We start from the raw sequence: 72,089 nt of genomic DNA on the forward strand, positions 1-72,089 counted from the left end.
TGATCGTTGATTTGCTTTTAGACTGTTTTTCATTATAGAATATGTTTTTTTTAGTCTGATGGTTTATATCCTGGTATTTTTGTTTTTTTTTTTTTGCATTTTATTTTTGAAGTCTTTTAGATTCTGATGGCTTTCATTCTGTGTCCTTTTACCTAACTGTAGGTGATGTTGAAATGGTTCCAGTTATGGTCAACACAATCAAAATGGTTTTCTTTTTTCTTGCTTAATCTTTTATAAAATGGACAAATTGTTATTGTTTGTTTGTTGACACTTGGTCCGTGATGTTAAGCCTTGGCTTACGTGAGATCGATGGGTAAGAAGACATCACACTTTATCATGTTTAGTACATGTATGGGTAAATGGGATAATTCGGTTTAATTTATCACTAACAGGTGCGTCAAATGAGTTGATTTTATTTAATATAGCTCAAACTGAAACGGGTCAAACAGGCGAAAGTCACCTAAAATGCATATAACCTCCGGATTTGTTTTATTTCAAAATAAATTACTATATTGATATTTACTCTTTGATCATATCTAATACTGAACTTATTTTTATGAAAAACAAGCTTCTGGGCAGTGGTACCCATTTTGACACGCACAGGTAAAAAGTGATCAATTTTTTATATATCCCAGATGATTTTTTGATATTTCACTATGATATGATTGGTTTAATTTGCCATTTGGTTAGAATATTGTAACAATTTTGTATAGGTTGTTGCTTGCAGTTGTGTTTTTTTGTGACCAAGGAGGCCGTTAAATTCTCAACACAAGGTGATTTCGGAAGGGCGGTTTTCTCCTTACACATTTTGGTGCGCAGATAACTCATGTATTTGTGTAAAGTATTTTATTTTTATTAGCATGATGTTGTGATGATCTAACTGTGCTTGCATATTACAAAGTTACTTATACTAGATAAAGGTGGAATTGTTACAAATAAAACAACCAATGTAATCTATAAGGAAATTCTTACTGAAAATATGTTTAGATTTTCTATTTTATTGTTTCAGTGTTGTTTTTTAAAGTTTTTTATGCAATTGTTTTATGATAACTAACCGGAAGAGTGAATATATCATTATTAAGTTTCATCTACTTACAGTTAGTTTATTTATATTTTGTAGATAATGTCTTATCTTCATGGTTATAAGTTTATACAACTTCTATCGGCAGTGGCGAAGCTTGAAAAAAAAGTTCGGGGGGTCGGAAGGTAACGGACCTAAAAATCCTAATTTATCGCGTAGTTTCGATGTGTATGTTTGGGTCGGACATCGATGATTCGATTCGGGTCGGGTCAAAAATTAGTATCAAATAAAAAACGTTCTCAAACATTAAAATCGGACCAATTTTATCGCGTAGTTATGATTTTATTCTTCCCCATAGCATAATCTAATAACACAAGTTAACAAAACAAATCACCCAAATTGCAAACTCTAATAGTTACGGAAACTAAGATTCAACAAGTTTAGGGCAAAAAATCGGACCAATTTCACCCTTAATTTCAACCTAAACCACATAAATTGAAGCCATAAATTAAACCTAAAGATACAAAACACATATCTTGAAGATTGAAGAAGTTGAACAAGACTACAAGTAACGCAACCTTTCTGTTCTTCTGTCCTCGTCTCCTCAGCAGTCAGCGATTCCAGCGAACAAGACCACAAAAGCACTGGTTTTTTTTGTTTTTTAGAGTGTTCTGTTGATCAGTTCGTAATCCCCCCAAATCCAACAATTTGGGGTTTTTTTGGATAGAATGTTAGGTGGGCTTTTAATTTGGGCTTTATATAATAATTTAGGCTATAATAAACATAACAATCTAATTTGGGCTATATAAATAAACTTTCTTTTATAAAACCGGGGGTCGAAAATGTATATACTTAAATATTTTTTTTATAAAACCGGGGGTCGAAAACGTATACATCTAATTTTTTTTTTAAACCGAGGGGTCGAAAACGTATATACCTAAAAAATTCTATACGAAAAGTACATACGTAACACTATTGCGCGAAAAGTTCGGGGGGTCGGCCGCCCCTCCCCGCCCCTTCAATCCTGCGCCCCTGTCTATCGGATCCACTGTCTTCTCATTTGCTAAATACGTATTTTTTTTCATTATTAGTTGTTATATTTATTTATACCTACCGCATATGTTGGATGATTTTTAAATTTAGTTACTTAATTTGCTATTTTTAGGCAATTCAATCATGCATGAACAAGATGTTATTGCTGAATAATATGTTCAACTCTAAAGTTGTTGTTACTACAAGTAATGGCAATTTATGGGCTGTTGATCTCAACTATATTGGTGATCAATATTATTTTATGAATGGTTGGCAAAATATCGTTAAAGATTTGGATTTGGATGTTCTTTGTGTTTTTGGTATTTGAATATGTCAGAAACAATAAGTTTAACCTATCTTATTACCACCAAAACCCTTTTAAGCAGTATTTACAACCTGCTTTTTGCAAGTCAATTGATCAACCATTCTCTACCCATTTTATAAGTATTTCATAAAGAAGTCTTATTGATAAAATACTTAATTTCCTTTTCTAAGATAGGCAGTATAATGATAATTTTTTATAAATTTAGTTTATATAATCAGGTGCTACCTTTGGCTTTTAGGATAAAATATTTCTGAACTCTTCATGTTCATACTACAGCTATTCTAAAAGTGTCTAAAGATCACACCTGGAAAGTTAACGTTTCGAAAATTGGTCCGAGTTATTGCTTCACAGATGGATGGAGTAAATTTTTCTTTGACATTCGGTTAGACTTTGGTGATATTATTTTTTTTTGAAATGCAAGACAACATGCTATTTAACATCTAACATATTTGATAAGTCAGGACGTCAATATGTTCTAAAATCTCCCAAACCCGACTTAGTAACTTATGGAAATATTACCAAGCAGTATAAGAAATCCCAACTTGATAATTCACCAATTACACCATTTTTTGAAACAATTGTTTCTTCTAATTTGCTAAGAGTTCAATAGAATAATTTTCGTGTAAATAATATTTTATTTACTAATTAATCAAATGAATAACTGATTAAATCTTTTGATTTTATTAGATTATTCCTGAAGAAATTGCGATCTTAGCTGGTTTAGATGAATCTTTGAGAATTATTATTAAAGTTATAGATGGTCACGAATGGGCTATGGAAATTCAAGCATAAAAATGAGCCTACAAAAATGTATAAACTTTTCTAATTTATTTGCTTATATAGATTTTTATAGAGAAACTTTATATATCTTTATAATGCCAATGCTTATTATTCGCCTATTATTTTTAACTTTAGGTTTTATGTTATTAGTTGGGACAAGTTGATAAAAGATGAAGGCTTTTCAATCGGAGAAAGGTGCATCTTTAAGTGGTTTGAACGTGTTGGAAAGTTTATACTTGCACCTTTCGAAGAACCACTTAGCAATGACTCAAATTAAGATTTTGTGTTAATTGATATGGATTTTGATTGTTATGGTGTTGAGGTTGTTTTCATTTTCAAGTTATTGGTATATCTATTTTTGGTCCATTTTGTTGTTCATAATTTTTTTTAAATAATATATATTTTTATAATATATACGCATACATTTATGTAATCTAAATTAGTTTTCAACTAAATAGGTAGGTATACAAAATGATCATAAACTAAAGGTTGCAGAACAGATAACTAAGAAGTTGCAAAGTAATTTATCATTCAACTATATGAATGGGTGTTGATGTCAAACTTCTTCTCTATCTTGATATCGCCTAAAAGCACGATCTTTTTATGTATACAAGTAAGTTATCATAAATATTAACCAAATGTGTAAAATTATAATCCATATAAATATCACATTCATCTACTGAAATTATTGATGAATAATCATAATAATTATTATTATTGTTATGTAATTTTAAATTAATACTATAGGCTGGGTGACAAACAATAAATAGAGAAAAGGCAAATAAATAAAAAAAACAATTTAATTATTATTATAATAATATAACAATATAATTACTTTAGATTTAACTCAATGAATTCCGTTTTTTGTATGATTTTTTATTTTTGTTTCCAAAATATAAAATATCACGCAATCAATTCCATATTTGTAGAATTATATCTATTTTTATTACTCTTAAAAATCATACCAAGTTTATCTATATCTTCAAATGATCTAACTAACAATAGCAAAATTAGAAATGTACTAAAATATCATCAATTTTAATACCCACATGTCAATCTCTTAAATTTCATTGTTATAACGTTTTTTAAAAAAAAATCAACCAATATCATATAACTAAAATAACATATATTTTTATTAATCATTGTCAATAAAAAACAATAAATACGTATATTACTTTTTCATTTATTTTTATATAAATATATAATTTCTTATCAATGATCATAATACAACCTTAAATTTTTGTATTATTTACATTGTTTAAAGATATATATTTTTCTTCACATTAACATAACTCAACTAATATTATTTTTTATATGTACATGTTAATGAATTTATATAATATTTTATACGTTTTTTCATTATAAACCTGCCCCTTATATATTGATTAGGAAAAACTTATATTTTTTTAGTATTTATAAGTTATTCGTTTATAAATATGTCAGTTAAAAAATTTGTCAAAGTTTTCGAAAATCAAAAATATACTTAATATCAATTTTCCAAAAATAACATAAATACAATCAAGTTTTTCATTTTACTCATTCTCTTCTAATATATCAGTTTTAATCTAACAACTTCCTAAATTAAAACTTTATTATAATATATGTTCAAAGTTGTTCCAAATGCACACATCATAAGAGAAAGTCTGTCTTTGAGCGTGAAGTTAAGATGGTGTGAATTTATATTTTTTTACTATAATCTTAAAGTACTCTATTATTTTATTGCTTCAAATTTATATTTTGTTCGATTCATATATAACAAAGTTTTGTATTAAATTTTGTATATGTCAAGGGATGAATTTATCATAAAGACTCATTTGAGAAACATATATGACCTTTGGCAAATCATGAAGGTTTCTATGAATTTATATAAAAAATTTGTACCAAATTATTTTATAGAAATTAATTATGTTCTTATTTTAAAATTTATACACCCTCAATTCGTTGTGATAGTTGGTATTATTAAGGCTATAGATAAGCATTTTGGTTGGCACTATATGGAGTGTCCTAAATTTTAATTGAGGCGGATACAGATCTTATAGACTGTGTGGGCATGGAGGAGCATTTGTTTCATGTGTGCAACAATTATGATTGTGATGAAAGGGTTACATATCCAGTTGCAAGGTATTATGAGCCTATTTTTATCTATTTTAATAATTATATTTATTAAAATATAAACGATTTGTATATATTTTTTATTTAATTTAACTAGATTCAAAATAAAAGTTCAAGTGGAAGACATTAGTGATGATGTTCCAATAATATTATTTCATCCTCTGGCTGATGAAATTATTGAAAAAGTTGTTCTCAAGTCTGCCGACCAGTTGCTTCAAGAAAACACAACATCTGTATGTATAAGTATTTTTTACTTCACCTATATATTTTTGTCATTACGTTTAAATTTTTGGTTATATTAATTTAATCATAAAATATTATGATTCACAGGATGTTGAAGAAAGTTAGCTTTCCTGTGGATTTAAACAAGTTCACTGGAAAGATGTTTGCTTTTAAAATTGAGATAACAACTTATAATATGACTAACTTTGATGAAATGTATTTGTTACAAACATGACCGATGATGAGTCAATTATTAATGAGCTCAAAGAAAAGATGAAGATTACTGAGTTATTTTTTATAAAAATAGATGATTCATATTAATACATTAATATTTACAATTTATGTAATTCTGTTATTAGTAACTTAATTTTGACATTTGTCTCAGGGAAACAATAAAGAATTTATCAAAAGAAAAAGTCATATTCCAAGCGTTAAGAATGATGATGCTAATACCAGTTCTGATATCAATAAAATCAACAAGCGTAAACTGGTTGACGTCTACAACTCTTCAACTCCAAGTAACGTCAAGGATCTGGAGAAAGTTAGAAAGAAAGAGACTTAGCTCTTATCTCGATGAATTCAAAGCAGTTTTTATGATTTTTACGTTTTAAACATTGGTTTTTTTGAATATTTCAGTTTGTTTGACGTGGTTGTTTGATCTTTATATGCTTTTTTTATATATGAATAAATCTATCCTTTTTAACCAATATTTTTTTCCCTTTTAACTTAATCAACTTATCATTTGACATTAATGGATGAGTCTTAATAAAAGAAAAAAGAAAACAAAATACATATAATTTCCTAAAACACGTTGTTTATAATATGTTTATGAATTTTATTAGTAGAAAATTCAAGTAAAAGCATAATATAATATAATTTAAAAACAAACAATATAACATTTTGTATGGGTGTAGGAAATATTTTTATACTGCGATCTCAGTAAGAATTAAAAGGTTATTAGCTTTGCACGAAAACTATGAATACACATGGAGACAAAGTTAGGATACTGATGAAACCGAACAAATAATTATTGTGGGAAGGGAAAGAAGATACTAATGAGTTTGAAAATGTTGTTTATGTACTTTTTTATTATTGAAAACTAAATTTTCCTAGCCCGGGATGTTCCCGTGTGATAGCCTAGTTCTTTCTAAATGAATAACAAACTACATTAAATTATAAACTACATACAATTCCAAAATCTATATAAAGCTAAACTAATAGAATACCTAACTCTTTAAAAAGTTCGGCATCAACGTCTTCAATAAAATATCTATATCATCATCCTTAACCTCTCCGGTGTCGTTCATCATCTAATTAAAGTAAATAGAAAAAGTATCAACGAAAACTAATAGCAAATAAAAAAATAGCATCAACATCTTCAATAAAGTTTTCTTTGTATTTATATATGTCTAAAAACAAATATAGAATCAACTAAACCTTCTCAGTTTAAAAAATCACACAACTAAGATAAAAAGCTTAGTTTATAAATGAAAATAATAAATAATACTTACGATTGAACTTAATAGCAGCATTAACAATCAAAGCTTCAAGCTTAAACAAATGGAAGGGAAACATAAGTTCTTATAAGCTCAACAATATTATTTCGTTAAGCATAGGTGCATAGCACTTTCAAATTAATAGAAAATCTGCACTGCTTCCATTCATTGAATAAGAAGCAGTTGATATTCTATTGCATATCAAATTTCCAAGTTTTGGGAATTCCATGGTTCGGTCACGGTGTGATAAAATATGACAGTCATGTTGTGTTATCGGGTTTTATCTTGTTATAGGGTCCCAATATTAGAAAAAATCGGAGGCATAAGGAGTGTTTCAGTGCATTGGCTTCCAATAGTACAATTTACATATTGGTTTTAGTTTGCTTATGGTGGGTTATATGTTCACTTATTTTAAAAGGGCTAGTTAGCTAATTGTGGTAAAGTTGTTTACACTATTTAAAGTGGTACGGTTTAGTTGTGGTTTGAGTGTATTGGCTTTCGTTACATACTTACTGGACCATGTTTGTTTTAGTCGCATTATTTATTAGTTGTTTCTCTTTTTGTGGGCTGGTGGAGGTGCTTCGACATCCAGTGATCTTATTTTAGTTAGGCTGTGTTTTTCTAGTTTCTTTTGGGTAGTTAACTGTGTAATCTCTTTTTTTAACATTTTTTAAACAATCCGACCCGAAACTTGTTCTGACCCGGGCCCGTTTCAACCTAAAACAAAACAGCCATTTTTAACTGACCCGTTTTGACCCACCACCCGACCCGCCCCAGGTAGAAAAACATCAGTAACATCAAATACAAAAGTGACTAAAAAGGCTGAAAAACAACGAAAGAATGAGCATGTACCGCATTTTTGTCAAAGGAAGAAATTCACCACCATCAAACTCTGTAGTCATTTACACTCCCTCATTAACCCATATCAAGATTCAATAAGTATAACCTGTTCAAAAAATTTCTTCCTAAATCGTTCAGATAACCCGAGTAACTTGATCTCTGATCCAATTTTGGATCCTTATCTGTAAAAAAAAAATCAGAAGTGTTATTAGTGTGGCTTCAAAGAAAAATTAATGACTAAATTCCCATTATAGAAAATATTAAAAGTGAGAAAGATAAAAGGATAATCTAACAATTTTTAGATGAAATTGCAATGAATGGCTTTTTCATATGCTTTTTCTGGTGCGTGGGTTTTCTAAACAAAGCTCCACATTCCTTGCAATAATTCATCTTCCCCCTTTTACTCTTTTTCTTCATTACCTTCTCTGATTTCATCCTCAATGTCAACAAACTCAACATTATAAGTTAGTAAATCCAACAATGATGATCGAATATCGACAGACTATAACATACATAGCAAAGTAAGGAACTAAAATCCAAGATGAGAATAACAATCTTTATATCAAAAATCCCTAAAATTAACGATTTCGAATGACTGTGTTTACATATTCAACTTGAGCACTCGTAATAGTATTTGAACTATAGCTATGAACCAATATGCAGGGGCGTAGGTACATAGAGACGTACGGGTTCGGCCGAACCCGTACCAAAACAAAAATTAGTGTTACATATACATGTATTTTGACATCACACCCATAGAAATTTCAACATCGAACCCTTAGAAAAAGCCGAAATTTAGTGATGGACGGTCGATCGTTCATCCCTCGAAAATTTCCGAACCCGTAAGAAAAAAATTTAGCTACACCACAACCAACATGATACATAGATAAAATCAAACAAAGAGACCAGAAACTAAAATTCAAAAGGATACCACAATTAGCAATAACTTATTAAAATACAATTGAATAGTTATTACTTCCTAAAAAGAGACCAGAAAATAAAATTCAAGAGGATACCACAATTAACAATAACTAATACAATTGAATAGTAATTACTTCCTAATGGTGTTAAGAATCTAAAATTTACAATGGCATTTTAGTTTTGTTCAAGTATTCAGTTGGTCCCAACCTACTTTTCCCGCATCAACAAACATATCAAACAAAACAATTACCATAAGTCTATAACTATGCTAAAGCAAGCAAGCACGTACCAGGTCGATTGCACATTAGCCAATTTCTTTTCGTCAAAGCGTAATCCGTAACCGGTACTTTTAAAACCTAAAAATCGACAACCACCAAAATATAAATTACAGTTGATATGTATCATTTAAAAAATAATTATTTGGCCCTTTAACTATGCTAAAGCAAGCAAGTACGTAACAGGTCGATTGCACGTTAGCCAACTTTTCATCAAATAATAGTTCCTAACTATGCTAAATCAAGTGAGCAAGTACCAGTTGACTTATAACCAAGGTCTAAAGATACAGAATCGTGCTTAGAGGCGAACCGAGGCATAAGCCCAAGGTGGAATCAAAAAATAAATATAAAACTACGTATCTTATAAAGAAAATATTAACTTATTTAATCATCAGACTAAAAAAAACGGGTTTTGATGTCTTTGACTTTTTGGGTCAGTTTTGAACATTTGATGCACAACTTATTCCTATCGCCTCAGCGCCCTATGAGACGTGCGTACGAAATAACCCCCTGAGGTGCACCTGAGACTCGTTTTTTGGGCGCCTCGCCTTGAGGTGCACGCCTCAACCATTTTTTAAAACCAAAACCATCATTATAACTATATATGCTGAAGCAAGCAAGTACGTACCAGGTCGACTGCTCGTTATCCAACTTCTTTTCATCAGATCATAGTACTACATAACTGGTACTTTTAGCCCAACAATCACAAAAAACCAAAATATATATATTACACCAAAAGTAAAAGTCAAAACATGGGCCAACTTATAGCCATTGAGTTTAACTCGATATACAAATAATACAATTGGGAAAATTATAATAGTAATTGTTTCTCTATAAAATAATGCTAAAAATAAAGCAATTATTTGCATTCACTTTTGGTATATCCAGATGATAGAAGCACTTATTTGCATTCACTTTTGTAGTAAATTAATTTTACTATATAATGAAAAGGTCAAACTTGCAAACGTTTTTTTTTTAATATGCAATCTAGTCTAGTTACAGGATTATATTAGAAGGTAATTAATCTGACATAAGAAGAACAATACTATATTAGAAGGTAATTAATCTGACATAAGAAGAACAATACTGGAGTATATAAGGTGATCCTCATATGTGTGGTAACTATAAAGCTCCTAACGAAGAATAATTCTATTAAACACATAGGAAAGATGTAATTGTACGCAATTAGCAGAATTAATTACAAAGAAAATTAGACTAAAAGAACCCATAAAGTTTATAAAATGGAGAACCTGTTGCCTTTAGCATTGTTCGGCTCACATCCACATGCATCTCTATGTCCTATCTCCTCATACAGCTCATAATTGCTCGGCTCCGATCGGATATTTCTTCATTTTAAACAATCAATAAACAAACCACATAAACATAAAAATCGCTAAAAAATAATCCATTAAACAATGTATACAATCAATTAAACAAAAAAACACGATTCAGATGAGCATAATCCTCGAAACTTACACAAATATAAGACGTTTAATATCAACTATTCAACTGTACGTACGTCAATCAAACGCTAAACAAAGCATAAAAGCATCAAAAACGCTAAAAAACTACTCAATTAAACACAGTGAGAAGACTTTGTATAATGAATTAATAAGACAACATTTGAAAAAAAATGGATCTAATATTCAGATCAAAACGAATAAAACCACAATACAAAATACAAACTAAGAGAACAAATCTGAATAATATCTTTATATAGGAATCATACCTTGGTGGAGACGACATTCGTGGGAGCAGTAAAAAGATCCATTACGAAGAAACCCACAAAATCATTTGAAACTCAAAATCATATCTGTTTAACAATGAGAACATAGATCAACGTATTAGAATGATAAAATCACTATGTCTATGAGAATTATTGTTAATCTAACCTTGATTCGAATAGTTGGAAGGAAGATATTAGATTTGTAAAGAGGCGACCAAGAGAGAATGAGGGAAACCCTAATCGAATACATATTGTAGTAGAAATCAGCGAAAACATAATAGATTAAGCAACGGATCAAAGAAAATCCTAAATCAAAACAGTTAGAATTAAAATAAATATTAACAAAATCAGCAATAAATATTACTTAAGAATTAGAACCGTACCTCTAAGTTCATGAAGGAATCGGAGTGAAAGATTCGGCGATGGAGGAAAGGATGAGGATCGTATCATATCAGGTGTTGATAAGTTGAAGAAACTGAAAAGAAAAAAATCAAGAATGATGCTTACTAACATATTAGGATTCATAGTTCGCTTACAGATTAGAGATTTGGAATCTTACCTGGAAGATTTGGGGAGAAAGTAGACTGTTGCGAGTTGGAAGCGTGTAGAAGAAGATGAAACCCTAATCGGAATTGCCGTATTGGAGAAGATGAAAATGTGGAAACAAAGAAGTGGGTTCTTGCTTTATATATGGAATGAATAATAATGACCCGAATTACTTGATGGATCCCGTGTGGGGTTAAATTAAGGGAAATGAGGAGAATGCATGTTTTGGTGGGAAAATGAGTTTTGGAGGCCCTAGGAGGAGGCCATGTGTCCCCTAATTAAGACTTTTATTAGGTTGTATAGATATAAACACTAGGTAACATCCTTGTTACCATATGATATAGTTTGTTTTGTCTCCACTATCTCTAACATTTAATTCTGGAAATTATACTAGACTTATGATGCAATTCATCTTGATACTATTTTTTCTTTAAACACTAACAACGAATTAGACCCGTTGTGTTAAAAGAAAATAAGAAGATAAAGTTCATTTGACCCTTCCAGAATGATATGGAAATCAACTATTGTGTTGCACATTTTGACACCTTTACCAGTGGCGGAGCTTGACCAAAAGTTTCGAGGGGGCGTATGTCACACCCCCAAAATCCACCTGCGGATAACACCCGCTTCGAGGGCGTGACTGACCAGGATCCAGCCACCAATTATACTGAATAATTAATGTTGATAACAAAAGTAATACTTACTAACCATAAGATTAGCAAATAATCAAGTTCAGAGTTTAAGGTTTTAAGTTCAAACAGTTAATAAGTAGCGGAAGCATAAGTAAGGCAGTTTAAACAAAGTTCATAATTCAAAATAAGGTGACACCCAACGCAAGGGTGAACAGACACTACACGTTCCCAAGCAGCAAGCTCCTTCGTCACGGGTTACCTGCAAAGCATGCAGTAAGGGGTCAACAATAATGCTGAGTGAGTTCACTAGTTGTCCAGTTTTAATTACCAAAAACTTGTTTCACCAGTTAATTTATCCGTTTATACATGCCATGGGGAGCTACCCCAAAAGTTAGCGACTAAACTGTTTTTCCAATACCGAACACTAGGTAACCGTTGCGTTTCCGCAGGATGCCCCGATGTCAATGTTCTATCATCATTGACGGATGCCTGAGTACATTAGTTCACGACCGATCCCAAACCAGGGCACGGTGTGAGGCTGGTAAACACCTAAATAGCGCTATCAACTAATAACCCGTTCGCCTGACCCCGGCGACTAATCGGTATTTGTAGTAGGGACTTGAGTGATAGAGTTTCGTTTAGTGCCGTTATTTGCAATCCGTATAAACAGTAATTAACCAAAAGGTTTCCCAATACCAGGGAAGGAAAAGTAAGTTTTGTTCCCAATAACTAGGGAAGGTATGTAAATGGTATCCCCTTTTCAAGGGGATAGGGTTGTTTTAGTCTCGTGTCCCAAACCACCGGGACGCATGCTTTTAAGTTGTGAACTCACCTTGGGTTGCTCGGTAGGTTTAGGTTACTTGTCAATCACGTTGGTCACCACGTCCTAACATGGTTACCGGTATAGGTCAGGTTCGGTATACAAGCATTCATGTAAAACACATACTGGCACGTAACATACATACAAATAAACAGTCGTGGGGTTATTGGGCCGGCCTAAACAATTAAGCAGTCAACAGCAACACATAATCCAGTCAACAGATAGCCCAAGTTAAACACATATTGGCCCAATAACCAAAATGGACAGCCCACTCGCAACCAGGCGGTCTCGAGTCGCAACCAAGAGGTTTCGGCTTGTCACGTTGTGGTTGCGAGTCGCAACCGCGTGGTCTCGAGTCATCACGCTGTGGTTGCGAGTCGCAACGGTCGTAGTCTCGAGTCGCAATCTCGTGGTTTCGAGTTGTCCTGCTATGGTTGCGAGTCGCAACCGTGTGGTTTCGAGTTGTCACGCTTTGGTTGCGAGTCGCAACGGCGTGGTCTCGAGTCGTAATCTCGTGGTTTCGAGTCGGAATGCTGTCACTTTCATGCACACGTGATGATGCAGATATGACAGTCCAATTTGTACATATGAAATCAGACCCAGATTAGGAAACTACCAATAAGGTTTCTACAAACACTTTGCCTAATCTGAATATTAGTAAACTTAGATCAAACTTTGCCATTTTTACATCTTCAAGTCATATTCAACTCGTTCATCACAAGTTCATCATTCTAGGGTTTTCATATTCAAACATACCATACATTTATGAACCAAAATCACACATAATTTAACGAGATCAATATGCAAGAACAAGGAAACACACACCAACTAGTTCATGAACTACACACCATCCTAGGTTCATCATCTTTAAATAACCTTTTTCATACAAGAACATGTTTGGTCATACGAATCCACCATTCATCTCCAAGTTATCTACCATTTAGTTTGAGCATACAACTAGTCATTTTGAACATGTTACAAGTATTTTATACATAAAAGCTTACACATAGTCAAACTTCACAAATCACCCAAAATCATGTATAACACTACTAACCAAACATATTCTAGTTCATTTAACCCACATAAATTCTATGCACATAATAACAATACTAACCGGTTGTGAAGAAGAAGAAGGAGCCGAAAACAAGGAGAAAGGAACCGAGAAGATGGACTGTCCGAGTGATGATCTTGACCGAGTTCTTGTCCGAGATCCTTGCTTGAACCGAGATTTGGAAGAGATGGAATGTTGTTGGTTTGGGGTTTCTAGTTGAGAGAGAATAGGAGAAGTGTGTGTTTGTGTGTTTGTGTAAAGTGAAGGAAAGTGGGAAAGGTTAGGATTATATACCAAGTATCAACAAGGCTAAGGGGTTTCGGCCCCAAACCGGTTACGGCCCAAAGGCCCACTCGAGACCGAGTGGCCCACTCGCAACCGGGTGGTTGCGAGTCATGGTCTCGGGTCGTGGTCTCGGCTCTCATATATATATATATATTTATAATACATACATACAACACATATCAAGTAAAAGTCACGTTTCCATTTAATAATATTTACATATACACAGAATATTACAAGGTGTTCGTTCGGAAAAACCTAGAGTGTCACATTATCCACAAGTTTTAAGAACTTTCGTCCCGAAAGTTGAAGCAGCCACTGCCAAGCTAGCGTGTTTTAACGGGGTGTCACATCATCCCCCCGTTAGTTTGGAATTTCGTCCCGAAATTCGGTTGTAGCTTCCGTGCTGGGGTTTTCGTTTGCGAACAACTGGGGATACTTGGACTTCATCTGGTCCTCCCGCTCCCAGGTAAACTCTGGGCCGCGTCGTGAGTTCCAACGAACTCGCACGAGAGGTATCTGGCTACGTTTGAGGGTTTTGATCTCTCGATCCATGATCTCAATCGGTTCCTCAGTAAAGTGTAGCTGTTCATCAATCGTCAGTTCCTTAAAAGGAATCACGAGTGTTTCATCCGACAAACACTTCTTCAGGTTAGATACGTGAAATACGTTGTGTACCGCGCTCAGCTCTGCAGGCAGGTTCAATCTATACGCCACCTTACCGATTTTCTCGGTAATTTCGAATGGTCCAACATATCGTGGATTCAGCTTGCCTCGTTTACCAAAACGAACCACACCCTTCCAGGGTGAGACTTTAAGTAGAACCCGGTCCCCGACCTGGAATTCTAACGGCTTCCTACGCTTGTCAGCGTAGCTTTTCTGACGGTCACGAGCTGCCGCCATGCGTTGCCTGATCTGGGAAATCTTTTCCGTTGTGTCCACCACCAGTTCTGGGCCTGTGAGTTGACTATCACCGACTTCCGCCCAGCAGAGAGGTGATCGGCATTTACGACCGTACAATGCCTCAAAAGGTGCCGCCTGAATACTAGTGTGGTAGCTGTTATTGTAGGAGAATTCCACCAGCGGTAGATGCTTCTCCCAGTTCTTGCCAAAATCGATCACACATGCTCTAAGCATGTCTTCCAGGGTTTGGATGGTGCGTTCAGACTGCCCATCCGTTTGCGGGTGATAAGCGGTGCTCATGTCCAAACGTGAGCCAAAGGATTTGTGCATAGCTTGCCACAACTCGGAAGTAAAACGAGCGTCTCGGTCGGAAATAATAGAAGTTGGCACCCCGTGCCTGGAGACTACTTCCTTTAAATAGATTTCTGCTAAGGTAGAAAACTTGTCTGTTTCCTTAATGGCCAAAAAGTGTGCAGACTTAGTCAATCGATCTACTATCACCCAAATAGTATCATTCCCGCATTGGGATCTAGGTAGTCCTGTAACAAAATCCATGGAAATTTGCTCCCATTTCCACTTCGGGATTTCCGGTTGCTGTAGTAGGCCTGCTGGTTTCTGATACTCGATCTTGACTCTTGCGCAGGTCAAACATTTGCCAACATAGGCTGCTATGTGGGCTTTCATGCCAGGCCACCAGTAGGTGGTTCTTAAGTCGTGGTACATCTTATCTGAACCAGGATGTACTGAATAACGGGACTTATGGGCTTCGTCCATCACAAGCTCTCGTAGATCTCCGTAAAGTGGGACCCAAATGCGCCCTGCCACATAGTAGGCGCCGTCTTCTTTTTGTTCTAGTTGCTGCCTCGATCCTCGCAGGGACTCAGCCCTGATGTTTTCCGGTTTCAGAGCTTCAATCTGAGCATTTCGAATCTGGTTAGGGAGACTAGACTGGATGGTAAGTTGTAATGCTCGCACGCGCTTTGGTACAGTGTCTTTCCGGCTGAGGGCGTCTGCCACAACATTGGCCTTGCCCGGATGATACTTGATGGCGCATTCATAATCATTCAGAAGTTCGACCCACCGGCGTTGTCGCATGTTTAATTCTTTCTGCTTAAAGATATGCTCGAGACTCCTGTGATCGGTGTAAATGGTGCACTTGGTACCGTACAGGTAATGTCTCCATATCTTAAGCGCAAATATCACCGCTCCTAGTTCCAAGTCGTGTGTTGTGTAGTTCCTTTCGTGTGTCTTGAGTTGTCGGGATGCATAGGCAATAACTTTCTCGCGTTGCATCAACACACAACCGAGCCCATGAATAGACGCATCGCAGTACACCACAAAGTCGTCCGTTCCTTCAGGTAACGAGAGAATAGGAGCACTGCAGAGGTTATCCTTTAGTTTCTGAAACGCGGTTTCCTGAGCTTCACCCCACTTATAAACCATACCCTTCTGAGTAAGAGCCGTGAGGGGCTGAGCGATCTTTGAAAATCCCATGATAAATCTTCGATAGTATCCCGCCAGTCCCAAGAATTGGCGGACTTCAGTCGGAGTCTTAGGGGTAGGCCAATTCTTTATAGAGTCGATCTTTGCAGGGTCGACGTGGATTCCATCCTTGTTAACCACGTGCCCCAGGAAATGGACTTCTCGAAGCCAGAAGTCGCATTTCGAGAACTTGGCATACAGTTGCTCATTGCGAAGGAGTTCGAGGATAAGGCGTAGGTGCTGTTCATGCTCCTCTTGACTTTTCGAGTAGATCAGGATGTCGTCTATAAACACGATCACGAATTTGTCGAGGTAGGGTTTGCATACTCGGTTCATGAGATCCATGAACACTGCAGGGGCGTTGGTCATTCCGAAGGGCATAACGAGGAATTCATAATGACCATAACGAGTTCTGAACGCAGTTTTGGAGATGTCTTCATTACGGACCCTTAGCTGATGATAGCCTGATCGCAGGTCAATCTTAGAGTAGTAGCTTGATCCTTGCAATTGATCGAATAGGTCATCGATTCGCGGGAGAGGGTAACGATTCTTGATGGTAACCTTGTTCAACTCACGATAGTCAATGCACATTCGGAACGTGCCATCCTTCTTCTTGACAAAGAGTACTGGTGCTCCCCAGGGTGATGAACTAGGGCGAATAAACCCTTTATCCAAAAGTTCCTGTGGTTGAGTAGAGAGTTCCTTCAATTCTGCGGGGGCTAGTCGATAAGGCGCACGAGCTATAGGCGCTGCTCCGGGAGCTAGCTCGATTTGGAATTCGACCTGACGGTGGGGAGGGAGTCCAGGTAATTCCTCAGGAAATACCTCGGGATAGTCACGTACTATCGGAAAATCTTCAATCCTCTTTTCCTTTTCGTGGGTGTTGGTGACGAGTGCTAAGATAGCGGTGTGCCCTTTTCGTAAACACTTCTGGGCCTTCAAGAAAGAGATAACGCCGGAGATTTCTCCGCCTTTGCCACCTTGTACAATGAGGGGTTTGCCAGAACGGCGAGGAATACGAACTGCTTTCTCTTGACAGAGGATCTCAGCGTGATGCTTGGATAACCAATCCATACCAATAACGACGTCGAAGCTTCCAAGAGTAACAGGGAAAAGGTCGATACTAAACGTCTGACCAGACAACTCTAGTTTGCAGCCTTTGATAACATGTGAGGCCTCGATGTTTCTACCATTAGCTAACTCGACGATATGAGGAGAACTTAGTAACGAAAGCGGACGCTTAAGCTTCTTACTAATACGTAGGGATACATAACTAGCATCGGCACCGGAATCAAATAACACAGAAACATAACGATCATCAAGTAGGAACTTACCCGCCACGACATTGGGGTCATTCCTTGCTTCACCAGCTCCAATCACGAAAGCCCTTCCTCTAGCACCATTCCCAGCATTGTTGTTTTGATTGTTGTTCCCAGCTCCCTGATTATTGTTGCGGTTCTGATTCAGTTCAGGGCAATCCTTCTTAAAGTGCCCTGTTGCCCCACATTTAAAACATGCTCGGTCGTTTCCTTGCTGCTGTTGCTGTTGAGGTTGTTGCTGATTCTGTCTTGCTGGGAACTGGCTCCTACAATCCTTGGCTTCGTGCCCCATCTTGTGGCATCGCTGGCACTGGCCCTTGTTACATGCCCCATTGTGATGTCTGTTACACTTGTTGCACTTAGGGTAGCTTCCCCGGTAGCCACCCTGTTGCTGAGTGCCCTTGTTGTTGTCAGTTTTCCTTTGTTGTGCTGGGGCCTGAGTGGGGTTAGCATCCTTGCCCTGACTTCCTTCCCACTTACGCTTGTTGTCACTAGAAGTTCCGACAGTAGCACTGATCCTTTTGGGCAATCTGCCCTCTTCTACGGCCTGATCAGTAAGTTTATGGGCAAGTCGAACGATCGGCTGAATGGTAGTGTGGTTGGCTGAAGTTACATGGCTTCGAATTTCTGGAGCCAAACCCTTGATGTACAGTTCGATTCTTCGATACATAGGTCGAGACATGTTTGGGCAAAGAGCAGCATAGTCGTTAGACAGCTTGGTGTAAGTTTCAATTTCCGACCCAACCATCTTGAGCTCATAGTACTCATTCTCAAGCTTGTGGATGTCATCCCGGTGACAGTATTCATCCTTAATCATATCCTTGAAATCCTCCCACGCAGTAGCATTTGCAGTTTCCAATCCAAACATCTGAATTTGCGCCTTCCACCAAGAAAGCGCGCTTCCTTCGAGCGTAGCAGTAGCAAATTTCACCCAATTCGCAGGGGGACATTCGCAAACAGCAAAAACAGCTTCAATTTTCTCAATCCAATGCAGAAGACCTATGGCACCCTCAGTGCCGTTGAAAGGGAGAGGCTTGCAATCCATGAAAGTTTTGAAAGTACACACTGGTGGTTGCGCAGGTGCATGCTGACCTATAGGGTGAGAAGCGAAACGTATAGGTTTAGAGGCGAAAAGTCGATGTGGCGGTAGGATCTATACATCCTAAAACAACGAGCTTACCTATAGGGTGAGCTGCGAAAGCTGCAGCCACTGTGTTGAGTAGGTTAGTGAACTGAGCCTGAGTCATGTTGATGTTTCCCCTTCCGCGTCCACTCATTGTCTTCATAACCAGAAAACACAATATGAGTGTGATGTCGTAGTGTAGCGAGAATGAGATAGAAGAGAGAGGTGTATCTATCTGATTTAGGCATACTAGTACGTATAGCAAATCAGGAAACATAAGCAAACAGGTAAACACTGGTCCGAGCTATGAGGTTAAATGTGTCGAGCCTTGCACTTGGAGTGTAGTGTCGTTACGAGTCACGGGTTATAGTCTGGTTTTCTCCAAAAGATTTTTCCCTTTTTAAAACCAAGTTCACTATAACCAATGGCTCTGATACCAATCTGTCACACCCCCAAAATCCACCTGCGGATAACACCCGCTTCGAGGGCGTGACTGACCAGGATCCAGCCACCAATTATACTGAATAATTAATGTTGATAACAAAAGTAATACTTACTAACCATAAGATTAGCAAATAATCAAGTTCAGAGTTTAAGGTTTTAAGTTCAAACAGTTAATAAGTAGCGGAAGCATAAGTAAGGCAGTTTAAACAAAGTTCATAATTCAAAATAAGGTGACACCCAACGCAAGGGTGAACAGACACTACACGTTCCCAAGCAGCAAGCTCCTTCGTCACGGGTTACCTGCAAAGCATGCAGTAAGGGGTCAACAATAATGCTGAGTGAGTTCACTAGTTGTCCAGTTTTAATTACCAAAAACTTGTTTCACCAGTTAATTTATCCGTTTATACATGCCATGGGGAGCTACCCCAAAAGTTAGCGACTAAACTGTTTTTCCAATACCGAACACTAGGTAACCGTTGCGTTTCCGCAGGATGCCCCGATGTCAATGTTCTATCATCATTGACGGATGCCTGAGTACATTAGTTCACGACCGATCCCAAACCAGGGAACGGTGTGAGGCTGGTAAACACCTAAATAGCGCTATCAACTAATAACCCGTTCGCCTGACCCCGGCGACTAATCGGTATTTGTAGTAGGGACTTGAGTGATAGAGTTTCGTTTAGTGCCGTTATTTGCAATCCGTATAAACAGTAATTAACCAAAAGGTTTCCCAATACCAGGGAAGGAAAAGTAAGTTTTGTTCCCAATAACTAGGGAAGGTATGTAAATGGTATCCCCTTTTCAAGGGGATAGGGTTGTTTTAGTCTCGTGTCCCAAACCACCGGGACGCATGCTTTTAAGTTGTGAACTCACCTTGGGTTGCTCGGTAGGTTTAGGTTACTTGTCAATCACGTTGGTCACCACGTCCTAACATGGTTACCGGTATAGGTCAGGTTCGGTATACAAGCATTCATGTAAAACACATACTGGCACGTAACATACATACAAATAAACAGTCGTGGGGTTATTGGGCCGGCCTAAACAATTAAGCAGTCAACAGCAACACATAATCCAGTCAACAGATAGCCCAAGTTAAACACATATTGGCCCAATAACCAAAATGGACAGCCCACTCGCAACCAGGCGGTCTCGAGTCGCAACCAAGAGGTTTCGGCTTGTCACGTTGTGGTTGCGAGTCGCAACCGCGTGGTCTCGAGTCATCACGCTGTGGTTGCGAGTCGCAACGGTCGTAGTCTCGAGTCGCAATCTCGTGGTTTCGAGTTGTCCTGCTATGGTTGCGAGTCGCAACCGTGTGGTTTCGAGTTGTCACGCTTTGGTTGCGAGTCGCAACGGCGTGGTCTCGAGTCGTAATCTCGTGGTTTCGAGTCGGAATGCTGTCACTTTCATGCACACGTGATGATGCAGATATGACAGTCCAATTTGTACATATGAAATCAGACCCAGATTAGGAAACTACCAATAAGGTTTCTACAAACACTTTGCCTAATCTGAATATTAGTAAACTTAGATCAAACTTTGCCATTTTTACATCTTCAAGTCATATTCAACTCGTTCATCACAAGTTCATCATTCTAGGGTTTTCATATTCAAACATACCATACATTTATGAACCAAAATCACACATAATTTAACGAGATCAATATGCAAGAACAAGGAAACACACACCAACTAGTTCATGAACTACACACCATCCTAGGTTCATCATCTTTAAATAACCTTTTTCATACAAGAACATGTTTGGTCATACGAATCCACCATTCATCTCCAAGTTATCTACCATTTAGTTTGAGCATACAACTAGTCATTTTGAACATGTTACAAGTATTTTATACATAAAAGCTTACACATAGTCAAACTTCACAAATCACCCAAAATCATGTATAACACTACTAACCAAACATATTCTAGTTCATTTAACCCACATAAATTCTATGCACATAATAACAATACTAACCGGTTGTGAAGAAGAAGAAGGAGCCGAAAACAAGGAGAAAGGAACCGAGAAGATGGACTGTCCGAGTGATGATCTTGACCGAGTTCTTGTCCGAGATCCTTGCTTGAACCGAGATTTGGAAGAGATGGAATGTTGTTGGTTTGGGGTTTCTAGTTGAGAGAGAATAGGAGAAGTGTGTGTTTGTCTGTTTGTGTAAAGTGAAGGAAAGTGGGAAAGGTTAGGATTATATACCAAGTATCAACAAGGCTAAGGGGTTTCGGCCCCAAACCGGTTACGGCCCAAAGGCCCACTCGAGACCGAGTGGCCCACTCGCAACCGGGTGGTTGCGAGTCATGGTCTCGGGTCGTGGTCTCGGCTCTCATATATATATATATATATTTATAATACATACATACAACACATATCAAGTAAAAGTCACGTTTCCATTTAATAATATTTACATATACACAGAATATTACAAGGTGTTCGTTCGGAAAAACCTAGAGTGTCACAGCGTAAAGTGGTGGGACCCAAATTTTTTTTCCTATCGTTATGTTTTAGGTCGGGCCGGCTATCGATTCGGGTCAGGTCAAATAATAATAGTTCCAAATAAAACTAAAAAAATTCATTCATTCAAAGGACCCGTTCTTACACATAAGAACTTGCGATTAAGTTTATTGTGTGGTGGGTAATCTAGGGTTAAACAAATAAGAGTTAAAATATATTTACAAAACTACCCATCACTTATATACAAAGTGGTAACAAACTTTACTTTAATTTTATATTGTATAAATATTTAGGATATACAAAGTGGTAACAAACTTTACTTTAATTTATATATTGTATAAATATTTAGGAAAAATAATTGGGGGGAGGCGATCCTATATAATTTTTAAAATTTCCGAACGAAAAATCATAACCTATATATACACTTCTAACCGAAACATTGGGGTAGGCGGATACACCCCCGGACACCAACTAACCTTCGTCCCTGACCTTTACTCCCTTCAAGTATAGATTGTTGTCACATTATAGAGTATTTCAAGCATTTGATGATTAGAAAACCTTTCCTTGACGTTGTTTTATATTTTTTGGCATTGTGCTATATTTTGTCATCCTTTACGTCTTTGTACACTTGTTAGATTTATGAGATTTATAAGATAACTTTACCCTAATTTCAATATGCCAAATCAGTGGCGGAACTAGAAAAAATATTCAGGGGTATCCCATCCCTGAGAATTCGAGGACCTCAAAAGGGCCCTGTGCAGCTAGTAAAAATAGGCCCTTAAATTTTCTTTTACTTAGACTCATCTTTGATTATTCGAGAACCCTTAGGGGCCATGTGCGACTAGCGTGTGTATATATAATTACTAGGTTACAGACGCGTGTTGTGAAACTATTTCTAAAATGCAGAATTGTTAATCAATCTTTCTTAATCCATACTTTGTTAGTCACTCTCTAATAAAAATTTGAAAAGAACTATTTACATTTTCCATATATTATTTTCACCGTTTAAAAAAAAAAAACAAAGTGCATGTGATTTTGTGGAAATTGTGTTTTGTGAGTGCATGTTATTTTCAAGTAACTTATGTATAGATAAAATGGTAAATAAATACAGTGAAAAACAGACAGAAAAGTAAGGGTTACAATAAGTTAATTAAATTAAATAAGTATTTAACTAAATGATTAAATATTACTTCTGACATTTGGAACACCTGTTACTTTTCCTTCGTTCCCCCAATGCTCCTATAATATTATTTCATCTTAAAATAACTTCATCTTCTTCATTCAATGGTGTCCCTCTGCAAGTTCTGTGTACCGAAAATTTTCGTTTTCCTGGTAAAATTTCATTTAACCTAATATTCACCAATACTTAGGGGTATCCTAATAGGGGTATCCCTGATAAATAAACGAAGATTTAGAAAAAAAAAATTACACTCCGCCAAAAAAGTTGAGGGGTATCCCGGGCTACCCCTCACTACCACACAGGTCCGCCCCTGTGCCAAATAGTTCATATATTTTTTCTATAAACCTTAAAAAACATGGTACATCTAAAAAGTTCTTTAAATGCTTGAACGTATATAAACTTTTTTATTTTGTTTGATTTTTTTTTATATTAAATATTGCTAATTGTACCATTGGCTTGATTGTTTTTTTTGGTGCTCTTTGTGTGTTGTGAGCACTACATTATTGGTGGTATCTTAATTTCTTTAGTTGGGCTATGATGATTCTAATTCTAGGCCTAATAAATTTTGAAGATTAAAGGCTGTTATAGGTCTGATTGGGTTATTGCTTCATTTTTTATTGTTCATGTGCGAAGAATAGCGGAGGCTGTCAACTATTAGGTCCAAATCAGGTAAGTTTTTTAGTCTATTTCGGTTCAGTAGCAATGATTTTCGATCAAGATTGAAACATGCATCTGTTTGAGGCTGTTTAACAAAATTATTTAGACCGATTTAAGGGTTGTATCTGGGTCCGACTAACCAAATCCAGCAAAAACCAAGATTTGATTATGATACATGCAGATTTGGGGTTTAGTATTTGTTTCAGGTTTTGAAGTGATTTGGTTATTATTGGAGTATATAGTTACAGTTACTTGGATTTGAATAATTCCATTAGTCAAACCAAAAGATTAATATGTAGAAGTGTAGAATTGCATATTGAAGATCTGTCTTTGGTCAAAGGATTATGCGCATAGCTGTTTTTGTTAATCAAATCATCAAGAGAGCAAATAATTTAGATATGAAAAGAATGTATATTATTAATTATACAACCTCTTTTGGAATTTGTGGAGTTAATGGTTTTTTACATTTCTTTATGGCAGGTGATCCACTTTATGCCTAAAGGCTGAAACTGCAGATGAAATATTTACAGAAAATGGGTAACACACTTTATCCCAAGTTGTAAATAGTTTTATTTGTCCTTAAGGGTTAGATATCAACAATCTTGGTTTATCGATCATAATCCATCACTTGTGGTCTAGTGGTTGGAAAGACTTGAGTTCTCCTTGAAGACTCAAGTTCAATCCCCACTAGTGACACATTTGGTGGATAAAGGCAATGAAGGCTAGTTCCCAGACCCTAGGTCAAGAGTTCAAGTCCGAGCCACCTCAGGGTTTAGTCCACCGTGCATTACGTCAGAGAGACAAAAATGACAGTTTAGGTCCCTGTTGTGGTTTAAGGCCATTTCCGACATGTTTAAGGCCCGTTAAGCCATCTTTAAGGCCCTAAAATGATGCTTAAACATTGTGGACATGAAACACGCTCAAAAATATGCCGGATGTCGGTTCGTTTGGTTGTACGATCGCGATGTTCGGTTAATTACGACGGAATGCACATAAGCGCGAAAAACGATCCAAAATGCGAGACGAATGGATTTTTCTCATGCCAAACACTAAGGCATAATATTATGATGCTTACATAAATTTTTGGATGTCTGGATGTATTCAGAACGTAAGTTATGCGCGAAAGTGCAAACTTATGCACTTTTTGACACTTTTAGTCCCTGAATGATCCAAAAGTTTATTTTAGAACACCGAACCCCTCAAAGCTTATTTCTAAGCTATGCAAAGGATATTTATGGTATGTTTAACTTATGGACATGTTCCGGAATGTCTGTTACAGTTTAAATTGGCATACTTTCGCAGTTTGTCAAATTTAGTCCCTGTAGGCGAATTAACTTGTTTTTGCCATACCAAAGCCTTCAAAACTTATTTCTAAGTTAGGTAAAGGTTATTTAAGGTATGTTAAGTATATGTTGATGTTCCGGAGTATTTGTCGCATTAAACTGAGTACGTTTACGCACCAGTTTGCGTATAATTCTCCAGAAAGCGATATAGAGTTTAAAATCGAACAAAAGTCAAAACATGAAAAATGTAAAACATAACCAAACAAACATTGGGATCAAATAACATTGTTTTATTGATAACTGAACTGTTCACAATGATTTCAAGCACAAATGTTACAGTCTCCCCTACTTGTGGAAATTTCATCCCGAAATTTATTTAGAGGAAACTCGTGGGAATAGATGTGGATACTTCGCCTTCATTTGATCTTCGCGTTCCCAAGTAAACTCGGGTCCACGTTTAGATTCCCAGCAAACCTTGACCAAAGGAATGCGCTTGCGTTTAAGCCACTTAACTTCACGTTCTATGATTTCCACCGGTTTCTCAACAAATTTCAGTGTTTTTTCAACATGAATTTCGTCAAGCGGTATGTGGAGGTTCTCATCAGCTAAACACTTCTTGAGATTGGATACGTGGAAGGTTGGATGAACATTACCAAGTTCAGGAGGTAATTGAAGTCTGTAGGCTACCTTACCGATTCTTTCGACGATCTTGAATGGTCCCACGTATCTAGGTGCAAGTTTTCCTTTCTTTCCAAACCTGATCACACCTTTCCAAGGTGAGACCTTAAGTAATACTCGATCACCGACTTGAAAATCCAAGGGCTTGCGTTTTAGGTCCGCGTAACTCTTTTGACGGCTTCTAGCTGTCTGAAGGTTATCACGAACTTTCTTAACCTTATCTGTTGTCTCTAAAATGAGGGCAGGTCCAGTAAGCTGAGCCTCGCCGATCTCATTCCAGCAGACTGGTGAACGACATTTTCGACCATAGAGAGCCTCGAAAGGAGCCATGTTGATGCTGGAGTGATAACTGTTGTTGTAGGAGAATTCAATTAACGGAAGATGTGAATCCCAACTACCACCAAAATCGATCACACAAGCTCTAAGCATATCCTCCAGTGTCTGGATTGTTCTTTCAGACTGACCATCCGTTTGCGGATGATAAGCTGTGCTCAGATTAAGTTGGGTACCCATAGCAGATTGCATGGTTCTCCAAAAACGAGAAGTGAAACGAGCATCTCTGTCAGAAATGATGTTCAAAGGAACACCATGTCGAGCTACAATTTTATCCACATAGATTTTAGCAAGTTTGTCAGCCGAAAAATCCTCACGGATTGGTACGAAATGCGCTGATTTAGTAAGACGATCAACAACTACCCAGATGGCATCGTGACCTTTCTTTGTGCACGGGAGTTTGGTAATGAGATCCATAGTAATGTTTTCCCATTTCCAAACTGGGATCTCTAGTTGCTCCAATAAACCAGAAGGACGCTGATGTTCAGCCTTAACCTTAAGACAAGTAAGGCATTTTGATACATATAAGGCGATGTCTTTCTTCATACCAGGACACCAATACTGAATACGAAGATCCTTATACATCTTATCTGAGCCAGGATGAATAGAATAACGAGACTTATGGGCTTCATCCATAAGCAGGGTACGAAGATTATCTTGGCTTGGGACCCACAACCGGTCCATGAAGTAATACGATCCATTGTCCTTCAGTTCTAGATCAGGTGTTATGTGATACGGAAATTCCTTATCCATCAAACCTTGTGAAACACAAGATTGTTGAGCCTGAGAAATACGTGCTTGGATATCGGATTGAGCTTGAATATCAGATTGGACACGAACACAATGAAGCTTAGTACGTTCCTTACGACTCAATGCATCGGCTACGACATTTGCCTTACCCGGATGGTAGCGAATTTCGCAGTCATAGTCGTTTAGAAGCTCAACCCAACGTCGTTGCCTCATGTTGAGTTCTTTCTGATTGAAGATATGCTGAAGACTTTTGTGGTCAGTGAAAACCACACATTTTGTACCGTACAAATAGTGTCTCCAGATCTTAAGAGCGAAGACAACTGCACCCAACTCAAGATCATGAGTGGTGTAGTTCTTCTCATGTATCTTCAACTGCCTCGATGCGTATGCTATGACTTTGTTTCTTTGCATCAGGACGCAGCCAAGACCCAATTTAGATGCATCGCAATAAACGACGAAATCATCATTGCCCTCAGGCAAAGTTAGAATAGGTGCGTCGCAAAGTTTTTGTTTCAAGGTCAGAAACGCTTCCTCTTGCTTGAATCCCCAATCAAAGGGTTTGTTCTTCTGAGTTAGAGCAGTTAGAGGAACTGCAATCTTCGAGAAATTTTCTATGAAGCGGCGGTAATAACCCGCTAGACCAAGAAAAGAACGAACTTCAGTAGGAGTAGTAGGCGTATCCCAATCCTTAATCGCACTGACCTTGGAGGGATCTACATGAATACCTTGTTTGTTGACAATATGTCCTAAGAATTGAATCTCTTTAAGCCAGAATTCACACTTGGAGAATTTGGCGAAAAGTTGCTCTTTCTTTAAGAGTTCCAAAGTAAGACGAAGATGTTGCTCATGATCAGCTCGCGTCTTAGAATATATCAAGATGTCATCAATGAAAATGATGATGAACTTATCCAAATAAGGCTTGCAGACCCTATTCATCAAGTCCATGAAAACAGCAGGAGCATTAGTCAAACCGAATGGCATGACTGTGAACTCATAATGCCCATAACGAGTGCGGAACGCTGTCTTGGGAATATCTTCTTCATGCACACGAAGTTGATGATATCCAGATCGCAGATCAATCTTTGAAAAATAAGAAGCGCCCTGCAATTGATCAAAGAGATCATAGATGCGCGGTAGGGGATATCGATTCTTGATGGTGAGCTTGTTAAGCTCACGATAATCGATACACATCCTAAAAGATCCATCCTTCTTCTTGACAAAAAGAACGGGAGCACCCCAAGGTGAAAAGCTAGGACGGATAAAACCTTTGTCAGAGAGTTCCTGAAGCTGCTTAGACAACTCTTGCATCTCAGACGGTGCAAGACGATATGGAGCTCTGGCAATGGGATTTGCACCAGGTACGAGATCAATACGAAACTCGACTTGGCGTACTGGGGGTAGACCAGGTAGATCTTCAGGGAATACCTCAGATTAATCCCGAACAACAGGAATATCTTGAATAGATTTACCTTTGCCCTTATCTGCTACAACATGTGCCAAAAAGGCCACATAGTTCTTTCGCAGATACTTCCGAGCTTTAAAACAAGACGTGAGTTTGAGACCACCAGCAGGTTTCTCACCACGAACCTGTAGGATCTCACCTGTCGAAAGCGGCACACGAATGATCTTCTCGAAACAAACTACCTCTGCGTGATGCTTGGCTAACCAATCCATACCCACAATAACGTCAAAGCTTCCAAGTTGCATAGGCGTGAGGTCAATGGGAAAAAGATGGTTGTTAAGGTTCAATTGGCAGTTGCGGAGAACGGAATCAAGAACAATGGGTTCACCACTAGCCACTTCTACTGTTAAGGGTTTTTCGCAGTTTCGTTCTAGACATGCGAAGCAATGGCTCAAAAGATAATGACACAAAACTCTTATCGGCACCCGAATCAAAAAGAACAGATGCTGGCTGATTATTAATAAAGAACGTACCGTTCACCACATTATCATCTGCTTGTGCCTCTTGTGCGTTTATGTTGAAGACTCGACCTCGAGCCTGAGCCTGATTCTGATTTGGATCATGATTCTGATTCTTGTTGGCTAGCCTTGGGCACCGGTTTCTGTAGTGGGTTAGATCCCCACAATTGTAGCACGAACCAGGAGGAAAATGAGGTCGTGCAGCTTGACCTTGTTGCTGAGCAAGAGGCTGAGCAATTTGTTGGGCTGGGTTCTGAACTGCCTGATTCTGGTTAGCAGGAATGCGGCAGGTGGCAGCAAGATGACCATTTCTTCCACAGTTGGTGCATTGACGACACTGAAGATGAGGTGGGTGATGGCCGTTACACCTGTTGCACAAAGGTGCACTGCCAAGATAAGGCTTCTTGGCTAGTGGTTGCGCAGGCTGATTTGGTGCAGTTTGAGCCTGTGCAGTAACGGCATAGTTTTGGGAAGCCTTTCGCTTCCTAGACCCCCTTGGAGAACCAGAATCCTTTCCCTTTTTGTTTTGACCTTTCTTGCTATCTTCTTTGTCAGACGCCTGCTTCTTACCCTTGTCACCCTTTTTGTGTAGCTTTCCCTTTCGAACCTGCGACTCAGTCAATGTCGCTGCTAACTCGATCGCCTGACGGAGTGTGGTAGGGTTACTACCAGTAATGATGTCTTATACCGAGTCAGGTAGACCATCGGTGTACCTTTCGATAGCCTTGTCGAGTGGGGCAACCATTGTTGGGCAAAGCAGACTCAACTCCTCAAATCTATCAGTATATGCCCGGTGCTCGCCACTGTCTTGTTTTAAGTCATCAAACTCTTTCTCCAAAGCTCGCTGTTCATGACGAGGACAGAACTCCCTCATCATAAGTGCCCTAAGTTCAGCCCATGTCTGTGCTAGAGCAACTTCTGCACCACGGTCTCTCATTACCCCGTTCCACCACGTAAGAGCCCTCTTCTGAAACACACTCGAGGAAAACTGGACCTTGCGATTGTCAGGACACTGCACGTGACGGAAAGTATTCTCAATGCTCTCGAACCATTGAAGAAGCCCAGTCGCTCCCTCAGAACCACTAAACTTGAGTGGTTTAGCCGAGTTAAAATTCTTGAAATTGCATGGAGCATTGTTGTTGTTGTTGGCTTGGTTCCATTGAGCAAAGAGGTTTGGGAATTGAGCAGCCATTTGCTGCGCAATAATTTCTGCCAGTTCGGCAGTCGCTATCTGGTTTTCGCGTCGAGGAGGCATTCTAAAAGAGGAAAACATGAAAGGAAACGAGTGAGATGGTTGGATGAAGAGAATGAGATAAAGCAAAATCAACAAAAGCAAAGATGGTGATCATTCGTCCGCATCGCAAAGCAAACAAGCGACACACAGTGTCTAATCAAAGTAAATGGGTCAAAAATAATGTATCGCGAAGACATGCTTGCCTATAAGTGAACACTCACCCCAAGAGTTCCCAGGTAAGAGTGACTGGTCCGATTATGTGGATTTGTACGAACACTCTAGCCTTAGACAGAAAACTCAGGGTACAGGCATTCACTCTTCCAGTTTGCACGTGTTCACACTATTAAAAACCCAAAACTTTGACGAGATCTTTTTGAAAATTCAAAGGGGTTCAAAACCATATAACCGAGGGTTAAAAACCTAGTAATCAATCATCCAAGAACAGATGATTAATTTTCAAAGCGGATTCGGAATCGATGTTCTCGTTGTGGTTACCACCTAAGGATAGGTGAAGTGCATGTTTTAAAAATCTAAACACAAGATAACTTGTGTTAGGGTTCTAGAAAGTTATAGTCTAGGTCAAAGCGTTACTAATAACCTAATTCCCTATAACCATTGGCTCTGATACCAACTCTTCTGTCACACCCCGACCACGTGGAACAACCAAACATGGCGGAAACGTCGGGGAGTGTTGAAACAGAATTAATTGTTTCACAACCATGGCATACAAAGTTATATTTTATTTATCAACAAGAGTGTTACATTGTCTCAAAAACAGGAAATAAAGAGTTCAGAACATAATTAAACTAGTTCTATCTTCATTTTAAGTCTCTAAGGCACAGGTCCGCCCTAGTGTCATGATCATCGTCCTACGCAAAAGCTCCTGAAAACACATGTGAAAATAGGTACGTCAGCATAAAAATGCCTGTGAGATACATAGGTTTTTGTGAAAATAGGATTCATGACTTAAGTTTAAGAAAATGTTTAATAAAATTTAGTCATGAACCTTGTAAATTGTTTTGTCTTGTAAATCATTCGAAAGGCGATAAGATCAGATGATATGTATACATAAAAGAATAATACATGGTTAAATAAATAACCAAGTAGAATGAGTTGTATAAAAGGAGTTGTTTGTAAAGCAATGTCTTGTGAAAGATATGTTATTTGTATAAAATGTTATATGTCTAAATTGAAATGATTCAAATAACGCTACGATATGTAATACCATACAAACACTTATATATAGGAAGTACCAGCGGCGTACCCACCATGCTTGTATCATATTACACGTCTCGTTACTTAAATCATTTAAACAAACCACCAATGTATAAAATCCATGTTTAAACCAATTGTCAAAAAGTCCTCGTATAAGCCAAGACAAATGTTAAAAAGTCCAAATGTAGTCAAGTAATGTGTAACAAATGTTATGTATTGTAAGTAAAGTATTATTACATAATACAAATGTAGAAATGTACAAAACGAAGTATTTTGAATATATCAAAAAGTTATGTTTTGCAAAGTAAATGCATGTTATATTGATACAAACATTTATGTGGTAAGTTAACGCATACATTCAAGCCTTGAGACAGTCGGATAACCCTAAGTCAAGGTTATCAAAAGAAATGTTTTCGGATTCAGTCATTCCTTACATCCAAACAAACCCGGGATGTCAGGAATGGGATTTGTCAAGTCCTATGGTACCACTACTTACTACCGAGCGGCGTAGCTAATGTTAATGAACGTATATAAGTCCCGTTCGTGCAAACCAAATGTCATCGCAAATGTAAACATGTTATATGAAAACAATGTGCTAAGTATGCTCAGTTAACATACAAAGCAGAAAAGTCGCGTAAATCAATGTGCTAGCATGCTATCAGTCAACATACATGGCAGAAATGTAAAGTAAAACAATGTACTAAGTATGCACACAATGGACATACATAGCATAGAATGTAATGAAATCATGTACTATAATGTACTAATGAACATAACAAGCATATGATATGAAAGCATGAAAAGCATGAAAGTAACAAATAGGCACATGTGTTTCACCCCAAAAAAAAATTTGAAGAACAGTAAAAGAGGGGACTATGTACTCACTTGAGATTGCTTAGAAATCCTTGAGTAACAACCAAACAATGCTAGAGATCACGGATATCAAACGGCACCTAATATAGGTAACTATGTTAATATACCGGACCTAAATTGGAGGATTGGATAGAATGAGGGTTCGTAAACCAAACGAGTATGGAGACTCGTGTAATATGGTTTAACAAAGCCTACATACTAAAATGAAACCTAACCTAAGTGCTTACGACCCATTACGACCCGTTTAGGTAGTTTAAGCTACTTTAACGCGTCGTTCGCGTAAAACGCGTTCGGAATGCCTAACTAGCCCTATGATAAGTAAAATATGCCTTAACATATCTAATCTTGTTGCCAAATCATTTTAGATATCAAAAGTTATGTTACATATGCTTAATATGAATTTTGGCGTAAAAAGGGCATTTTGGTGATTTACCTAAGGCATATAAACTACCTATCATACAACTAAATAAACGTCGTGACCATAAGGTATAACCTCGAAAGGTTATTCCCTATACAACTATGGTCACCTAATGTGTTTGGTCGGATCCTAATGATCGACGAAATGGGTCGGGTTCGAAAGTATAAGCGATTGTTTAGATCGCTTACCTTACGACCCTATATAAACACTAAACTAAAAGTGACGAGCTAAGCATGTTAGAACATGCTTAACTAAGTTTAGAAAACAGGTTTGGTATCAAAACAAACGGTTTTGATACCTATGAGTAGTTTGGTTACAAAATACGCAAGTATTCACATTTTGGCCGAAACTACGACTCGTCACTGAGCCTAGATAACGTGGTAAACAGTAGGTGTAGTCACTAGGGACTATAACCATCGTGATCACGCTCACATTATGAAGTTCAAACGAACTTCGTGTTGACCATAAACTGGTCAACGTAGAAAGTCAAACCTAGATTGACTTTAGCGCTAAAACGAATGAAAAGAACGAAAGAACACTTACGAAGGGTCCCCGAAAGCTAATCTTGATCCAGGAACTCAGGTATGAAGCAATGGCCTCAACTTAGAGCTTTTAGATCAGATTTGTGAGTTTTTGCAAGAATGGGGGGGGGGTATTTATAGGATATGCAAGACCGTTAGGATCGTTTATCGACTTACGTGCTCGAATCTCATCCGTACAAGTGTCGAAATGTTGTGGTATCATAATGTGACCCCAACCCCAGAGATTTGCAAGAGGCATTGCCCTTTGGAGTGCTGAAAGGCTGCTAACAGCGGGAAAAACGAGTTTCTGCATAACTGGGGGTGGTCGCGGGCCGCGTAAAGGATCACCCTGGGCTTACACGGGCCGCCTGGGTGCTCTGGTCTGCAACCAACTTTCAAAAATGACAGTTTAGGTCCCTGTTGTGGTTTAAGGCCATTTCCGACATGTTTAAGGCCCGTTAAGCCATCTTTAAGGCCCTAAAATGATGCTTAAACATTGTGGACATGAAACACGCTCAAAAATATGCCGAATGTCGGTTCGTTTGGTCGTATGATCGTGATGTTCGGTTAATTACGACGGAATGCGCATAAGCGCGAAAAACGATCCAAAATGCGAGACGAATGGATTTTTCTCATGCCAAACACTAAGGCATAATATTATGATGCTTACATAAATTTTTGGATGTCTGGATGTATTCAGAACGTAAGTAATGCGGAAAGTGCAAACTTATGCACTTTTTGACACTTTTAGTCCCTGAATGATCCAAAAGTTTATTTTAGAACACCGAACCCCTCAAAGCCTATTTCTAAGCGGATATTTATGGTATGTTTAACTTATGGACATGTTCCGGAATGTCTGTTACAGTTCAAATTGGCATACTTTCGCAGTTTGTCAAATTTAGTCCCTGTAGGCGAATTAACTTGTTTTTGCCATACCAAAGCCTTCGAAACTTATTTCTAAGTTAGGTAAAGGTTATTTAAGGTATGTTAAGTATATGTTGATGTTCCGGAGTATTTGTCGCATTAAACTGAGTACGTTTACGCACCAGTTTGCGTATAATTCTCCAGAAAGCGATATAGAGTTTAAAATCGAACAAAAGTCAAAACATGAGAAATGTAAAACATAACCAAACAAACATTGGGATCAAATAACATTGTTTTATTTATAACTGAACTGTTCACAATGATTTCAAACACAAATGTTACATTGTATAAATGTAATTTTATATAATAAAAAATAAAAATATATATTTTAAAAAAACTCGTATATTGCACGTGTTGAATAAAATATTATGTCAGATGTTAACAAAAACAGTCATCAAGATTCATCTTTTAAAAATGAATATTGATGTATTATTTACTTATTATAATATTTTACTTTGTTTTTTTTATTTTGCATAAATGTAATTTTATATAATAAATAATAAAAAAAGATATATCTTTAAAAAAACTCGTATATTACACGCGATGAATAAAATATAATTTCGTATGTTAACACATACAATCATCTAGATTTATCTTTTAAAAATGAATTTTGATGTACTATTAACTTATTATAACATTTTACTTTGTTTTTTTATTTATTATTAGGTTAAAAACACATGTATTACATGGGGTTGAATCCCGTTTTTATAATACATTCAAATTATGAGATACAATTATTTTAGTTAGTTTTATGCACCTTCATGTTTATTTGTTTATTTAATTCATAAAACATTCGTCTTAAATTTGTATTCAAGAGAGTTTATGGTACAAAAAGTGGAGATCCATCCCCACGTTTTATATATTTCATCATTTTTATGAATTATACCGTAAAATCGAGAATTAAATTCTCTTTGAATGAAGTATAGAATTGTTATATTTAAAAATGGTGTTCTTTTACATGTTGATGTAATGTGCGATAAATGATTGGTTTAAGCCATTTGAATGAAGCATATGCCTGGCCTAGAATAATTATTTGATTCTAGTGAAAAAAAAAACAATATAATTATTAAGTGTATATTAAACCGGAACTTTTGATTCCTAAGTTACCAAATTTTTGTTTAAAATTATTTATAAAAAAAATATTTAATCTTATTTAATTTTTTGTTTAAAATTATTATTATTATTAGTATTATTAATATTATTTAATATCTATCATTATAAAAACAAATGTTTATCCTTATATAGATATTTATTTTTATCTAATAGTTGTTTAAAATTATTATTATTATTATTATTATTATTATTATTATTATTATTATTATTATTATTTAATGTTGGAGATAAATAGGAAAATAAGGTGAGAAAGCACCAGAAAGTGACACGTGTCCAAAAATGATTTTTATTTATTAGTATAGGAAGATGTTACTCAATTCTAATTTACATCAAATTAATCCTAACATGTTTCTTTTTTTGGGATTGAAACTAATACCTCTCACTAAGGTTATGTGGTGTGGTGTGATGATGTTCCTAATCACCATCACCACCCATTACGTCATAGCCACATCACTCCATCTTGTGACGTTTTTATTTATTTATTTTGATGACTCTTTAACGTGTAAGCATGTGATTCCAGTGTGTCGATACCCTACCCACCTGAACCATAATGACGCCTTTGCTTAATGCCGAGCAAGTATATTGCAAACAATGTCATCATGTAGGAAATTATCAGCCATAGACACATGACACTAGTATTCAATGTCGCGACAAGCAGATCTATGAAACCAAAGATATATATATGTCTATAAACCTCAACAATCTTGAAGCAAGTAATCGTACACTCATGATTCCATGAATGGAAAGCTAAGATCGATACCTCGTGCAACAAGCAAGGTCTCCGGTTCTAAATCCATAGACTTTTATAGCCCATACAAAAAAGTTGGGCTATCTTGATCAGAATCTCTTGCGATAAAAACATTGAATTTATTTAATAAATAAATGGCCAAAATGTATAGAAAGAAACTTGTTGAGTTAAAAACAATTGTTATGAATTGGATAAATATGTTATAAAGTAATCTATATCGTTGTTGACTTCTCTAATGGATTGGGTGTCGTTGTGCGTTAAAGTATATCTAGTATTCAAAAGCTGAATTTAAAATGTAACACGCAGAGAAAACTGTTGGAAGGTGAATCGAGACTAGGAGGCAGATGAAAACACTCCCAAAATCAAGTTAGTATGTATAGAAGAGATGAAGAGGAAGAGGAGAAGGAACCCTTGTCTTAATTGTTGGACTCTAATGTGTCAAACCCATAGAGGCATAGTTCAAATGCCGACCCTAAAACGGATGTACGTGAATAAACATTTATTTTTAATTCTTTAACACATTGTTTAACTAAGTATGCTAAATCTTCCTCTATAATCGTATCAATTTGGAGTGAGCCTTCAAACTTTATTTTGTGGTGGTGTTGGTGGCGATACACAATGTTGTGGGTGGTGCTCGTTTTTTTAACCAAAATCAACCATTTCTTGAAAAATAAGTCGTTTTGGTTTTTTTAGTTTACGTTTATTAAGCCATCAAAGATGGATCACCCAACAAATAAAATATCAAACTATTAGTTCTCACTCTTCCTCCAATTGATACTTCTTGAAAAAAATGTCTCAAAACACAAAAATTGTTCAATACATCAAATATAAAAGTTATGAACCCGTTTCAGCAACGCAAAGTTATAAATTTTCTAGACCATGTACTTTAATCTCTGACGGGTAACAAACTCTTTTCTTTAATGGCAAATTTATTTTATTGCTGTCGTCTATAGGACTTGAACCCAATACCCCCCCCCTCTCAAGGTGTTTAAAGATTTTGCCTTTGTCAATGGACCACCACCCCATTGGTGGTAACAAACTCTTAATGGGTACATTACAAATCATTCTAACGTGGAAGATCACACGGAATGCATGGTAATGTGACCACCTATCAAAATAGAGATATCAACATCTTATGCCTCAATGGGACCACCTCTCCTTAAATAAAATGGAACTTCATAGAATATCATGGAACTTCATAGAAATGTATAGACATATCCATGAAACTTTTTGATATGATATACTTGAAAGAGTTGTATAGAATTCTTTAGAATTGAACTTTTTAAGATTTGAGTTAGTATAAATACGTGCAAGCCTTATTTGGCCTAACACACTAACAAAAAGTAACTTAGAATTAGAGCCAGCTCGGAGGAGGTGCGGGATGGGTGATCGCCCAAAGCCCAAACTCCCGGAGGGCCTGAAACTTTTTTTAAATTTTCTTATATATTAAGCGTATGGCTATAATGTTTGTTTCGGAATTAATAACCAACGCATAGGCTGGTGTGATGGTCTCTTTTTTTTGCATTAAAATGAGCTTGTAGAAAGAAATGCAGACGGAATCTATCCGTTGCACAATTTTTTTCATTTCTTGTTATACACCACTTTTTTCCTTTCTTTTTGTTCATGTTTTTTCGTTATTATTTCCTATTTCGTTTTTAAGTCTCCTTTTTAATTTTAATTTTAAAACTCAAATCTTGTATTTTACGTTTTTTTTGTTTTGTTTATTCTTGATGTTAAATTTAACTAAACAATATTTACTCTTGAAATATTTTCACCCTTTATTAAACAAAAACTAATGATGCGAGCATATTTTAGGCATATTACGACTATATTTTTGGGTTTTATCTTTCGTTTGGTATAACGAGTGCATAAACAAACAAAGTTTCCACTCTGCAGAATGTGCGAGTTTAATCCCATCAGTTTATATATATATATATATATATATATATATATATATATATATATATATATATATATATATATAATGTTTTCTAGTATATAAATATATACAAAGTCAAATATTTATCTTTTCTTTTCATAATTGAATTATTGACTTTATATCATAGGGCCCATTATCTTCCACTCGCACAGGGCCTAAAAATTTTCAATGATTCTCAAGAACGGCCCTGCTTAGAACTATCTCAATAACACCTGGTAACTTTCTTTTGAAAGTCCTTTCTATCACTACAAAAGATTTGAATGGCAAAACTTAATAGAGACAAAGTGTTGCACAAGGATGAAAAAAGTAAGAGGTGAGCATGTCTTGGTACCAAAAGTCATTCCATGCTATGTGTTAGACTATCATCAATTATATGTTAAAAGAGGTATAATTACTAATACTAGATCTTGTTGGGTAAGTGCTCAACTTGCATTTCTGATATCATACAAACACACATATTATAATTATATTATTCATATTAAAATCACTTTTCAAGTACTTATTTATAAAAAAACTCGTATTCAGTTAAAAAATACAAGTTAAAATGATTATAAAATATACAAGTTAAAAAATTCTATACAAAAGGCCACTTATAAGACAATAAGATATTTCTTCGGTTAAATATAATTTCAGTTTATAACTTCGTCGTCACATATTACCACTTACACTCATTATTGTTCAGTATCAGTTAACCAATACCCATTTTTAGTGTTCTTCGATATTGGTATTTTCGATACTGGTACTGGTACCAGTACCATGCTCATCCCTAGTTCAGTGAATTACAAAATGATATGTAGAAATCATGTATGGTTTTTGAAAGGGAGAACTGGAAATTCAAGTTAAACGCATTCGTTTGAAACAAAATGTAACCAGGCGCAACTTATTTCAAAGAGGCCTCTATTTTTGAAGCCCACTTTAATATGGCCCAATGACTTATTTCAAACAAGCCTCTATTCTTGAAGCCCACTTTAACAAGGCCCAATAAATATGTGATAAGCTTCTATAAGACGTGACACCATAAGAATTTGATGTCGTTTCTTAACCGGCTCCTCAGGTCATTCATGAGTAGAAAAATTCACTTTCTACCATAGGTTATTGAAAGTTTTTTTTTAAGCGAAGATGATGTTATTAGTGGAATTTCTATATCATCTTCCCTATGCCAGGCAACTGGCAACTGACCCGTTTTTTTATCCAACCCATTTTTACCCAACCCGTTTTTACAAACTTTGAGACATGTCACTATCATATTTCACATCACAATTTTTTTCCCGTCCAAACCCTTATCATTATAAATGCATTTATGTGCCTTCTTAAAAATAAAAATAAAACAAAAACAGAAACCGTGTTTTTTTCTTAAAAATAAAAATAAAACGACAGCTAAACCATTTTTTCATATTTTGAGGTTGATTTAGACAATTATTTATATAGGTATCAGTTAGTTAGTTAGTTAATTATTTAACTGCATTGTCATTTAAATTTTCAAATTATGTAGTATCAAATAGATAATGTTGATAGTTGGTAACAATATATATTGATTGATAATGATAACAATATGTAACTTTTTTTTATACCTTTAACATTCATAAAATCATAATTGTTCAAATTATATTATAAATCAATATAATTTCAGAAAAGAAAACTGATATATATATATATATATATATATATATATATATATATATATATATATATAGGGGATGGTTCAAATGAAAACCACTTTTATCGCGAAAAGTAACTAAAAAAGCCTAAAAAACACACCAATTTTTTTATAAAAAAATCGCAGGTTTTTTATATAAAAAAATTTCAAAAAAAAGTTTTGAAAAAAAAAATGTTTTTTTTTTTTTTTTTTTGTATGACACATGTGTAATGTGCTCTACAAAAAAAAATATTTTTTTTTCTATACTAAAAGTAGCGAAAATTGGTATGCAAAAAAAAATTGGTATGTTTTTTTTGTCTTTTTTAGTTAGTTTTCGCGTTAACTAGTGGTTTTCATTTGAACCTTCCCCTATATATATATATATATATATATATATATATATATATATATATATATATATATATATAGGGGAAGGTTATTTGAGAAGAAATTTAATGTGAGAAGTAAAAGAAGAAAGGGCATAATGGTAAAATATTAAATAGTTTACAACTCCTCCCATTAATTATCTTATCTCTCATTAATAAATCAAAAAACATTTTATTCTACACATTTCAAAATTTATCCTACATATATCTTACATTTACTGAAATTTACCATACGCATATCTAAGTTTATCATACACATTTAAGAATTTACCCTATACATACTAAAATTTATCCTACACATGTCGAAAATTGTCCTTCACCCTAAATTATTTTATCTTGAAAAATTATATTTAACAAGGAGTTACAAGTTTAATTAGTTAGCTAATTAATTACATTTAGAAATTTACCTATATGCCCTTATTAATAACATTAATACACATATTAAATGAAGTAAAGTGGTGCATTTCTATTGGTTTTCATTTGAGAAGAATCTTCTTGCAAGAAGAAAAATAAATTAATCTAGGCCCTACATTTTTTTTTTATCAATGGTTGTGAATCAAGATATAATTTTTGTCTACTTTTAATTAATGCTTTAATTAATAAGGGTAGGAAAGACATTTGATGTAGAATACTAATAAATATTATAAAGACTTACTCAAGTCTTATTAATGCCACCATAATTTCCTCCTTCACCACCATTAATATGTTAGTCCTACACCAATTTTATTAGAAGTGACCAAATTATTGAAAAGTGATGTGTCTTACACATATTTTATTATGATTCGCAAAATTATTTAAAAGTGTTGGGATCCTACACATTATGTACGTTACACCAAAACATTGTTTTTATGGTGTAGGAAACGTTGAATATGTAGGATCATGTGCATGATTGTTTTTATTGTGTAAGGTGCAAAACTATTTTATAGGATGACTAATTGAATGATTAGGGTTCATTAATTTGAATAGCAAAAATAAAGAATAGACTCGTTAAATGATTTATTCAAATTACCTTTGTACCCTTTATTCTTTTTATTCTTAATTTATAATTTCTTCTCATTTGAACTCTCCACTATATATATACACACATCATAAATTTTTGATCCGCAATATTACATATGAAATTTACTAACAAACATTTGAAAACCATTGTCCAGTGCTATCTTTATTTCCATTTAGACATGACATGTAGTTCTAATCATATTTCTTGTATGGTGTTTTAGATTTTACTATTAATATTAATATGCGGATTATTATTATTATTATTATTATTATTATTATTATTATTGTTTTTATTTTAAAACTTGTATCTTTATAGATGGATTAAATGTTTTTATATTTCTAAACTTGATAAGCATCACACGCTTTGATCATACACGACACAGAATTTATTCAGATATTTTAAAATCATTTTAAATAGCGTTTTTTAATTTTCAAATCATAATTACTAACTATTTGATTTTTTTCTTTATTCAACTCATCTGTGTAACCTAGTTACCTAATATAAGCATGTTTTATTCATCTGTTACAGGGATCCATTTTATTTCTTTCTCGTGGTCCTTGCAAGAAGTTTGATAATAGCCATGCAGTTTTCGTACATTAGGCGAGTGATTTTAACTTAGGTGTACGTATAAAATTAGCTTACAAAGTTAAGTTTTTCATTGTTGTATCTTTCCCGATATGGCCAACCTCAAACGAGCAAGGAAGATGGCATTGAGACAAGCGGAATTTGAGGAGGCCGGGCCAGGGCATTGTTGGAGGCTATTGGGGTTCGGGGTAGAGGCCGGGGCGGTGGCCGAGGCCAAAGGGGAGGACGAGAGGCTGTGGGGGTCCGGGGTCGTGGCCGAGGCCGAGGCCAAATAGGAGGACAAGAGGCTCATAATCATACAACCAAAGGCCTAACATGAACAATTAGAATTGTAACCCTAATTTCACAAATGAAATTGACCTGATACATTCAAATTGAATACATTCGAATTGTAGAGAGAAAGTATTTACCGACATCTAGAGAGCAAAGTGATCGAATCGATGAGTTTGAATGGAGATTGAAGCTTTTTTGGTTCGATTTTTTCAGAGAGAGGCTTTATGAATGGGGTAGTAGCTTGGAGAATCGGTAACCTATGATGAAAATAGAAAGTTATTTTATTATTATATGCTAAAACTTTAAAGAGGTATAACTACTTTTACTAGACTTTGATAGCAGTTTCTAGCCATAATTGGTTAATTTACATCTCTAGTAGTATTACACGAACACACAGATTGTAAATCTAATTTTCATTTTAATTATAACAACTTTGATTTTAGTTTTCGTGTGTCGAGGCTGTGAATGAACGGCTGTCCGATCCTTTTTTCTCTGGTTATCCGGTCTGGCCGTCGGCTTGACCAACCGATCACTTGCAAATCCGAATCAACCATACGAATTGGACCCTTTAAGCTATCATGTCCTGGTTAGACCGGCCGGTCCGGTCCGAGTCTAAGAACATTGATTCCGAATCTCCACCTCATTATCCATCTCATCATCTAATTTTCGGTCTATTTAACCTATTTATAATTTATTTAATTAATAATATTATTTTCTTTTTATTAAAATATTAAAAAATATGAAAAATTAATAACAAGATAATCCATTAAATTAAAAAACACACCTTACAATAATTAAAAAAAAAACACATACACACTTAAAACCTTAAAATAAAAAAATAATAAAAAACAAAAAACAAACATAAACCTAAAATTAAAAAAATACAACAATTAAAAAATAACACACTTAAACCTAAAAATAAAACATATAACATATAAAAGTCCATGTTTTTTTCCTAATATCCTCACAAATCCTTTTGTGAATTTGACATTGAACCGTATTCGAACGGTCCATGAAGGGGATGGTGTAGTCTTGATTCGTAATAAGTTGATTGAGTCGAACCTTTTGCCCATCCATCAACTCCTCTTTTTTCCTATGTGTTGATGCATTTGATGCTTGACCACGTCGTCTTCTTCTTCACGATTCAGTGTCTCTTTTTGTTTTGTTTCCCTCATCGGTTTTGCTTCAGCTTCTTTTTTCCTTCTTTTCCCCATTGGAAAAGGCAACTCTTCAAACTCATTAGGGGTATCATTATCATCCCCAAGATTGACACTGAAACTCTAAATCACGATCGAGATTTCATTCTTTTCTAAGTCAACCACATCGGTAGCAGACAATGTATACGCTTTCGACTCCGATGTATTTGACCTTTTTGACTCTGTATTAAGCTTTATGTTCTACTTTGGGCCGATTGATGTATAGGTCATCAGAGTAATTGTTATGGCTATTTTTTTCGGTTGTAAATTCCACAAAAAATATTTGTGGGAGTGCTCATATAATGCCCATGAGACTTCACGTTTTTCTATTTTCGGTTATACATATTATTGATTTCTTCACAAAAATAATGGTGGATGTGCTCCCAATAGTCTTTTGGTCTTTTTTTTTTACTATGTCGCAAGTTGACACTGCACACTTAGTCACATAGATATACACATTACTTTAAATAAACATAATTGTTGTGGGTGGAATTTCGGACCTATATCCCGAAGACATATCCTTATATATATATATATATATATATATATATATATATATATATATATATATATATATATATATATATATATATAGGGTTGGGCTATATAGAAAACCCTAAATATTTAAGAAACCCGGGAAACTCAAAGCTCCCGACTTTTTTTTTGAAAAAAATAACACATGTAATATACATGTTTTTAAGAGTTTTGGGCCAAAAAATCAAAAAAGCGCCGAAGGGTTTTTTAAAAAAAACAAATTTCAGCAACTTTCAGCATTTTTTGTCTAACACATGTTAGTCAACGAAGTTTTTGGAACTTGTTTATTTTTTTTAAAAAAAAGTACTCGGCGCTTTTTTGTTTTTTGGCCCAAAACTCTTAAAAACATGTATATTACATGTGTTATTTTTTTCAAAAAAAAAAGTCGGGAGCTTTGAGTTTCCAGAGTTTTTTAAAATTTTTAGGGTTTTTTGTCTAGCATTAGCCTATATATATATATATATATATATATATATATATATATATATATATATATATATATATATAGGGGGAAGTTCATTTGAGAAGAAAAATTAATTGAGAAGAAAAAGAAACAAAGGGTAAAATTGTAAAACATTAATTATTATTATCTTTGACTAATTAATTAGTCATAAAGACTATCATCCTCCACAATAAAAATTTTTGCCTACACACATCAAAATTTATTTTACACATTTCGAAAATTATCCTACACATATTGAAATGTATCCTACACATATCGAAATTTATTTTATACAACTCGTAATTTATCCTACACATCTCATAACTTATCCTACATTCTAAATTATTATTTTTTAAATATATATATATATATTTTTTTGAAAATAAGTTACAAATTTAATGTAGTTAATTAAAGAGGAAGACTACTAATTAATGATCTATTTAAATTTACCAATATACCCTTACAATAAAATTAAATACAAATATTAAATGAACCAAAATAAAGCATTCTTATTGGTTAAAAGTTCTTCTTTCTTCTTCTTACAAAAAATTTCTTCTCATTTGAACTCTCCACTATATATATATATATAGTAGGAGTTGGGTGGAAAGTCTATTTTTCTTAGAAAGTCTAGGAAGGAATAAGAATTGGACATGTGTCATTGGGGGATTTTAAGTAGAAGGGCTATCATGTAATTTCACATTTTAATTTTATTTTTGGAATGTATCTTCATTAACTAAAATTCCATGATTTTCGGAATTTTTATTGTTTTCGAATTCAAATCTGGAAGTCAATGTGTTTATCTGAAAACTATCAGCATGTTCTTAGTGATGTGTTTTACTAGTCATAGAGGTTGAAGTCAGTGTGTTTTAACACTTTGAAGTCAATATATAATTAGGTTGTGTTTTAACAGTTCTTTTGCATTTTAACACTCTGAATGTGTTTTATGTTATTGTCTATGTCACATTACATCACATTGTGTTTTAACAGCAAGCAGATTCTTGACGCTGTGTTTTAACAGCAAGCAGATTTCTTGACGCTGTGTTTTAACAGCAAGCAGATTCTTGACGTTGTGTTTTAACAGCAAGCAGATTGCTGGAGGATTCTGGACATTGTGTTTTAACAGCAAGCAGATTTATTGACGTTGTGTGTTAACAGCAAGCAGATTGCTGGAGGATTCTTGACATTGTGTTTTAACAGCAAGCAAATTTCTTGACGCTGTGTTTTAATTGCAAGCAGATTTCTTGACGCCGTGTTTTACCATCCATGCTGGTAATCCTTCCATTTATCAAGAACGACTCAGAAACAGCGGTACAAGCCTCTCTACAATCATCAATTAAAACAGAAAAAACGCAGCCAAGTTACAAGCAGATTAAGACCGAAAACGTATATACACTTTAAGAACTTTAATCACAACACAAGATATGAATACCTAGTGAAGAAAAGGGGTATGAACAAGCCTTGGAACCGAAATCTGAATGCTCATGGGGTCCTATTTTGCGTCGCCAGCAGTAAGTGGAAAGAGATCGGTTTAGAGAGGGAGAGAGAGAAAGAGAGAGAGAATGAGGGGAAATTGCATGAATTTAGGGATTGGTTATTGATATGGTAGTTTCTTGACTTATTTAAAACACTTCCAATTACCAAAATACCCTCACTATATTAAAAGTCTCTAATTATATAACTCAAATATTACAAGATTGCCATTGATTTAATCTCAACCCTTAAACACACCAATCGGATGGACCAGATCGCTTCCTAGACTTTCTAGGAAAAACACACTTTCCGTGCGAACCCTACTATATATATATATATATATATATATATAGGTAGAGGATCCTGTAAAAAGTCCAACTTTTGTGAGAAGTGTGAGAAATAATTTGGGAATGACAAGTGTCCCTTATCTTAATTAATTCAAAAGGGTATATTAGTAATTGTCCATTCTTATCAATTAATTGATTTCCAAAGATAACTGCCAAAAATATCAGGCGATATATTAGGGATATGATTCAAATTCGATTTGTTCTATACATTTAATTGTTTACGTAAGTTCTTGTTGTAGTGTTATATTCCCCAGTCAATAGTGTATATTATGTACAGGTATCTTTAATCTCCTTTTCATAGTGTTTTATCCCCATCAATAGTGTTTTATTCTGTATAGTGTCTTAAGTAAACAGATAGTGTTATATCTTTCTATAGTGTTTTATCATGTAATATACTGTTCCTTTTCATAGTGTTTTTATCCTCATCAATAGTGTTTTATTCTGTATAGTGTCTTACAGTAAACAGATAGTGTTATATCTTCCTATAGTGTTTTATCATGTAATATACTGTTCCTTTTCATAGTGTTTTATCCCCCATCAACAGTGTTTTATTTATGTATAGTGTCTTACAGTAAACAGATGGTGTTATATCTTCGTATAGTGTTTTATCATGTTGTTCTTTATAGTGTTATAAAAAGTTGTTGTGAAGGAAATCGAAGAATTTATTTCAGTACGAGAAATTCGCTGATTTTTAGGAGATTGATGGGGGTTTTGAAACAGTTACCATAAATTCGCTGATTTATAGGAGATTGATGGGGATTTTGAAACGGTTACCATATTTAAAACGTTGGAAAAGTCACTATTGCCCTTTAATTTTACATAAGGTTATTCTAATTAAAACACAATTTACATTTTATCCCCTATTGATCTCAACCATTAGATCAAATATCCAATTGTTTAAAACACTTCTTACCCTTCTCACATTTTAGACACTTTCTACCATATCCCTACCCTGTATATATATAGGGTTAGGTCAGCCGTCCGATCATCTTCCAGCATTGAATTCGCATGTTGTTTTTTTGTAACAATTTCGCATGTTGGTTTTTTAACATGCGATTTCATCAAAATTACCTTATGCGAAATTGTTACAAACAAACAACATGCTATTTCATCAAAATTATCACATGCGAAATTGGTACAAAAAAACAACATGCGAATTCATCAAAAATTATCACATGCGAAATTGTTATAAAAAACAACATGCTATTTCATCAAAATTATCACATGCGAAATTGGTACAAAAAAAACAACATGCGAATTCATAAAAAATTATCAGATGCGAAATTGTTATAAAAAAACAACATGCGATTTTAAAATGCGGGAAGATGATCTGACGGCTGAGATTGAAGCGTACGTAATGTACGATAAGCAATATTGTACAATACTCTTTACCTATATATATATATATACATATATATATATATTGATGTTGCGACTAGGATACTGAACCAGGATATTGGTAACATCCTACGGGGGTATCCTACTCACCATCTAACGATTTTCTTTGGTTGCAAGGTACTAACGGATGCATGGGCTTGGTCCTCCTGAAGACTCGCTCAAGACTGTTAGAAGACGAACGTTGGAACTGTGGAAGAAGTCCACAGCGGTCAGGAGGGAATATCCGATAGAATCCCAAGATTATAGGATAGTTAGTTGTTTCTCGTAACTATAAAAGGGGGTGCCGGATTAGTGATTAGACACACGCTTTCGAACACGCTTTCTCGTACAATCTTCGTTCACTTGCTATTTCTACAATTAACACTCACTCACACTTCATAATCGTTGTAACACTTAGAGCTGATCCGTGCATTATCCCGAAGTTGTATCCTGTTATTTGAAGCAATAAGAAGAACAAGGCAGCCGACGATTGTCAGCTCCTGAGGTTTTATGCCGGAGATCTAGATTGATCAAGGGCTTTCCTCGTACATCTCATGTCAACCTTTACATTTACTGCTCATTGTTTGATTATTAATATAGTTTGATATCCTCAAGCTATATCCTGAAACTGTTTTCACAAACGATCAACTTGCATATTTTTTGCAAACACCATTAGCACACTACCTCACAAACTAATTTGATCACTTAATTGCTTCGGTAATTTTTGACCAAAACAATTTGGCGCCCACCTGTAACACCCCGAAAACAGGTTTGATAGTCATACCACGTTAATATTTTGCATATTTTTTGCAAACACCATTAGCACACTACCTCACAAACTAATTTGATCACTTAATTGCTTCGGTAATTTTTGACCAAAACAATTTGGCGCCCACCTGTAACACCCCGAAAACAGGTTTGATAGTCATACCACGTTAATATTAATGAACGGATAAAATACCGTTAATGGTAAAATTAACCAGGTGAATATTAGGATTTAAACAAATAATCCTAATATTAATTAAAAGGAGAATAAATACTTTAAAAAAAGTAAGTTTATAAGAAGCCCGAGTTAACGGACTTAAAATAAAACGGGTTATAACTCCCGGGACCCACTAAGTAACTAGGAATATCAACCTAGTTAGTTAAGTGTTTTAAAATAATGAAGGACTTGATATAGTAACCTTTTTCTAACTTTTAGAAACTAGAGGGACTAAAAGGGTTAAGTGAGAAAATAATTATTATTAAAACAAAAATTAAAAACCCAAAACTCACTTGGTGTGTGTTCTGGTCGTAGACAACACAGGGGGCGAACAAGCTTCCTTCAACCAAACCCTAACTAGCCAAAAATCAAGCAATTGGAAGGCCAAATCAGTCCCAAATCGAAATCCAAGCTTATTTTAGTGATCACCTAAGTAAAGGGATCAAAAGGTATGTTAAATTTCATCTTTTGGTTACATCTTAGAATTTTGATGAACATGAGAAATCAAAATCTGAACTTGATTGATTGATATTTAGATGAAATTAGTAATGAAAACATGTCTAGGAGTAAACCCTAGTCAATAACTTGTTGAATTAGTGATGAAAATTATGAAATTGATAATTACCCATACATGCGTTTAGTGGGTGTTGTAATTATGTGATGAACACTGAATTTCAATGTTGAAATAGTGTAGAATTGATGTTATGATACAAGTCTTAGTATTGTTTATGAATGCTAGAAATAAGGGTTTGATTTAATGATTGAAACTTGGTTAAAAAGATTAACCATGAACTAAATAAGAGGTATAGAAATCGTGCCCGCTAGGTGCTTGTTAAAATGCCTAAACGAATGTTTATATGTTGAAATTATGAAAGAAACACGTAATTGGCTAATTCGACTAATTCCGTGTGATATGGAATAGTACGGGTTTTAAATATGATGGTGTATGAGAATCACCAAATAGAACTTGAATATATGTTAATTTTAGTTCTAGTTCTTAATTTGACAAAGTTGAAATTGAGAAGATGGTAAAATTAGGATTCATATGATGACTTCTTGAAATAGATGATGTTTTTGACATCTCTTAGCCTACAATCACCGTGTTATAGGTTTCTAACTATTACCAAGAGTTTAATAAGGGTTATAGCCATGGAAATGGGTTGCATTTGATGGTTTGGGTCGAGTTTGAAAGGACCCTAAACATGATTTCCGTAGCTTTTTCTATGGATTTTGACTACTCTTAAAAAAATCATATAAAATCAACCGTTTATCCGATTTGGGTGTTCTATACCTTTTCGGAAAGCTTATGGAGTAAATTTTTACTGTTTTCAATCATAAGAAACAAATGTGGTTGTTAAATAGGTCAAAAATGTGAATTAAAACAGCTGTTCAGAAACCTTAAAAGCTGATTGAAAAATGAAAATATAGTTGTTGTGCTGATTTTATAAAAATCATATAAAATCATAGAAAATTCGTTAGAAGGTGTACCTTATATGCTTGCGAAGGTACTAAAGTTTTCTACGATCCATTTTTGAACATGTTAATCTAGTTCGGACTTTAAATGGGTCATAATGGTCGATTACAGCAGCTGAATAGAAAATCGCTGCACATTAAATGTTATTATTAATCCAGAAAAAGACATATGATTGCGTATACTTGTTTAGCCATGAAGTATTTATTGTTAGGAACAAATAACACTTTATGTGACATGCTTAAAGTGTTCAAAATCACTTACTAACTAGTTTGTATAAGTAACTTGACTAACGGGTCAAACGCTTAGTGAATGGAAAGAATTATGAAAAAAAAAAATAGTTGTTGAATAAATAGCATACTTTGATGAATAAGTGTGTGAATCCATAAGGTGTGATGGTCATGTTAATGGTTGACTAATCTAATCATCTTGTGGATATGATATGGTAGTTTGACTCTGACAAGCTAGGTAGGAGCATGGAAATGAACGGGTCAAATGGATACAAGTTCAAGTATGAAGCTCGCAAGGATGCAAGGTATGTAAAGCTTACACCCAATTTAAGTGTACGTGTTTATTTTATAGGTGATAAATATGACAATGGATTATGTTTAAAAAAATGGGTTCCGACACGAACCGAAATGAGTCGGAACGAATAAAAAAGATCAAAACCATGGTTAATGGTAAAAAGAGGCAAAATGGTAATTTAGTCATGAATTGACTAAGAATTTATAAGTTTTCTTAAAGTTACTTAATAGCATAACTAGAAATGGGAAAAGGGGTAAAAAGGGTAATTTAGTCATGTGATGACTAAATGTAAGTTGAGATTAAATGGATACCCACGACGTAAGCCGAAATGGGTTAAATATGATGGGAATCATGGTATCAAAATATTAGCAAAATATTAGCGGAAGCGGTTTATATAATTTACCAAAAGCCGGTTATATAAATTTGATTTATTAATCCGATTAATAAATATTCCCAATCAGGATCAAGGTTATACGCGTATAAACAAATAAACGGAATAAACAACCATAGAGGGTTTTAGTAATCAACCTTTGACGACTACACCGGAATTGTAACACGCGGGTTACAATGAATCCTCGCTAGTAGGAAGTTCACAACCGAGCACAAGATACCCGAGAGTAGAACCGGCCAAGAAGGAGGCGGCGGCGATGCTTGGTCGACGGCAAAAGAGTGGCGGCCAAGCTTAGGAGGGTGGCTAGGGTTTTGTGTTTTTATAAAAGTGTATCTAGGGTTTCCACCTTAAACATCCTTTTATAAAACCCAATCTTACATTAAGGCCCTTTAAGATTATACAATTATAATCCTCTTAATAATAATCTAATTAATATTAAGTCCCTCAGGTTTAAACTATTATTATTTCATAAATAATAATCTACCTACTTGTGAACATATACGATTCGTGTACCAACGTGTAACTCTTAGGATCGTACCGAGTTAGTTACGTTGACTTTAATTAACGTCGGACATACATATATCCAACAATCTCCCACTTGGACGATTTTAATTAAATGAGTCAACATGTGCAGAGTTGGACACCTAGCTGCATCGCACTGCTCTTAACACGGCATGACACTTTACAGTCGTCAACTAGTTCTTTGCGTTCAAGTAACACTTTACTTAACCAAATACTATAGCCCTGATAATTCTATCAATAAGTCCCTTCTGTATAGAACATTCGTTGATCATAAGACATGGATCATTCATTCTTATATAGTGATCAACCATTCTCTATTCTCGTCTTTAATTCAAAGTGGTCTAACGAACTACTTTTAGTCCGAGCGTGGCCACGCGTTTATTCCAGTTTGAGTTAACGAGGGCACCAGAATGTCTAAACTTCTAATCCCATAGAAGTACAAAATTCCATCAGCATCATACAACTCCCACTTAACCTTGGATTCCTCCCAACTCTACCAGGATTACTACCCATGTTTCAGGACAGTGTTAGATAACATCAAAGATTGTCCTTGATCAATGTAGTTTAATATGTGCCTAAGGAAAAAGGACAGATTGAACATATCAATATCAAAACATCTCATGACTTAGATCTATGGATATCGTTTTGAAGCGAGTCACATCCAATATCATTCCCTAGTGATATCTGTGAATTTTGATTCTCAAACTCTTGAGTTATTCATCTCATGAATGCAATCATCTCAATTCACAATAGTCTTACATTCAAATTCATTCCCATGTAATTTGATCGACTACGGATATTTTAGAATACGCTTATTCAAGGATATAAACATACAAATAACGAACACAGTTACAAAAGAATTAAACTTGCATTTAACCAATAAATCAAATAACTATTTTAATGTAACTGTTGTAGTTCAAAATTAAAACACCAATACTAACTACAGATCATGCCCACTGTCTAGCAAATCTAAGCCCTATTTTTTCAGCATGCTCCTCATGTTTAGCTTGAGGTAGAGGCTTAGTAAAGGGTTCAGCCAGATTTAGATCCGTATGAACTTTGCTTATTACGATGTCTCCACGCTCTATTATCTCTCTAATATAGTGGAATTTTCTGAGTATATGCCTTGTGGTTTGATGTGACCTTGGTTCCTTTGCAAGAGCAATGGCACCAGTATTGTCACACAGCATCTCGATTGGTTTCTTTATGCTAGGCACAACGTCGAGATCAGTAATGAACTTCTTCATCCAGGCAGCCTCCTTAGCAGCATCCGATGCAGCATTGTATTCTGATTCACAGGTGGATTGAGCAACCACACTTTGCTTCGAGCTCTTCCAAGTAACAGCCCCACCATTCAGAATGAAAACATATCCCGTCTGTGATCTTGAATCGTCACGATCAGTCTGGAAACTTGCATCAGTATAACACTTAACTGATAGCTCCTCATCCAGTCCTCCATATATTAAGAACATGTCCTTAGTCCTTCTTAAGTACTTAAGAATGTTCTTCACTGCAGCCCAGTGACTCTCTCCTGGATTCTGTTGATATCTACTCATCATGCTAAGAGCATACGAGACATCAGGTCTAGTACATAACATGGCGTACATGATGGAACCGATAGCAGAAGCATATGGAACTCTTTCCATTTTCTTCTTTTCCTCTTCGGTCTTAGCACACTGCTCACCATTAAGAATGGTTCCATGTGCCATGGGCAAGAGCCCCCTTTTTGAGTCTTGCATTGAGAAGCGTCGTATGACCTTATCAATATATGTACTTTGACTTAAACCTAATAACCGCTTTGACCTATCTCTATAAATCTTTATTCCTAGAATATAAGCGGCTTCACCAAGATCTTTCATTGCGAAACATTTTCCCAACCAAGCCTTAACTTCTTTTAGCATAGGGATATTGTTTCCAATGATTAGTATGTCATCTACATACAGAATTAGAAAAGTGATATAGCTCCCACTAGATTTCTTGTAAACACACGGTTCATCTTCGTTTTTAATGAAGCCAAACTCTTTAATTTTCTGAACAAAACGAAGATTCCAGCTGCGAGATGCTTGCTTCAATCGATATATGGATTTATTTAGCTTGCACACCTTATTAGGATTATTTGGATCGACAAAACCTTCATGTTGAACCATATAGACATCTTCAAGTAAGTGTCCATTAAGGAACGCGGTCTTAACATCCATTTGCCATATCTCATAGTCATAATATGCAGCAATGGCAAGTAGAATTCTAATAGACTTAAGCATGGCTACTGGCGAGAAAGTTTCCTCATAATCAATTCCTTGAGTCTGAGTGAACCCTTTTTCTACAAGCCTTGCTTTGTAGGTTTGCACATTTCCATCCATGTTGGTCTTCTTCTTGAAGATCCATTTGTTTCCTACAGTCCCACCTTCGGTAGGAAGATCAACCAAATCCCAGACTTGGTTATCATACATGGATTGCATCTCTGCATTCATGGCTTCTTGCCATTTCTTGGATTCTGAATCCAACATTGCAGCTTTGTAAGTAGCAGGTTCAGCTTCATCAATCATGAATATATCGTCATACCTTTCAGGGGCACGACGATCCCTAATACTTCTTCGAACACTTGGTGTTTTTGTTGTTTCTTGAGTCCTCTCAGGCTCAACTTCAACAACTGGATCAGTTACTTCTGGTTCTGTCTGAACAACTGGTTCAGTCACTTGTGATTCTCGAATTTCTTCAAGATCCACATGGTTTTCTCCAACCCCTCTTGCCAGAAGCTCTTCCTCTAAGAAAGTGCCTCTGCGTTTTGTGAAAATCTTATTTTCAGTGGGGTGGTAGAAAAGGTAACCGATCCTTTTAGCGTATCCGACGAAAACCACTTTTCACCTCTGGGATCTAGTTTATCCGAAGATTCTAGAGTGACATAAGCGTTACATCCCCAGACCTTGAGATAAGATACTTTTGGTTTCTTTCCATACCATATCTCATAAGGCGTTTTGTCAACCTTCTTCGTTGGAGCTATATTCACAAGTTTTGCGGCAGTTTCCAGAGCATAACTCCAAAAGGAGCGTGGGAGGGTTGTTCGACACATCATTGATCGAACCATATCTAATAGAGTTCGATTTCTCTGTTCAGACACACCATTATGTTGTGGCATTCCAGGTTGAGTGAGCTGTGAAACTATTCCACAATCCTTTAGATGGTCGATGAACTCCTGACTAAGATATTCACCGCCTCGATCTGATCGAAGCATCTTAATAGTTCTATTTAGCTGATTCTCTACTTCGTTTTGGTACTCCTTGAACTTTTCAAATGTCTCATGTTTATGCTTCATAAGATAAACATAACCATATCTACTGAAATCATCAGTGAATGTAACAAAGTATCTTTCTCCATGTCTTGACATTGTTCTGAATGGACCACATACATCTGTATGTACAAGTCCCAACAGATCATTAGCTCTTTCTCGAACATTTGAAAAAGGTGCTTTTGTTAACTTTCCACTTAAGCATGATTCGCATTTGCCAAACGTTTCTGAACCCTTAGAATCTAAGATTCCTGTGGTTTTAAGTTGTTTAACACGGTTCTCGCTTATGTGACCAAGTCTACAATGCCACATATACGTATCGTTGAAGTCCAACTTATTACGTTTATGGGAGATGTTGTATAATATGTTATTGTTTTGGATTTCTATCTCATAGATTCCATTGTTTGGTTTTGCATCAACGTAAAATACATCATTAAAATAAGCAGAAATAAATTCACCATTAAAATGATAATTGAAACCTTGTCCATGCAAAGCAGAAACCGAAATACTATTTCTAGTAACACTAGGAATAAAATAAACATTGTTCAAAACAAGTTCTAAACCAAAAGGAAGTAAAAGAACATATTTTCCAATCGCCTTCACAGCAACTCTTTGTCCATTGCCAACATGGACCTCCAAGTCGCCTTGTTTCAGCTTCTTAATCTTTCTTAGTCCCTGCAAAGCATTACAAATGTGAAAACCACATCCTGTGTCAAACACCCATGTTTTGCTAGAAAAAGAAAAGATTTCAATAACATATATACCTGAGGACTCTCCTCCTGAAGCCTTGGCTTGCTTCAGTTCAGCTAAATACTTAGCACAGTTCCTCTTCCAGTGCCCAATTTCATTACAATGAAAACACTTGGCATCCTTCTGAGGATTCTTGTTTGCAACTAATTTGCCTTTGCCCTTCCCTTTGCCCTGATTGCCCTTTTTCTTGGTGTTAGGTTTCTTAACATGACCCTCCTTGATCATCAGCACTGGTGCAGTCTTGCTGGGTATATTCACCTCAGCAGTTTTGAGCATCTGATGCAGTTCTGCAAGTGTCTTCTCCATCCCATTCATATTGTAGTTCATAGTGAATTGATCATATGACTTAGGTAATGAGTTGAGGATGATATCCCCAGCTAATTCATCACTCAAGGGGGATTCCAGACGAGCCAAGTGATCAACGTATGCCTTCATTTTTAGCACATGAGCGCTAACTGATGTACCCTCTTGCATACGAGTGGTTATGAGTGATCTCATCACATCAAACCTCTCATGACGAGCCTTCTGTTGGAACATTTCAACCAGGTGCTCATTCATCTCATATGCCATCATGTCATCCATGGTCCTTTGAAGTTCAGGAATCATGGATGCTAACATTAAACATGAGACTTTCATAGAGTCATCAAAGTGCTTTGCATAGTTTCTATATGTAACAGTTTGCTGATTGATGGGTTCATCAGGGACTGGTGTTTCAAGAACATACAGTTTGTTCTCCGCCTTGAGAACAATTTTCAAGTTGCGGTGCCAGTCCATGAAGTTGGAGTGGTTCAGTTTGTCCTTCTCTAAGATGGACTTGAGAGAGAATTGGGAGGAATTGTTTTCAGTTGACATCTACAAAATTCAAAATTAATTAATTAGTATTTTATGCTTTTAATCTCTTAATTTAATTTTATGACCCAAAAACAAAATTTTAATTAAGATGAGATCCCGATTCATCATATGACAGTGAATTGGCTTAAGCACTATCCACTGGTATGATTATGTAGGTAAACAACGATTGTTAATTGTGTCCCCTACACAACTCTCCATTTGGGGTTATCGCTTAAAACGATGTATGTTTAACCCCAACTATGCCCACTTGATGAACAAGTGATGTTTTGTCCTTTACTGTTAACTGTAACACCGGCCTATGTTACACAGGAAACGCGATGATTACCTTCTTTCATGATGGACGCCCAGATGCAGGGTATAGCACTAACATTTGGGTTCGATTTAGAATGAAGTGTTAACTCGTTAAGGGTGGCATAAAACATCAATTTAAAATTTGGGATTTATTTTAATATTTACAAAAATATTTTGAATAACTCGTAGCATGAGACGAGTTACACAATTATTTATAAAATCCGATTTTATATAATTCGTGATAATAGAAACTCTTTTCCACGCTCGCACGATATAGTTTTAAATACCCTATTAAACTATGTCGGTCGTTTTATCGCGAATGATCTTGTTTTAAATATTAATAAAAACCTTTTATTAATTATACTTTTCAGTTTTATAAAACTTGTTTTAATAAAACCGTTGTCTTGATTGTGAAAATTTTATTTATTTTGGGTTATCTAGATTATTTACAATAAATACAACACAACCACAAAACACAATAAAAAAACGAATCGAGCCCCTAATAGGTTGGCCGTTTCGTTTTAGCCAGAAACGAAACGAACTAGTCAAAAAGGGCTTCCAAAGCTAATTTTTGAAAGCTCCCACTTGACCCGCGATCTTTATCTTCGTGGTACCTGTTCGCCATTTATCTTGATCTTGATCTTGTACTTGAAGGATTACAATAATAAATTTGAAAATACAATAAAACCAAATCTATTATAATCCTATCTATTACATCGGATCCAATATCCGCAACAAAATACAAATAAAAAATACTATTACATCGGATCCAATATCCGAAAAAAAATACAAATCAAAATAAAACCATAACCAACACAACCATGACAAAGGTCATAACCTAGGGCTCGATTCACATCACAATCCATAGACAACCAAAAGCTTTTGATCTTTTGTCAAAACAAATAATTTTTGACAAATAAAACATAGATCAAAATTGTAACTTTACCATCTATACGCGTGTAACCGTGGCTCTGATACCACTGTTGGGAATCATGGTATCAAAATATTAGCGGAAGCGGTTTATATAATTTACCAAAAGCCGATTATATAAATTTGATTTATTAATCCGATTAATAAATATTCCCAATCAGGATCAAGGTTATACGCGTATAAACAAATAAACGGAATAAACAACCATAGAGGGTTTTAGTAATCAACCTTTGACGACTACACCGGAATTGTAACACGCGGGTTACAACGAATCCTCGCTAGTAGGAAGTTCACAACCGAGCACAAGATACCCGAGAGTAAAACCGTCCAAGAAGGAGGCGGCGGTGATGCTTGGTCGACGGCAAAAGAGTGGCGGCCAAGCTTAGGAGGGTGGCTAGGGTTTTGTGTTTTTATAAAAGTGTATCTAGGGTTTCCACCTTAAACATCCTTTTATAAAACCCAATCTTACATTAAGGCTCTTTAAGATTATACAATTATAATCCTCTTAATAATAATCTAATTAATTTTAAGTCCCTCAGGTTTAAAGTATTATTATTTCATAAATAATAATCTACCTACTCGTGAACATATACGATTCGTGTACCAACGTGTAACTCTTCGGATCGTACCGAGTTAGTTACGTTGACTTTAATTAACGTCAGACATACATATATCCAACAAAATATGTAAGAAAAAGAAAATTTTGTGGTAAAATCTGAAATGGGTAGTTAAAAACCATGCTTTGAAACAAATGCGAATGTTTGGTCATATAGGCCAAACGGGTCAAATGGTGGTGATAACACCATTTGACAATATTGACTAACGTTGGTTGTTAAGTCGTATGTTCACAGGAGTGAACCGGAAGTGGATAAGTGCGTCGCTATAAAGTAGCGGCTAATAAAAACAAGGTATAAAACGGGTTTATATGTTGACCCGAACCAGGTACGCATAAACAAGCTTTTAGTTAAACATACGATTCTTGGTCAATTAATTAGCGAAAGTCCTTCGTTGTAAAATGAAGGATTAAAATTGACCAAAAAGCCCTCGTTGGGTAAACCGGGAAAACAAACCTTGGAGGTTGTTTAGGAACTTGTATTATGATTATGTAACCCTTTTGATACGTATAAGAATATAGCATAAACTTTCGTGGGTCAAATGCCTAAGAATAGGTCTTTTTAGTAAAATGACTAACCGAAAAGTAATACTCGGGATAATCGGTTTATTGTATTAATTCACCACAAAAATAGTTGTGGTGAAACATAAGTAGACATCTTAAATGTAAAAATGTGAAGTGCGAAAATAGATGAGTGAAATTGATGCTTAAATGCATAAAAACCATTAAACGGGTCAAAATAAAGCAAGTGATTAAGATTGGCTAAGTGTTGGAAAATTTCAAAATAAACCGGTGAATGTAAACACGAATACAAACCTTGTAATGGAAGCGAAAATGCTAATTTTTGGCAAGCCCGGAACGGGTAAAAACGATAAGCAATGAATATTGTTAATAAACTTGTAGTATGATGTTAAAAGTAACGGGTCAAATAATCACACAAAGGATTTTTAAGTCGTTTGCTTATAAATCATATTTTTATGCAAACCGAGGTGATAAACGGATTCGTAATTTAATTACGGACGCGTGGGAAAATAATTACGCGAAACGGACTTGTAGATAAAAAGTTATGGAACTTGTTTATACTTGTTTTTAAGTTATCAAAACTAACCTTTAAGTTGGTTTTTGATGTTAGGTGAATGTAGCTACCATCCGGATGTCGATCAAGCAATGAAGTGAACTGAACACTATGCAGTTACAAGCTTCCGCACATAGTTTCGTCGTTAGTTTTAAACGGTGAACTCAATTACATTACGTTGTATTGTTCTTAAATTGTAAAAGTTTTAATAAACCCGTATTTTTAAATATATGTGTATCCATAATTACATATTTATTTTCGTAAACCATACGAAATCTGTTAAATAATAGCAAGGGTCTTACAAGTTGGTAATAGAGCTCAAGGTTAAAAGAATAAACTGTTCGGTTCGTGGCTAGATCGCAAATCCGGTAAGTACATGTATATAGTAATGGTTTAGTATGATTAAAGTGTTGTAAATAACACATAGTATTATCGTGTAATACACGTTACCCCAATTAAATCGATCAAGGATCGATATAGCTAATGAAATTACGTGTGTTGACACGTATAGTAGAAAAGCCTTGTATTATGATACAGGCATTTATTGAAGTCGACATTACTAATCCTTGTAAATGTTTTAATTGAAGGATACTCGCATCTGAGGATGGCGAGAGTGTAACAAATTTCGGATATGACGGAGAAACGGTCCGAGTATGACAAGCAGAGCATGCTCGCCAAGGACAAAAATCGCGTAACAATCGCGAACAAGGTTAACGACAAGGAAAGCCCGTCGGGGCAAGCATTACCAGGTGCACGCTTTACATTTAATCGCACAAATAGTAATAAGCAACAAACACGTAGAGAATGACGGTTGCATATGTAGGATAAAACTTGGAAAAACCGAATAGGATATCTATTTAGAATGATGTTTCCAAGAAAAATCAAATAGAAACATGTGTTATTCACAATTGTGAATAACGAGACAATAATAGAGTTAGTTTATGTGGAAACTTGGATGGGAGTAATTATCCAAGTGAATAATTCTCAATATTATACTATTGAGAAAAGTAGCGATCACATTAACGAATGTGATTACATAATAGTTTGATAAAAAAAAACATTCTATTTGTTAAAAGGAAAACAAGTAAAACTAATGATTGTCGTTTAGAAATTAAATAAAGTTTTACGGAATGAAATCAAAGATATAGGAATAAATAGAGGCGTTACTTACATAGGGCGTGATGTGAAAATTATAAAAAGGTCATGCGTGTCATGTGTTGATTGCTTACTCTGGCCAAGTAAGTAGTGAACACATAATACCATGAACTTCATATGATGGACACATTTACATCCGATTTAATAAGGACGGGGTGAATGGGACAATTTAAAAAAAGTACCCAAATGAATAAAATAAGCAAAATGTTTGATAATAAACGTAAACGCAAGTCGGATGACGGAAGTGTATTACGTTAGAATAACGAGCCCGAGAGAAGGGACAAGGATCAAAGTAAATGAAAATACAGACCGATTAATAGGAATGCTAAGGCATAGGGATAAAAGTTTGACTGTCGCAAGTGATGAAATTCACATGGACAAGTCAGACGAATTAAATAAAGAATAAAGAACTTGATTGAATAAAAGTGGTGAATTTCGCTAAGACAACCAAATAAATTAAAACAAAGTCTTAATACATACCGGGATGGTTGCCTTGATAGTGACTTCGGTAAAATACCCGATAGATGGGTAGGATTTTGAAAGTATGCGTAAACCAAGTGACGGGAACGCGAAATAGAAAGTCAAAAGACTCGGATTATGAGTCATGACTAAAAGACGATGAGAAATTGCAAACATAAATTTTGATAACTATGTTCAACTATTTTAAAGTTGAACGGGTCAAATAAAGAATGAAGTTTGACATTTATAAGTGATGAAATCTCACACGAATAAGTCAAACGGGATAATAAAGTATAAAAACTTGGTAGTACAAGTAAGCACAAACCGAATGATGGAAGCGCGAAATATTAATGAACCTATGTGATGGGTCGTAAAGAAGTATAGGTAAGAACCGGGTAACGGTAAGTGTAGGGCAAACCGACGTGTAAATGACGTTAGAAGTCATAAAGTCGGAAAGATAATTAGAAAGAAAACAAAAGTAGCCTTAGACATTGTCCAGAGAACTCCAGAAACTGAAGGATATGATATCAAGTGTGCCTGGGGTAGTGCAGCCTATACAGTAAGTATCCCAGTATAGTCATAGGATATCTCGGTTCGCTTATCCTATTTGTGATGCTGAAATCCCGAAGAGATTCCAGACTCCCAACATGAATCTTTATGATGAGACAACGGATCCTGAAGAGCATACTGCCCAATATAGGGAGAGGATGCAGATTAATCCTATCCCGTCGGATCTTAAAGAAGCATGCCTGTGCAAAGGCTTCGGTTCCACCATAACAGGATCAGCCTTGAAATGTCTCTTAAATGTTCCACCTCATTCAATTACATCCTTTGCTCATTTAGTGTATTTGTTTAATAGTTAGTTTTCTTGCAGTAGAAGCTTTGAAAAGCTAACAAGTGTCCTTTACAGGATAATACAAGGACCTCAAGAATCCCTAAGGGATTATGTAAACAAATTCAGTAGGGAATCCTTGGATATTCCACACCTTGATGTTGCTATAGCAGTACAGGCATTCAAGATGGGACTACATAAGGATTCCCATTTTTATCAGGATCTTGTGATGAATCCTTGCAGGAACTTGGACGAAGCTCGAAACAAGGCCTTGAGATATATAAGGCTTGAAGATAACAAGAAAATGCAAGAGAGGATGAATGTGTCCTCAACATATGAGTCAACAAACAGGAAGTCGGAATCCTCGTATAAACCATACCGCTCTAAGCCGAATAATAAAAAATGACAACAAGAGAGTAAACGCTGTCGAGGATGAGGATGGAGAAGAGTATCCTGAGTTATTAGAATATTGTTTTTCGGTTAATATTCCTGAACTAATGTATGCCATGCAGGGTTTAGGAGATAAAGCAAGATTGCCAAGGAAGAATCAACAGAAGGCTGATTGGAAGGATAAGTCCAAATGGTGTGCCTTCCACGAAGACTTTGGGCACATAACAGAGGATTGCATAGCCTTGAGGAAGGAGATTAGTTACTTGCTGAGCAAAGGCTATTTGAAAGATCTTTTTGGCAGGAAGAAGAATAAGGGTCAGGATACTGACAAGGATCCTGAACGGGCAGCATCACCTTTGCCAGATGCCAAGATAATCAATTTCATATCTGGAGGATCCGATATATGCAGAACCTCTTATTATGCAGCTAAAAGGCATGCCAAGGAGGCTAAGGCAGAAAGAGGAGACACACCAACAAGGATGACAACGCTTATAAATGACAAAGTGATAACATTCGACAATGACGACCGGGATAACATCCAGGATCCTCACCATGATGGTCTGGTAATTAATTTATATATTGCTAACCATTTTGTACGCAGGATATTGGTAGACAATGGCAGCTCGGTCAACATCATTCAATTGGAAACCTTGAAAAGAATGAACATCCCAGAAATGCGGATTACCTTGAAGTCTACTGTGCTTGTACGGTTCAATGGAGAAGCAAAGAATACTGTTAGGGAGATAAAGTTGCCCGTATATGTTGAAGGAGTAAACTCGATGCAGTGGTTTTGTGTCATAGATTCATTATCCTGTTATAATATTATATTAGGTAGGCCATGGATTCACGATATGAAAGTTGTACCTTCCACCTATCATCAGTGTGTCAAGATTCCTACTCCTTGGGGGGTAGTCAAAGTTGAAAGTGACCAACAGGAGGCGAAGGAATGCTACTCCTCTTCAATGAAGGCCTCAACAAAAAATCCCGAGTGGATAGCAATTAAGGATACAAGCCAGAATATCGTGGAAGCTTCGAAGGAGGATGTTAAGAAAGTTATCCTTGATGAGATATATCCAGATGTCTCGGTGCTTGTAGGGGTCAATATCCCCCAGGATATTGAAAAACAGCTTACTAACCTTTTGAAATGCAGGATGTCCACATTTGCATGGAAACACGAAGACATGACAGGTATATCAAAAGATATCATAACTCACAAATTCAGAATTGACAAGTCTTTCAGGCCTGTTCAACAAAAGAGAAGAAAATTTGCTCCTGAAAGGAATGTAATTATACAAGAAGAGGTAGAAAGGATGTTGAAGTCCAAGATGACTAGGGAAGTCAAGTTCCCTAAGTGGCTAGCAAATTTGGTGGTGGTACATGTTTTGGTCAAAGATTACCAAAGCAATTAAGTGATCCAATTAGTTTGTGAGGTAGTGTGCTAGTAATGTTTGCAAAAAATATGTTGAGTTGATTGTTTAAGAAAACAGTTTCAGGATATAGCCTCAGGATATGAAGCTATACCAGTAATCAAACAATGAGCGATAAAAGTAAATATGGAAACAGGGTGTACGAGGAAAGCCCTTGATCAATCTAGATCTCTGGCATAAAACCTCGGGAGCTGACAATCGTCGGCTGCCTTGTTCTTCTTATTGCTTGAATAACCAGGATACAGTGCAGGATAATGCTCAGATCGCTACTAAGTGTTACAATGATTACAAGTGATGAGTGTTAGTGTGCGATTGTAAGAGAAATGTGTATGAGTTCGAGAGCTCGGAGTGAAGTGAAGTGACCTACGATCTGGCTTATCGTTTATAGTTACAAGAATAAACAACTTCTCCTATAAACTATGGATACTTTGAAATATTCCCTCTTGAACGTTGGAGTCCTGTTCTTCCGGCTTCAATGTCCATTTTCCATCTAAATGCTTCAGGAGAAAGGGTCCTTGTGAACGTTATGATCCTGCAGCCATGACCTGCAAGCAAACTATTAGTAACTGCCAGGATACCTCCTCAGGATGTTACCAATATCCTAATCCGGTATCCTGATCGTAATCAGATATCATAAATCAAGATATAGTGTAAGGATATGGGCTCAGAATTCCACCCATAACAATTTTTCCAAAAAATATAACAGTTAGAATCCCGAAATTCAAACGGATATATTTTTCTCCGGGTTGATCGATGCACTTAAAGGGACGCGACTGTTGATGTGACATGGTGCAACTTCCAAAGCGATTTTTACTCAATACCTATCTATCTTGCCCCTATATCTTCTCAGTTTCTTTTTGAAAACCAGCCATCCTTCTCAGAATTTCAGAATTTCCAGGTACAATCTCTTCCTCTCTCTCTCGAAATTCTATCCGTTTATCTCTCTCGATGGCTGCAAGAACCCGATCACATTCCGATGAATCGACCTCGTCTTTTACCGTTCAAAACCTGCTCAAGAACCCCGAGAAGGAGGTATATTCCTTCGACAACGCCGATATCGCTGCACTTAGGGCCTCCGGTGCGTTTCCTGATGGAGCGGTGATTCGTCCATTTAATCGGACTCTCCGATCAGACGTGTCGTCTAAGGAGTGGATCTATTTCTCGGCTTACCCTTTCCCTCTTGGTCTTCGGTACCCCTTTCCCGAGTTCATGATGCAATTTTTCGCATTATTGGTCTTAGCTTTGCTCAAACAATGCCCATGGTTTGGAGGGTGTTGGTAGTACTCAACCAAATCAAAACCTTTCATGTCCCTGATCTCTACATTGAGGACATCCCTATAGCCTACCGTCTTCGATCTCACGACAACAACCGATTTTTGCTTTTTTCTACTTCCAACAATCCCCTCATTCTCAAAGTAACAAAAAACAAGGATGAATGGAAACGTAAATTTTTCTTTGTTAGCCGTGACTCCATTACCGAATGTGACAGCCTTCCGGTGAATTGGTTGACCACTGGTAGGATTTAGGGTTTTAGGTTATTGGTGCGTGTCGAGTGCAATATGATTTTATTAATATTTTGAGCCCATTTTACGCATTAGTCAAGTTTTAAATTTATAAAACACGATATTGTACTAACACTAAACACACACTTGGGCAAGTGCACCCATCATGGGCGTAGTATAGTGTTGGTAAGATACCGAGGTCGTCTAAGGACACAAGAGCTTTTAGTACCGGTTTATCCTCAACGTCTAATCGATCTAAATTTTTTTGAGAAAAGTTTTGAAACATGAAAATAAAACTAAAAATGAAAAGATAAATAAAATGAAAAACAAATAGACAAGATAGAATCACTTGGATCCAATTCATCTTTAATGTATCCTTTAATAATTTTCGCACTTTTGGACTTTTTAAGAGATTATCTTAGTTATAGTAGTAGGCCCCTCTTTTGAAGGTGACGTTACCCTCAACTCAGTGGTTTGAGTCAGCAGGGATACAATCCCAAAGGGTCAGAATATTGAAAGACAATTAAGTAAGTTATTAATGCGAAAAGTGGTAGGCCCCTCTTTTGAAGGTGACGTTACCCTCGGCTAAGTGGTTTGAGTCAGCAAGGATACAATTCCAAGAAGCCGGTTTAAAGTATTAATAGTGGTTTACATATGAGGGGTTCAAGCTATTCGCACCCCCGCCATCCAATACCGTTTGGCATTCAAGGAGGTCCGAGTAAGCTTGAACCAAGTCCTCGCAGGATCTATACACTGAACGAGACAAGAACTTTATCAAACCACCCTCCAAACCCCCTTCCAGGTAGTTAACGCGCTTTATGTAGACCGTAAAGACACGAATGAGCAAAGCAGTGACTTCATGAAGAAATGGTAAAGAAAATTCACTTTCAACATAAGAAACTAGTTATTAAAGTCATTAATACAAACCCAATTAAAAAGTGCCGAAAGATTAAAAATCAAAAGTAATACATTAAAGACTTGTCTTCACCAAGTGATGTAAGAGTTTAGCCAAACATGGCCTTTGATTGACAAGAACTCTTACAATCAATCTTGGATCCCGAGACTACTACACACTCTAAATATGGATGATGGATGATGGTGGTGGGTGTTGGTGTTGTAGTGGTGGTAGATTGGTGGCAAAGTGTGAGAGAAGTGGTTTGCCAAGGGATGCCTTTGAAGTGAACCAAGCACCCCTATTTATAGCCTTTGAAGTGTAGCTTGTTGTTTAGTGGGTTGGTAGGTGGAAATGTCGTGAACACCACCGATGTTCATTTCAAGCCCCATTTCAAAACCACCAAATGCCTACAACTGGCATGCCTCGTTTCTCCCCTTCCAGCTTAAGTTCATGATTTTAGGGTTAGGGCTTGTTTATCTGCAATTGGGTGGGTGTTTGGGGAAAGGTTTTTCCTATATTTAGCAAAGATTTTGTGACAAATGTAGATGTTGCATTCATGGTACCTATATATTTAAATTTTAAAAGAAAATGTGACCTGTCACTGGCAGTGGGTGGTATGGTTTCCCGGAGAACACCGTTAGCCAAACTCTTCTGACGCCAGCGTGGGCCCGGTTAAGACAACATAGTCTGGCTAGAGTGGGGTTAGGGCCCTCTGTTTAGGAGGGTGTGAGATCTCTCTCACAACATCTCTCTTATAACAGGTTAAAGATTCTCACCGTTCAAAAAAAACTTATTGAGTGTTTTTTTTATAGTTTTAGAATTATAAAGGTTGTTTGATTCATTGAGCATAATTAATTTAGTTTTAGAGTTATAAAGTGGCTTGGTTTGTTGGGCATAATTAAGTAAGTTCTCTATATGTGGAAGCTAATTGCATTTACTAATTTCTTTTTATTTTGTTATCTTTTTAGAAGGTATCACATGCCTCCCCCAATGAAGATCATGAAAAAGCTCAAAGCGAGTGTTCAAGCGCAAATCAGAAGGTTATTAAATTGGATTTAAATTCTTTTAAGTTCTAAGAAAAACCCCATCACTTTTAGTTCATGTTTGAAGTTTATTTGGATTTAAATCTTTTTAAGTTCTAATAAAAACCCCATCACTTTTAGTTCATGTTTGAAGTTTATGCACATATGTGGACTGGTGTACACACATATACTTATTTGTGAAACAGTTCTAGATACGATATATAGAAAATGTAGCGCCATTATCATGGAAGAATGTTAATAGTATTTTCCTGTTCATTGTTGCTTTGGTTTCCACTGTTTTTGGATTAGGATATCTTTATAAATATGCAAATCAAGTATTATACTATTTGTGAAAGTTTTTACTTAGCTATTTAGTTTCATTGGGTGAATAGAAACGTCATGCCGTCATCTCTACCATTTATGTATCAAAGTTGCTTGCTTGCCGAATAGGTCGTAGTTAATTTTTAATTTTATTTTGTTTTGTGTTGTTTTTAGTCGATACGCCAATGTGTAAAGATCGTGGTCCAAATATCATTGTTAGGTTTACGATACAGACAACGAGAATTAGATATCTAGTTTAAATTAAATAGAAGGATGTTTATCACACACTATTATACCATTTTACCACTTGGTTTGGTTTGTAGAAAATCAAAATGTATCAAACTACAAAGATACTAAATATAGAGATGCACAAAAATCTGGACCCGACCCGGAATACCCTTCCGACCCAGAACCGGTTCCTACCTTACTTGACCCGCGGGTACAAATCAATTTGGACCCGGGTTTAGAAAAAGGAACCGACCTGAAACCAACGGAACCAGTTCCACCTCTACTTGATCAAAACCCGGACTCAGTTCCGGTTCTAAATTGTGCACCTCTAACTAAAATATTCTTTAAAATATTTTACTAGTTTATTTTTTTTTAAATATTCTTTCCAAATGCCCTGCACAACCATTACTAGTTTATTACCATTTAGATGCCCTGCTTAACCTTTTGATCTCATTCGAAAGGAAAGTATTCCCCAACTATTAGCGATCGTTATCTCCATGACAATCTTCACTTAGGCTAGAGGGTATGGTGATGGTCCTTCAAGGGAGGATGATCCGTCACGTAGGCGCCACGTCACAGTCCTCCAAAGGATGGTCCATCCCACAAAACTAGAGGGTATGGAGGATGGTCCTAGATGATCCTACCCCACCACTTTTATGTTTTTTATTTTTTTAATCTTCTACTTTTTTTTTAACATTTAACAAATAAACTAACAAAATAATTTTATTAATACTAGTGAGAATGCTCGCGCGTTGCAACGGGTGTCCCAAATGATTTGATGTTCAATTTGTCGGAACTAATAAATTTGAAGATTACATAACTTCTCATTCAAATCTCATTTCAAAAATGGATTCTACGTAAAATTACACTATTCATTTTCTAAATAATAAAACAAAACTGGTCGGAGCTTGAGCTTGTCGACATTACGGTGATGCTTGATAGAGCTTGTCGGCGGTGACGGAAGTTGTCGTTGGTAAGGTACGGAGCTTGAGCTTGTCCCCTTTGAAGGATAGTGGTTGTTATTGGTGTCGCCGGTATTACTATCAAAATCGCTAAATTTAAAATACCACATAACCCAAAGCATCATGTTAACCAAACAGGGTTATAACTCATTAGAATCTTCAAAGCATTCTCCTTCATTCCAACATCAGCAACTATTGGACAGTGGGCCTTCATTTTAAGTCTTCCTTCATCAATATTCTGAAAAAATAAATATTCAGAAAGATTACTCTGAGCATAGTTTTAAATCGATAACTAAAATAAGCCCACGAAAAAAAAAAAAAAACAGAAAACAAACCTTTGTAACATGAGTCATATCATCAAGAATCTCATGGCAGTTACTTTGGCTCAAGTAAACCGCCATTCTTTCTTTCAAGTCATCGAAGCTACAAACATCTCCAAGTGAAACCTTCAAATGGGAATACATGGAACCAGAGAATTTATTTAGACGAAGAAAGTACATATTGAAGTGGCAGCGTTGCCCCTTTGGGATCTTTGATGACATTTGGAAATTGTAAGAATAAAACTATTTTTTTATACTTTGGAACGACATGTCATGCAATTTTCAGAAAATGACCAATATAGTTATTGAATTCTTTATACTTTTGAGCTAAAAAATGATTGAATTAACAAAAATGCCCAAAGTAAACAATAAGAGCCGCCTTTTAATATCATAAACGTTTTAGGAACTCACAATCATTCCTGGTTGAGTACCTGATAATTTCTTGGGTGCTCCACAGCATTGTCTACTACAGTACCTGAACCATATGCATAGCCATGAAAAAAGAACATGCTTACTTTGGGTGAAACCTTTTGGTGTTTAAATAGAATAAAAAACAAGTGAAAGTATTACCTATTAAATATACAGACCAGAAGGAACATTTTCAGGGCCATTAGCTTGAAAGAGTTTTGTGTGGTGCCTCTATTGAGCAACAATACACTGTGAACTTTAGTGCAGCAGCCTCACTAAGCAACTAGTAAGCCTGCATATAGCTAACACTTTCAGTTTGACCCATTTAACCCAATTAGATAAAATACAACCCAACTTGACCCACTCATAATTTTGGAGTTATTGTAAAGAGAACATGAGAAACATACCTTGATCATTTGATCTAACTCATAATTCAGAACTTGATTAAACTGAGATTCACTCCATCCATGAAGACAATTTCATAAAAGCATGTGAAGACGATGCAAATTTTGATCATAAAAGAACTGAAAATACTAATAACTGAATACTAAAATCTGAGTCCGTTTGCTTTTATTGCTTGTTTGATAAAACTCCAGATATAGTTTCACTGTAAACATAAGACCATGTCAATAAAAAAACATCAAGACAAAACAACCAAGTTGGAATAAACATAGGAACAGAGGATCTGGATATTTGATCAGTAACTAATACACATTACATAAACTTAAAAAAAACATAAACTTAAAAAATAAAAAAAGATAGACTTAAAAAAAGAAAACAGTTCAACAAACACATCAGTAAACCCTAAAAAACCTAAAATGTAACCATTTCAAATTCAAAATTACACAACTTACACCCACTCCTCACTCCACAGCTACCACACAGCACAAACACTCACATCACAACAACCTACTTCTTTTTCACAAATCATAAACAACAAACACACACACACAGAGTAACACACAGTAGACAAAATCAACAAAACAACAAAAGTAGTATGAAAGCAACAGCACACCTCATCTTCAAGCACAGAAGTCGGAGAATCGGCCAACGGCTCTTCAGTCGCTTCATTTTTCGGCACCATCTCTCACTGGAAACCCTAGAAAACACATAAAAAAGACAGAATACGTATAGATCCAGACGTACGTTTATGAAGAAAATGATACATTGATAGATGAAATTATTGAAGATAATAGTGGATTAGTGAGTGGAACTTACTTGATTTGTGCAGGATGAGTGTGGTTCCGGAAGAAATCGAGAGTGGAAATGAGGGTTTGAAGGTAGAAGATAAGTGGAACCCACTTTTGAGGAACGTCGCCAACGTCTTAGGCTAGACGGAGAGGACGGGACGGTGGAGGGGCAGGATGGTGTTCGTCCGGCGCCGAAGCTCGACGGGGATGGGGACGGTCCCCATACCCTATAGCCTTAAAGTTCAATTTGGCATATATTCAAGTTTCAAGCCAATCTTTATTTATGATATCAAAGTCAAAGTAATTAGTAGCAAAGTTGGTTGCAGATCAGAGCACCCAGGCGGCCCGCGTAAGCCCAGGGTGATCCTTTACGCGGCCCACGACCACCCCCTAGTTATGCAGAAACTCGTTTTTCCAGCTGTTAGCAGCCTTTCAGCACTCCAAAGGGCAATGCCTCTTGCAAATCTCTGGGGTTGGGGTCACATTATGATACCACAACATTTCGACACTTGTACGGATGAGATTCGAGCACGTAAGTCGATAAACGATCCTAACGGTCTTGCATATCCTATAAATACCCCCCCCCCCATTCTTGCAAAAACCCACAAATCTGATCTAAAAGCTCTAAGTTGAGGCCATTGCTTCATACCTGAGCTCCTGGATCAAGATTAGCTTTCGGGGACCCTTCGTAAGTGTTCTTTCGTTCTTTTCATTCGTTTTAGCGCTAAAGTCAAACTACATTAGACTTTCTGCGTTGACCAGTTTATGGTCAACATGAAGTTCGTTTGAACTTCATAACGTGAGCGTGATCACGATGGTTATAGTCCCTAGTGACTACACCTACTGATTACCACGTTATCTAGGCTCAGTGACGAGTTGTAGTTTCGGCCAAAATGTGCATACTTGCGTATTTTGTAACCAAACTACTCATAGGTATCAAAACCGTTTGTTTTGATACAAAACCTGTTTTCTAAACTTAGTTAAGCATGTTCTAACATGCTTAGCTCGTCACTTTTAGTTTAGTGTTTATATAGGGTCGTAAGGTAAGCGATCTAAACAATCGCTTATACTTTCGAACCCGACCCATTTGGTCGATCATTAGGATCTGACCAAACACATTAGGTGACCATAGTTGTATAGGGAATAACCTTTCGAGGTTATACCTTATGGTCACGACGTTTATTTAGTTGTATGATAGGTAGTTTATATGCCCTAGGTAAATCACCAAAATGCCCTTTTTACGCCAAAATTCATATTAAGCATATGTAACATAACTTTTGATATCTAAACTGATTTGGAAACAAGATTAGATATGTTAAGGCATATTTTACTTATCACAGGGCTAGTTAGGCATTCCGAATGCGTTTTACGCGAACGACGCGTTAAAGTAGCTTAAGCTACCTAAACGGGTCGTAATGGGTCGTAAGCACTTAGGTTAGGTTTCATTTTAGTATGTAGGCTTTGTTAAACCATATTACACGAGTCTCCATACTCGTTTGGTTTACCAACCCTCATTCTATCCAATCCTCCGATTTAGGTCCGGTATATTAACATAGTTACCTATCTTAGGTGCCGTTTGATATCCGTGATCTCTAGCATTGTTTGGTTGTTACTCAAGGATTTCTAAGAAATCTCAAGTGAGTACATAGTCCCCTCTTTTACTGTTCTTCAAAAATTTTTTTGGGTGAAACACATGTGCCTATTTGTTACTTTCATGCTTTCATATCATATGCTTGTTATGTTCATTAGTACATTATAGTACATGATTTCATTACATTCTATGCTATGTATGTCCATTGTGTGCATACTTAGTACATTGTTTTACTTTACATTTCTGCCATGTATGTTGACTGATAGCATGCTAGCACATTGATTTACACGACTTTTCTGCTTTGTATGTTAACTGAGCATACTTAGCACATTGTTTTCATATAACATGTTTACATTTGCAATGACATTTGGTTTGCACGAACGGGACTTATATACGTTCATTAACATTAGCTACGCCGCTCGGTAGTAAGTAGTGGTACCATAGGACTTGACAAATCCCATTCCTGACATCCCGGGTTTGTTTGGATGTAAGGAATGACTGAATCCGAAAACATTTCTTTTGATAACCTTGACTTAGGGTTATGCGACTGTCTCAAGGCTTGAATGTATGCGTTAACTTACCACATAAATGTTTGTATCAATGTAACATGCATTTACTTTGCAAAACATAACTTTTTGATATATTCAAAATACTTCGTTTTGTACATTTCTACATTCGTATTATGTAATAATACTTTACTTACAATACATAACATTTGTTACACATTACTTGACTACATTTGGACTTTTTAACATTTGTCTTGGCTTATACGAGGACTTTTTGACAATTGGTTTAAACATGGATTTTATACATTGGTGGTTTGTTTAAATGATTTAAGTAACGAGACGTGTAAT

General features: G+C 35.9%; 1 protein-coding gene and 3 long non-coding RNA genes across 14 annotated transcripts; 2 read left to right on the top strand and 2 right to left on the bottom strand.

The window, feature by feature from the left end:
- Positions 1 to 5,829: 5,829 nt before the first annotated feature.
- LOC110877267 lies at positions 5,830 to 11,457 on the bottom strand. 10 transcript variants are annotated; one of them, XR_004875291.1, is made up of 9 exons: positions 11,310 to 11,457; positions 11,134 to 11,225; positions 10,917 to 10,986; positions 10,754 to 10,837; positions 10,275 to 10,370; positions 8,122 to 9,105; positions 7,841 to 8,010; positions 6,719 to 6,802; positions 5,831 to 6,024 (listed from the first exon to the last, which is right to left on the bottom strand). It is a non-coding gene; the product is annotated as an uncharacterized LOC110877267 (long non-coding RNA). The 10 variants fall into 10 exon arrangements; XR_004875295.1 differs by lacking the exon at positions 5,831 to 6,024 and having other exon boundaries at positions 6,459 to 6,802; positions 8,122 to 8,253; positions 9,039 to 9,105; positions 9,653 to 10,370; XR_004875294.1 differs by lacking the exon at positions 5,831 to 6,024 and adding an exon at positions 7,004 to 7,043 and having other exon boundaries at positions 6,482 to 6,802.
- Positions 11,458 to 23,487: 12,030 nt separating this feature from the next.
- LOC110874148 lies at positions 23,488 to 36,247 on the top strand. The gene is made up of 3 exons (XR_002555681.2): positions 23,488 to 23,662; positions 24,131 to 24,187; positions 35,967 to 36,247. It is a non-coding gene; the product is annotated as an uncharacterized LOC110874148 (long non-coding RNA).
- Positions 36,248 to 48,132: 11,885 nt separating this feature from the next.
- Positions 48,133 to 58,701, top strand: LOC118484967. The gene is made up of 3 exons (XR_004875300.1): positions 48,133 to 48,276; positions 49,748 to 49,833; positions 58,591 to 58,701. It is a non-coding gene; the product is annotated as an uncharacterized LOC118484967 (long non-coding RNA).
- An 8,825-nt stretch (positions 58,702 to 67,526) lies between these two features.
- LOC110877266 lies at positions 67,527 to 69,967 on the bottom strand. 2 transcript variants are annotated; one of them, XR_002556878.2, is made up of 7 exons: positions 69,673 to 69,967; positions 69,470 to 69,553; positions 68,862 to 69,061; positions 68,617 to 68,746; positions 68,478 to 68,521; positions 68,062 to 68,172; positions 67,527 to 67,964 (listed from the first exon to the last, which is right to left on the bottom strand). XR_002556878.2 is itself a non-coding variant. In XM_022125420.2 (7 exons), exons 4-7 carry the CDS (start codon positions 68,655 to 68,657, stop codon positions 67,848 to 67,850), a joined length of 333 nt encoding a protein of 110 aa, XP_021981112.1. In that variant the 5' UTR covers positions 68,658 to 68,746; positions 68,862 to 69,061; positions 69,470 to 69,553; positions 69,673 to 69,964; the 3' UTR covers positions 67,527 to 67,847. The 2 variants fall into 2 exon arrangements, 1 of the variants encoding a protein (XP_021981112.1); XM_022125420.2 differs by having other exon boundaries at positions 68,458 to 68,521; positions 69,673 to 69,964.
- Between the last annotated feature and the right edge of the window lie 2,122 nt (positions 69,968 to 72,089).

Source organism: Helianthus annuus, chromosome 12, assembly GCF_002127325.2.
Source record: "Helianthus annuus cultivar XRQ/B chromosome 12, HanXRQr2.0-SUNRISE, whole genome shotgun sequence".
Taxonomy (NCBI): domain Eukaryota; kingdom Viridiplantae; phylum Streptophyta; class Magnoliopsida; order Asterales; family Asteraceae; genus Helianthus; species Helianthus annuus.

Bases quoted from the DNA above. Each gene is read 5' to 3' on its own strand.
- LOC110877266 (XM_022125420.2), bottom strand. From the start codon at position 68,657: ATGGCCCTGAAAATGTTCCTTCTGGTCTGTATATTTAATAG. The intron at 68,522-68,616 runs GTAATACTTTCA...CATATGGTTCAG, and splicing joins CTGGTCTGTATATTTAATAG to GTACTGTAGTAGACAATGCT. The intron at 67,965-68,061 runs GTTTGTTTTCTG...TTATTTTTTCAG, and splicing joins ATATGACTCATGTTACAAAG to AATATTGATGAAGGAAGACT.